This window comes from Bombina bombina, chromosome 5, assembly GCF_027579735.1.
Source record: "Bombina bombina isolate aBomBom1 chromosome 5, aBomBom1.pri, whole genome shotgun sequence".
NCBI lineage: Eukaryota > Metazoa > Chordata > Amphibia > Anura > Bombinatoridae > Bombina > Bombina bombina.
Window position 1 is genome coordinate 704,543,329 of NC_069503.1, and position 72,089 is coordinate 704,615,417.

General features: G+C 38.9%; 1 protein-coding gene across 1 annotated transcript; it reads right to left on the bottom strand.

The window, feature by feature from the left end:
• Positions 1-23,272: 23,272 nt before the first annotated feature.
• On the bottom strand, positions 23,273-43,939 carry EEF1E1 (eukaryotic translation elongation factor 1 epsilon 1). Its single transcript, XM_053714729.1, has 5 exons — positions 43,841-43,939; positions 43,033-43,201; positions 39,371-39,571; positions 32,142-32,237; positions 23,273-24,075 (listed from the first exon to the last, which is right to left on the bottom strand). The coding sequence occupies exons 2-5, from the start codon at positions 43,117-43,119 to the stop codon at positions 23,935-23,937; spliced, it is 525 nt and encodes a 174-aa protein (XP_053570704.1). The 5' UTR covers positions 43,120-43,201; positions 43,841-43,939; the 3' UTR covers positions 23,273-23,934.
• Positions 43,940-72,089: the final 28,150 nt, after the last annotated feature.

A 72,089-nucleotide genomic window follows, 5' to 3' on the forward strand; every position in this document is an offset into this window, starting at 1 on the left:
AGTGAGCACAATGTTATCTATATGACACACATGAACTAGCACTGTCTAACAGTGAACAACTGTAAAAATGCACTGACATAAGATACAGCCTTAAAGGGACACTCAATCAAAATCAAACTTTCATTATTCAGATAGAGCATGCCATTTTAAACAACTTTCCAATTAACTTCCATTAACAAAATGTGCACAGTCTTTTTATATTTAAACTTTGAGTCACCAGCTCCTACTGAGCATGTGCAAGAATAAGTGTGTATGCATTTGTGAATGGCTGATGGCTGTCACATGGTACGTGTGTGCATTTGTGATGGGCTGATAGCGGTCACCTGGTACAGAGGGAGTGGAAAGAGACAACTTTCAAAATTGTCAGAAAAAAACATAATTTATGCTTACCTGATACATTTATTTCTCTTGTAGTGTGTTCAGTCCACGGGTCATCCATTACTTATGGGATATATTCTCCTTCCCAACAGGAAGTTGCAAGAGGATCACCCAAGCAGAGCTGCTATATAGCTCCTCCCCTCACATGTCATATCCAGTCATTCGACCGAAACAAGATGAGAAAGGAGAAACTATAAGGTGCAGTGGTGACTGGAGTTATAATTTTTAAAATTTAGAACCTGCCTCAAAAAAAGACAGGGCGGGCCGTGGACTGAACACACTACAAGAGAAATAAATTTATCAGGTAAGCATAAATTATGTTTTCTCTTGTTAAGTGTGTTCAGTCCACGGGTCATCCATTACTTATGGGATACCAATACCAAAGCTAAGTACACGGATGATGGGAGGGACAAGGCAGGAACATTAAACAGAAGGAACCACTGCCTGTAGAACCTTTCTCCCAAAACCAGCCTCCGAAGAAGCGAAAGTGTCAAATTTGTAAAATTTGGAAAAAGTATGAAGTGAAGACCAAGTTGCAGCCTTGCAAATCTGTTCAACAGAGGCCTCATTCTTAAAGGCCCAGGTTGAAGCCACAGCTCTAGTGGAATGAGCTGTAATTCTTTCAGGAGGCTGCTGTCCAGCAGTCTCATAGGCTAAACGTATTATGCTACAAAGCCAAAAAGAGAGAGAGGTAGCCGAAGCCTTTTGACCTCTCCTCTGTCCAGAGTAAATGACAAACAGAGAAGAAGTTTGTCTAAAATCTTTAGTTGCCTGTAAGTAGAACTTCAGAGCACGGACCACGTCTAGATTATGCAAAAGACGTTCCTTCTTTGAAGAAGGATTAGGACATAATGATGGAACAACAATCTCTTGATTGATATTCCTGTTAGAAACAACCTTAGGCAAGAACCCAGGCTTAGTACGCAGAACTACCTTGTCTGAATGAAAGATCAGATAAGGAGAATCACAATGTAAGGCAGATAACTCAGAGACTCTTCGAGCCGAGGAAATAGCCATCAAAAACAAAACTTTCCAAGATAAAAGCTTAATAGCAATGGAATGAAGGGGTTCAAACGGAACACCCTGAAGAACTTTAAGAACCAAGTTTAAGCTCCACGGAGGAGCAACAGCTTTAAACACAGGCTTAATTCTGACAAAAGGCCTGGACGTCTGGATGCTCTGCCAGACGTTTGTGTAAAAGAATAGACAGAGCTGAAATCTGTCCCTTTAGCGAACTAGCGGATAAACCCTTTTCTAAACCCTCTTGTAGAAAAGCTAATATCCTAGGAATCCTAACCTTACTCCATGAGTAACTCTTGGATTCGCACCAATATAAATATTTACGCCATATCTTATGGTAAATTTTTCTTGTCACAGGTTTCCGAGCCTGTATTAATGTATCAATAACCGAATCCGAAAACCCACGCTTTGATAGAATCAAGCGTTCAATTTCCAGGCAGTCAGCCTCAGAGAAATTAGGTTTGGATGGTTGAAAGGACCCTGAATTAGAAGGTCCTGCCTCAGAGGAAGAGACCATGGTGGACAGGACGACATGTCCACTAGGTCTGCATACCAGGTCCTGCGTGGCCACGCAGGCGCTATTAGAATTACTGATGCCCTCTCCTGTTTGATCCTGGCAATCAGCCGAGGTAGCAACGGAAAAGGTGGAAACACATAAGCTATGCTGAAAACCCAAGGGGCTGCTAATGCATCTACCAGCACCGCTCCCGGGTCCCTGGACCTGGATCCGTAACAAGGAAGCTTCGCGTTCTGGCGAGATGCCATGAGATCCAGATCCGGTTTGCCCCAACGACGAATCAGTTGAGCAAATACCTCCGGGTGAAGTTCCCACTCTCCCGGATGAAAAGTCTGGCGACTTAGGAAATCCGCCTCCCAGTTCTCTACGCCTGGGATGTGAATCGCTGACAGGTGGCAAGAGTGAGACTCTGCCCAGCGAATTATCTTCGAGACTTCCAACATCGCTAGGGAACTCCTGGTTCCCCCCTGATGATTGATGTAAGCCACAGTCGTGATATTGTCCGACTGAAATCTGATGAACCTCAGCTTTGCTAACTGAGGCCAAGCTAGAAGAGCATTGAATATTGCTCTTAATTCTAGAATGTTTATTGGGAGGAGTTTCTCCTCCTGAGTCCACGATCCCTGAGCCTTCAGGGAATTCCAGACTGCTCCCCAGCCTAGAAGGCTGGCATCCGTTGTTACAATCGTCCAATCTGGCCTGCGAAAGGTCATTCATTTGGACAGATGAACCGGTGACAACCACCATAGAAGCGAATTTCTGGTCTCCTGGTCCAGATTTAGCAAAGGGGACAGATCTGAGTAATCCCCGTTCCATTGACTGAGCATGCATAATTGCAGCGGTCTGAGATGCAGGCGCGCAAATGGCACTATGTCCATTGCCGCGACCATTAAGCCGATTACCTCCATGCACTGAGCTACTGATGGGCTTGGAATGGAATGAAGGGCACGGCAAGCATTTAGGATTTTTGATAACCTGGACTCCGTCAGGTAAATCTTCATCTCTACAGAATCTATAAGAGTCCCTAGGAAGGGAACCCTTGTGAGTGGTAACAGAGAACTCTTTTCCATGTTCACTTTCCACCCATGCGACCTCAGAAATGCTAGAACTATCTCTGTATGAGACTTTGCATTCTGAAAACTTGACGCTTGTATCAGAATGTTGTCTAGGTACGGAGCCACCGCTATGCCTCGTGGTCTTAGTACCGCCAGAAGTGAGCCCAGAACCGTCGTAAAAATTCTCGGGGCCGTGGCTAACCCGAAGGGAAGAGCCACAAATTGGTAATGCCTGTCTAGAAAGGCAAACCTCAGGTACCGATAATGATCTTTGTGAATCGGTATATGAAGGTAAGCATCCTTTAAGTCCACCGTGGTCATATATTGACCCTCTTGGATCATGGGTAGGATGGTTCGAATGGTTTCCATCTTGAACGATGTTACCCTTAGGAATTTGTTTAGGATCTTTAAGTCCAAGATTGGTCTGTAGGTTCCCTCTTTTTTGGGAACCACAAATAGATTTGAGTAAAATCCTTGTCCCTGTTCCGATCGCGGAACTGAGTGGATCACCCCCATGAGTAAGAGGTCTTGTACACATTGTAGAAATGCCTCTCTCTTTGCTAGGTTCGTCGAAAACCTCGAAAGATGGAACCTCCCTTGTGGAGGAGAGGATTTGAAATCCAGAAGGTATCCCTGAGATATAATCTTTAACGTCCAGGGATCCTGCACATCTCTTGCCCAAGCCTGGGCAAAGAGAGAAAGTCTGCCCCCCCACTAAATCCGTCTCTGGATAGGGGGCCCTGACTTCATGCTGTCTTAGGGGCGGGAGTAGGCTTTCTGGCCTGCTTGCCCTTGTTCCATGACTGGTTGCCTTTCCAACCTTGTCTGTAATGAGCAGTAGTTCCTTCCTGTTTTGGAGCGGAGGAAGTCGATGCTGCTCCTGCCTTGAAGTTACGAAAGGCACGAAAATTAGACTGTTTGCCCTTTGGTTTGGCCCTGTCCTGAGGAAGGGCGTGGCCCTTACCTCCCGTAATGTCAGCAATAATTTCCTTCAAGCCGGGCCCGGATAAGGTCTGCCCTTTGAAAGGAATGTTAAGTAGTTTAGACTTGGAAGTTACATCCGCTGACCAGGATTTAAGCCAGAGCGCTCTGCGCGCCTGTATGGCGAATCCGGAATTTTTAGCCGTAAGTTTGGTTAGATGTACTACGGCATCTGAAAAAAACGCATTAGCTTGCTTAAGGGTTCTAACTTTGCTCAAGGCCTCATCCAACGGCTCTGTGCGAATCGCCTCTTCCAGAGACTCAAACCAGAATGCCGCTGCAGCCGTGACAGGCGCAATGCATGCAAGAGGCTGCAATATAAAATCCTGTTGAAAAAACATTTTCTTAAGATAACCCTCTAATTTTTTATCCATTGGATCTGAGAAAGCACAGCTATCCTCCACCGGGATAGTGGTACGCTTGGCTAACGTAGAAACTGCTCCCTCCACCTTAGGGACCGTCTGCCATAAGTCTCGTGTGGTGGCATCTATAGGGAACATTTTTCTAAATATCGGGGGAGGGGAAAAAGGCACACCGGGTCTATCCCACTCCTTACTGATAATTTCTGTAAGTCTTTTTGGTATAGGAAAAACGTCAGTACACACCGGCACCTCATAGTATCTATCCAACCTACACAATTTCTCTGGAATTGCCACCGTGTCGCAATCATTCAGAGCCGCTAATACCTCCCCTAGTAACACACGGAGGGTTCTCAAGCTTAAATTTAAAATTTGAAATGTATGAATCCGGTCTCCCCGAATCAGAACCGTCGCCGACAGAATGAGGCTCACCGTCCTCATGTTCTGCAAGTTGTGACGCAGTATCAGACATGGCTCTCGTGTCATCAGCGCGCTCTGTCCTTAACCCAGAGCTATCGCGTTTGCCCCTTAATTCGGGCATATTATATAATACTTCTTTCATAACATTAGCCATATCATGTAAAGTGATTTGTAAGGGCCTAGATGTACTAGGTGTCTCAATCCTACGCATCTCCCGAGCGGGAGACGCAGGTACTGACACGTGAGGAGAGTTAGGCGGCATAACTTCCCCCTCGTTGTCTGGTGATAGCTTCTTTATCGGTACAGATTGACTTTTATTCAAAGCAATATCAATACAATTGGTACACATCGTTCTATTGGGCTCCACATTGGCTTTTGAACATGATGAACAAACAGTTTCCTCTGAATCAGACATGTTTAAACAGACTTAGCAATGAAACTAACAAGCTTGGAAATCACTTTCAATAAGTTTTACAAGCAATATAAAAAACGCTGCAGCGCTTCAAAAATACAGATATAATTAAACAATTCTTAACAAGAAGTGTACTATTAGCAGAGGATTGCACCCATTAGCAAAAGGATGATTAACCCCTCGATACCCAAAACGGATAAAACAGATATCAATTAAGATTTAACGCTTTTAATCACAGTCAGCACACTGTCACAGATCTGCTGTAACAGATTACCTCCCTCACAAATGAAATTTGCAGACCCCTGAGCTCTCTAGAGACGTCCTGGATCAAGGAGGAAGAAGCAGAAAGACTGTGCAATAATTTTAACTGCGCAATAAGGCGCTAAAACAAGGGCCCTCCCACTCCAATCACAACAGTGGGAGCCCTGATATAACAGTTTCCATGCAGAAAAATATGTTAGCCATGTGGAAAAAATCATGCCCAAAGCGATTTATCACCAAAGTACCTCACAAAAAAACGAATAACCTGCCAGTAAACGTTTTATTAAAAACCAACATTTTTCAATGTCATGCAAAGCTATCACTAAGCCTGCTACCAGTCGCTACCACTGCAGAGAAGGCTTAAGTATTATTTCAGTGTTAACAGTATTTTCTCAGTCAAATTCTAGTCCCTAGAATATAACTCGACTGCGCATACATTTATCAGCCTGATACCAGTTGCTACTACTGCATTTAAGGCAGTACTTACATCATACGGTAACAGCAGTATTTTCTTAGTCAATTCCATTCCCAGAAAATAAAGTACCGCACATACCTCATTTGCGGAGGACCCCGCATGCTATTCCCAGTCTGAAGTTACCCCACTCCTCAGAATGTCGAGAACAGCCAGTGGATCTTAGTTACGCCTGCTAAGATCATAGATAAAAACGCAGGCAGTTTCTTCTTCCAAATACTGCCTGAGATAGAAAAAACAGCACACTCCGGTGCCATTTAAAATAAAACTTTTGATTGAAGAATAGTTAATAGTTAAGTAAAAACTCCAGCTCCTCTCGCGACCTCCTTCTTTGTTGAGGGTTGCAAGAGAATGACTGGGTATGACATGTGAGGGGAGGAGCTATATAGCAGCTCTGCTTGGGTGATCCTCTTGCAACTTCCTGTTGGGAAGGAGAATATATCCCATAAGTAATGGATGACCCGTGGACTGAACACACTTAACAAGAGAAAAATCTACTACTCATATGAAGTTCAGACTAAGTGCTATTGCATTGTCTTGTTATCTTGCATTTGTTGATTATGCAAATTTACTGTGTTGACTGGTCCTTTAAAGGGACACTGAACCCAATTTTTTTCTTTCATGATTCAGATAGAGCATGACATTTTAAGCAACTTTCTATCTTACTCCTATTATCAAATTTTCTTCATTCTCTTGGTATCTTTATTTGGAATGCAAGAATGTAAGTTTAGATGCCGGCCCATTTTTGGTGAACAACCTGAGTTGTTCTTGCTGATTGGTGGATAAATTCATCCACCAATAAAAAAGTGCTGTCCAGAGTTTAAACCAAAAAAGAAGCTTAGATACTTTCTTTTTCAAATAAAGACAGCAAGTGAACGAAGAAAAATTGATAATAGGAGTAAATTAGAAAGTTGCTTAAAAACAGAATTTATGCTTACCTGATAAATTACTGTCCGGTCCACGGCGTCATCCTTACTTGTGGGATATTCTCTTCCCCAACAGGAAATGGCAAAGAGTCCCAGCAAAGCTGGTCACATGATCCCTCCTAGGCTCCGCCCACCCCAGTCATTCGACCGACGGACAGGAGGAAATATATATAGGAGAAACCATATGATACCGTGGTGACTGTAGTTAGAAAAAATAATTAATCAGACCTGATTAAAAAACCAGGGCGGGCCGTGGACCGGACACACCGTTGGAGAAAGTAATTTATCAGGTAAGCATAAATTCTGTTTTCTCCAACATTGGTGTGTCCGGTCCACGGCGTCATCCTTACTTGTGGGAACCAATACCAAAGCTTTAGGACACGGATGAAGGGAGGGAGCAAATCAGGTCACCTAAATGGAAGGCACCACGGCTTGCAAAACCTTTCTCCCAAAAATAGCCTCCGAAGAAGCAAAAGTATCAAATTTGTAAAATTTGGCAAAAGTGTGCAGTGAAGACCAAGTCGCTGCCTTACATATCTGGTCAACAGAAGCCTCGTTCTTGAAGGCCCATGTGGAAGCCACAGCCCTAGTGGAGTGAGCTGTGATTCTTTCAGGAGGCTGCCGTCCGGCAGTCTCATAAGCCAATCGGATAATGCTTTTAAGCCAAAAGGAAAGAGAGGTAGAAGTCGCTTTTTGACCTCTCCTTTTACCATAATAAACAACAAACAAGGAAGATGTTTGTCTGAAATCTTTAGTAGCCTCTAAATAGAATTTTAGAGCACGGACTACGTCCAAATTGTGTAACAAACGTTCCTTCTTTGAAACTGGATTCGGACACAAAGAAGGTACAACTATCTCCTGGTTAATATTTTTGTTGGAAACAACTTTCGGAAGAAAACCAGGCTTAGTACGCAAAACCACCTTATCTGCATGGAACACCAGATAGGGCGGAGAACACTGCAGAGCAGATAACTCTGAAACTCTTCTAGCAGAAGAAATTGCAACTAAAAACAAAACTTTCCAAGATAGTAACTTAATATCTATGGAATGTAAAGGTTCAAACGGAACCCCTTGAAGAACTGAAAGAACTAGATTTAGACTCCAGGGAGGAGTCAAAGGTCTGTAAACAGGCTTGATCCTAACTAGAGCCTGAACAAATGCTTGAACATCTGGCACGGCTGCCAGTCTTTTGTGAAGTAAAACAGATAAAGCAGAGATCTGTCCCTTTAGAGAACTTGCAGATAATCCTTTCTCCAAACCTTCTTGTAGAAAGGATAGAATCTTAGGAATTTTTATCTTGTTCCATGAGAATCCTTTAGATTCACACCAACAGATATATTTTTTCCATATTTTATGGTAAATTTTTCTAGTTACAGGCTTTCTAGCCTGAATCAGAGTATCTATTACAGAATCTGAAAACCCACGCTTTGATAAAATCAAGCGTTCAATCTCCAAGCCGTCAGTTGGAGGGAAACCAGATTCGGATGTTCGAATGGACCCTGAACAAGAAGGTCCTGTCTCAAAAGGTAGCTTCCATGGTGGAGCCGATGACATATTCACCAGGTCTGCATACCAAGTCCTGCGTGGCCACGCAGGAGCTATCAAGATCACGAGGCCCTCTCCTGATTGATCCTGGCTACCAGCCTGGGGATGAGAGGAAACGGTGGGAATACATAAGCTAGGTTGAAGGTCCAAGGTGCTACTAGTGCATCTACTAGAGTCGCCTTGGGATCCCTGGATCTGGACCCGTAGCAAGGAACCTTGAAGTTCTGACGAGACACCATCAGATCCATGTCTGGAATGCCCCATAATTGAGTTATTTGGGCAAAGATTTCCGGATGGAGTTCCCACTCCCCCGGATGGAATGTCTGACGACTCAGAAAATCCGGTTCCCAATTTTCCACTCCTGGGATGTGGATCGCAGACAAGTGGCAGGAGTGATCCTCCGCCCATTGAATTATCTTGGTCACTTCTTTCATCGCCAGGGAACTCCTTGTTCCCCCCTGATGATTGATATATGCAACGGTCGTCATGTTGTCTGACTGAAACCTTATGAATTTGGCCTTTGCTAGTTGAGGCCAAGCTCTGAGAGCATTGAATATCGCTCTCAGTTCCAGAATGTTTATCGGGAGAAGAGACTCTTCCCAAGACCATAGACCCTGAGCTTTCAGGGATTCCCAGACCGCGCCCCAGCCCACTAGGCTGGCGTCGGTCGTGACAATGACCCACTCTGGTCTGCGGAAGCTCATTCCCTGTGACAGATTGTCCAGGGTCAGCCACCAACGGAGTGAATCTCTGGTCTTTTGATCTACTTGAATCGTCTGAGACAAGTCTGTATAATCCCCATTTCACTGTCTGAGCATGCACAGTTGTAATAGTCTTAGATGAATTCGTGCAAAAGGAACTATGTCCATTGTTGCAACCATCAATCCTATTACTTCCATGCACTGCGCTATGGAAGGACGAGGAACAGAATGAAGTACTTGACAAGAGCTTAGAAGTTTTAATTTTCTGACCTCTGTCAGAAAAATCCTCATTTCTAAGGAATCTATTATTGTTCCCAAGAAGGGAACTCTTGTTGACGGGGACAGAGAACTTTTTTTCTTTGTTCACCTTCCATCCGTGAGATCTGAGAAAGGCTAGGACGATGTCCGTATGAGCCTTTGCTTTTGACAGGGACGACGCTTGAATCAGGATGTCGTCCAAGTAAGGTACTACTGCAATGCCCCTTGGTCTTAGAACCGCTAGAAGGGACCCTAGTACCTTTGTGAAAATCCTTGGAGCAGTGGCTAATCCGAATGGAAGTGCCACAAACTGGTAATGCTTGTCCAGAAAAGCGAACCTTAGGAACTGATGATGTTCCTTGTGGATAGGAATATGTAGGTACGCATCCTTTAAATCCACGGTAGTCATAAATTGATTTTCCTGGATAGTAGGTAGGATCGTTCGAATAGTTTCCATTTTGAACGATGGTACCCTGAGAAATTTGTTTAGGATCTTTAGATCCAAAATTGGTCTGAATGTTCCCTCTTTTTTGGGAACTATGAACAGATTGGAATAAAATCCCATTCCTTGTTCTCTTATTGAAACTGGATGTATCACTCCCATCTTTAACAGGTCTTCTACACAATGTAAGAATGCCTGTCTCTTTATTTGGTTTGAAGATAATTGAGACCTGTGGAACCTTCCCCTTGGGGGTAGTTCCTTGAATTCCAGGAGATAACCTTGAGAAACTATTTCTAGCGCCCAAGGATCCTGAACATCTCTTGCCCAAGCCTGAGCAAAGAGAGAAAGTCTGCCCCCCACTAGATCCGGTCCCGGATCGGGGGCTATCCCTTCATGCTGTTTTGGTAGCAGTGGTAGGCTTCTTGGCCTGCTTACCCTTGTTCCAGCCTTGCATTGGTTTCCAGGCTGGTTTGGGTTGTGAAGTATTACCCTCTTGCTTAGAGGATGCAGAATTAGAGGCTGGTCCGTTTCTGCGAAAGGGACGAAAAACAGAATTTATGTTTACCTGATAAATTTCTTTCTCCAACGGTGTGTCCGGTCCACGGCGTCATCCTTACTTGTGGGATATTCTCTTCCCCAACAGGAAATGGCAAAGAGCCCAGCAAAGCTGGTCACATGATCCCTCCTAGGCTCCGCCTACCCCAGTCATTCGACCGACGTTAAGGAGGAATAATAGCATAGGAGAAACCATATGGTACCGTGGTGACTGTAGTTAAAGAAAATAAATTATCAGACCTGATTAAAAAAACCAGGGCGGGCCGTGGACCGGACACACCGTTGGAGAAAGAAATTTATCAGGTAAACATAAATTCTGTTTTCTCCAACATAGGTGTGTCCGGTCCACGGCGTCATCCTTACTTGTGGGAACCAATACCAAAGCTTTAGGACACGGATGAAGGGAGGGAGCAAATCAGGTCACCTAAATGGAAGGCACCACGGCTTGCAAAACCTTTCTCCCAAAAATAGCCTCAGAAGAAGCAAAAGTATCAAACTTGTAAAATTTGGTAAAAGTGTGCAGTGAAGACCAAGTCGCTGCCCTACATATCTGATCAACAGAAGCCTCGTTCTTGAAGGCCCAAGTGGAAGCCACAGCCCTAGTGGAATGAGCCGTGATTCTTTCGGGAGGCTGCCGTCCGGCAGTCTCGTAAGCCAATCTGATGATGCTTTTAATCCAAAAAGAGAGAGAGGTAGAAGTTGCTTTTTGACCTCTCCTTTTACCTGAATAAACAACAAACAGGGAAGATGTTTGTCTAAAATCCTTTGTAGCATCTAAATAGAATTTTAGAGCGCGAACAACATCCAAATTGTGCAACAAGCGTTCCTTCTTTGAAACTGGTTTCGGACACAGAGAAGGTACGATAATCTCCTGGTTAATGTTTTTGTTAGAAACAACTTTTGGAAGAAAACCAGGTTTAGTACGTAAAACCACCTTATCTGCATGGAACACCAGATAAGGAGGAGAACACTGCAGAGCAGATAATTCTGAAACTCTTCTAGCAGAAGAAATTGCAACTAAAAACAAAACTTTCCAAGATAATAACTTAATATCAACGGAATGTAAGGGTTCAAACGGAACCCCCTGAAGAACTGAAAGAACTAAATTGAGACTCCAAGGAGGAGTCAAAGGTTTGTAAACAGGCTTGATTCTAACCAGAGCCTGAACAAAGACTTGAACATCTGGCACAGCTGCCAGTTTTTTGTGAAGTAATACCGACAAGGCAGAAATCTGTCCCTTCAGGGAACTTGCCGATAATCCTTTTTCCAATCCTTCTTGAAGGAAGGATAGAATCCTAGGAATCTTAACCTTGTCCCAAGGGAATCCTTTAGATTCACACCAACAGATATATTTTTTCCAAATTTTGTGGTAAATCTTTCTAGTTACAGGCTTTCTGGCCTGAACAAGAGTATCGATAACAGAATCTGAGAAACCTCGCTTCGATAAAATCAAGCGTTCAATCTCCAAGCAGTCAGCTGGAGTGAAACCAGATTCGGATGTTCGAACGGACCCTGAACAAGAAGGTCTCGTCTCAAAGGTAGCTTCCAAGGTGGAGCCGATGACATATTCACCAGATCTGCATACCAAGTCCTGCGTGGCCACGCAGGAGCTATCAAGATCACCGACGCCCTCTCCTGATTGATCCTGGCTACCAGCCTGGGGATGAGAGGAAACGGCGGGAACACATAAGCTAGTTTGAAGGTCCAAGGTGCTACTAGTGCATCCACTAGAGCCGCCTTGGGATCCCTGGATCTGGACCCGTAGCAAGGAACTTTGAAGTTCTGACGAGAGGCCATCAGATCCATGTCTGGAATGCCCCAAAGTTGAGTGACTTGGGCAAAAATTTCCGGATGGAGTTCCCACTCCCCCGGATGCAATGTCTGACGACTCAGAAAATCCGCTTCCCAATTTTCCACTCCCGGGATGTGGATAGCAGACAGGTGGCAGGAGTGAGACTCCGCCCATAGAATGATCTTGGTCACTTCTTCCATCGCTAGGGAACTCCTTGTTCCTCCCTGATGGTTGATGTACGCAACAGTCGTCATGTTGTCTGATTGAAACCGTATGAACTTGGTCCTTGCTAGCTGAGGCCAAGCCTTGAGAGCATTGAATATCGCTCTCAGTTCCAGAATATTTATCGGTAGAAGAGATTCTTCCCGAGACCAAAGACCCTGAGCTTTCAGGGATCCCCAGACCGCGCCCCAGCCCATCAGACTGGCGTCGGTCGTGACAATGACCCACTCTGGTCTGTGGAATGTCATCCCTCGTGACAGGTTGTCCAGGGACAGCCACCAACGGAGTGAGTCTCTGGTCCTCTGATGTACTTGTATCTTTGGAGACAAGTCTGTATAGTCCCCATTCCACTGACTGAGCATGCACAGTTGTAACGGTCTTAGATGAATGCGCGCAAAAGGAACTATGTCCATTGCCGCTACCATCAACCCGATCACTTCCATGCACTGAGCTACGGAAGGAAGAGGAACGGAATGAAGTATTCGACAAGAGTCCAGGAGCTTTGTCTTTCTGGCCTCTGTTAGAAAAATCCTCATTTCTGAGGAGTCTATAATTGTTCCCAAGAAGGGAACCCTTGTTGACGGGGATAGAGAACTCTTTTCCACGTTCACTTTCCAGCCGTGCGATCTGAGAAAGGCCAGGACGATGTCCGTGTGAGCCTTTGCTCGAGGGAGGGACGACGCTTGAATCAGAATGTCGTCCAGGTAAGGTACTACTGCAATGCCCCTTGGTCTTAGCACAGCTAGAAGGGACCCTAGTACCTTTGTGAAAATCCTTGGAGCAGTGGCTAATCCGAAAGGAAGCGCCACGAACTGGTAATGTTTGTCCAAGAATGCAAACCTTAGGAACCGATGATGTTCCTTGTGGATAGGAATATGTAGATACGCATCCTTTAAATCCACCGTGGTCATGAATTGACCTTCCTGGATGGAAGGAAGGATAGTTTGAATGGTTTCCATCTTGAAAGATGGGACCTTGAGAAATTTGTTTAAGATCTTGAGATCTAGGATTGGTCTGAATGTTCCCTCTTTTTTGGGAACTATGAACAGATTGGAGTAGAACCCCATCCCTTGTTCTCTCAATGGAACAGGATGAATCACTCCCATTTTTAACGGGTCTTCTACGCAAAGTAAGAACGCCTGTCTTTTTATGTGGTCTGAAGACAACTGAGACCTGTGGAACCTTCCCCTTGGGGGAAGTCCCTTGAATTCCAGAAGATAACCCTGGGAGACTATTTCTAGCGCCCAAGGATCCAGAACATCTCTTGCCCAAGCCTGAGCGAAGAGAGAGAGTCTGCCCCCCACCAGATCCGGTCCCGGATCGGGGGCCGATATTTCATGCTGTCTTGGTAGCAGTGGCAGGTTTCTTTGCCTGCTTTCCCTTGTTCCAGCCTTGCATTGGTCTCCAAGCTGGCTTGGCCTGAGAAGTATTACCTTCTTGCTTAGAGGACGTAGCACCTTGGGCTGGTCCGTTTTTACGAAAGGGACGAAAATTAGGTCTATTTTTTGCCTTGAAAGGCCGATCCTGAGGAAGGGCATGGCCCTTACCCCCAGTGATATCAGAGATAATCTCTTTCAAGTCAGGACCAAACAGCGTTTTCCCCTTGAAAGGAATGTTTAGTAGCTTGTTCTTGGAAGACGCATCAGCCGACCAAGATTTCAACCAAAGCGCTCTGCGCGCCACAATAGCAAACCCAGAATTCTTAGCCGCTAACTTAGCCAATTGCAAAGAGGCGTCTAGAGTGAAAGAATTAGCCAATTTGAGAGTATTGACTCTGTCCATAATCTCCTCATAAGGAGGCGAGTCACTATCGAGCACCTTAATCAGTTCATCAAACCAGAAATATGCGGCTGTAGTGACAGGGACAATGCATGAAATGGGTTGTAGAAGGTAACCCTGCTGAACAAACATCTTTTTAAGCAAACCTTCTAATTTTTTATCCATAGGATCTTTGAAAACACAACTATCCTCTATGGGAATAGTGGTGCGTTTGTTTAAAGTAGAAACCGCTCCCTCGACCTTGGGGACTGACTGCCATAAGTCCTTTCTGGGGTCGACCATAGGAAACAATTTTTTAAATATGGGGGGAGGGACGAAAGGAATACCGGGCCTTTCCCATTCTTTATTAACAATGTCCGCCACCCGCTTGGGTATAGGAAAAGCTTCTGGGAGCCCCGGCACCTCTAGGAACTTGTCCATTTTACATAGTTTCTCTGGGATGACCAAATTTTCACAATCATCCAGAGTGGATAATACCTCCTTAAGCAAAATGCGGAGATGTTCCAATTTAAATTTAAAAGTAATCATATCAGATTCAGCCTGCTGAGAAATATTCCCTAAATCAGTAATTTCTCCCTCAGACAAAACCTCCCTGGCCCCCTCAGATTGGGTTAGGGGCCCTTCAGAGATATTAATATCAGCGTCGTCATGCTCTTCAGTAACTAAAACAGAGCATCCACGCTTACGCTGACAAGGGTTCATTTTGGCTAAAATGTTTTTGACAGAATTATCCATTACAGCCGTTAATTGTTGCATAGTAAGGAGTATTGGCGCGCTAGATGTACTAGGGGCCTCCTGAGTGGGCAAGACTCGTGTAGACGAAGGAGGGAATGATGCAGTACCATGCTTACTCCCCTCACTTGAGGAATCATCTTGGGCATCATTATCATTATCACATAAATCACATTTATTTAAATGAATAGGAATTCTGGCTTCCCCACATTCAGAACACAGTCTATCTGGTAGTTCAGACATGTTAAACAGGCATAAACTTGATAAGAAAGTACAAAAAACGTTTTTAAATAAAACCGTTACTGTCACTTTAAATTTTAAACTGAACACACTTTATTACTGCAATTGCGAAAAAACATGAAGGAATTGTTCAAAATTCACAAAACTTTCACCACAGTGTCTTAAAGCCTTGAAAATATTGCACACCAAATTTGGAAGCTTTAACCCTTAAAATAACGGAACCGGAGCCGTTTTAAGCTTTAACCCCTTTACAGTCCCTGGTATCTGCTTTGCTGAGACCCAACCAAACCCAAGGGGAATACGATACCAAATGATGCCTTCAGAAGTCTTTTATAAGTATCAGAGCTCCTCTCACATGCGACTGCATGCCATGCCTCTCAAAAACAAGTGCGCAACACCGGCGCGAAAATGAGACTCTGCCTATGCTTTGGGAAAGCCCCTAAAGAATAAGGTGTCTAAAACAGTGCCTGCCGATATTATTATATCAAAATACCCAGAATAAATGATTCCTCAAGGCTAAATAAGAGTTAATATCAATCGATTTAGCCCAAAAAATGTCTACAGTCTAAATAAGCCCTTGTGAAGCCCTTATTTACAATCGTAATAAACATGGCTTACCGGATCCCATAGGGAAAATGACAGCTTCCAGCATTACATCGTCTTGTTAGAATGTGTCATACCTCAAGCAGCAAGGACTGCAAACTGTTCCCCCAACTGAAGTTAATGCTCTCAACAGTCCTGTGTGGAACAGCCATGGATTTTAGTTACGGTTGCTAAAATCATTTTCCTCATACAAACAGAATTCTTCATCTCTTTTCTGTTTCTGAGTAAATAGTACGTACCAGCACTATTTGAAAATAACAAACTCTTGATTGAATAATGAAAAACTACAGTTAAACACTAAAAAACTCTAAGCCATCTCCGTGGAGATGTTGCCTGTACAACGGCAAAGAGAATGACTGGGGTAGGCGGAGCCTAGGAGGGATCATGTGACCAGCTTTGCTGGGCTCTTTGCCATTTCCTGTTGGGGAAGAGAATATCCCACAAGTAAGGATGACGCCGTGGACCGGACACACCTATGTTGGAGAAATTAGGCTTATTTTTAGCCTTAAAAGACCTATCCTGTGGGAGGGCGTGGCCCTTTCCCCCAGTGATGTCTGAAATAATCTCTTTCAAATCAGGTCCAAATAATGTTTTGCCTTTGAAAGGAATGTTAAGCAATTTTGTCTTGGAAGACACATCCGCTGACCAAGACTTTAGCCAAAGCGCTCTGCGCGCCACGATAGCAAACCCTGAATTTTTCGCCGCTAATCTAGCTAATTGCAAAGCGGCATCTAAAACAAAAGAGTTAGCCAATTTAAGTGCTTGAACTCTGTCCATAACCTCCTCATACGAAGATTCTTTACTGAGTGACTTTTCTAGTTCCTCGAACCAGAAACACGCTGCCGTAGTGACAGGAACAATGCATGAAATTGGTTGTAGAAGGTAACCTTGCTGTACAAAAATCTTTTTAAGCAAACCCTCTAATTTCTTATCCATAGGATCTTTGAAAGCACAACTATCTTCGATAGGAATAGTAGTGCGTTTGTTTAGAGTAGAAACCGCCCCCTCGACCTTGGGGACTGTCTGCCATAAGTCCTTTCTGGGGTCGACTATAGGAAATAATTTCTTAAATATAGGGGGGGGGGAACAAAAGGTATGCCGGGCCTTTCCCACTCTTTATTTACTATGTCCGCCACCCGCTTGGGTATAGGAAAAGCGTCGGGGGGCACCGGAACCTCTAGGAACTTGTCCATCTTACATAATTTCTCTGGAATGACCAAATTGTCACAATCATCCAGAGTAGATAACACCTCCTTAAGCAGTGCGCGGAGATGTTCTAATTTAAATTTAAATGTCACAACATCAGGTTCAGCTTGATGAGAAATTTTTCCTGAATCTGAGATTTCTCCATCAGACAAAACCTCCCTCATGGCCCCTTGAGATTGGTGTGAGGGTATGTCAGAACAGTTATCATCAGCGTCCTCTTGCTCTTCAGTGTTTAAAATAGAGCAATCGCGCTTTCTCTGATAAGTAGGCATTTTGGATAAAAGATTTGCTATGGAGTTATCCATTACAGCCGTTAATTGTTGCATGGTAATAAGTATTGGCGCACTAGATGTACTAAGGGCCTCCTGTGTGGGCATAACTGGTGTAGACACAGTAGGGGATGATGTAGTATCATGTTTACTCCCCTCATTTGAGGAATCATCTTGGGCAATATCATTATCTGTGGCATTACTGTCCTTACTTTGTTTGGACACTATGGCACAATTATCACATAAATTTAAATGGGGAGACACATTGGCTTTCATACATATAGAACATAGCTTATCTGATGGTACAGACATGTTAAACAGGCTTAAACTTGTCAACAAAGCACAAAAAACGTTTTAAAATAAAACCGTTACTGTCACTTTAAATTTCAAACTGAAAACACTTTATTACTGAATATGTGAAAAAGTATGAAGGAATTGTTCAAAATTCACCAAAATTTCACCACAGTGTCTTAAAGCATTAAAAGTATTGCACACCAAATTTCAGATCTTTAATCCTTAAATTAACGGAATTCAAATTTAACCCCTATACAGTCCCAGCTATATGCTTTGCTGAGACCCAACCAAGCCCAGAGGGGAATACGATACCAAATGACGCCTTCTAGAAGCTTTTTTAGTGATTCTTAGATCCTCACACATGCATCTGCATGCCTTGCTCTCCAAAAACAACTGCGCAGTAATGGCGCGAAAATGAGGCTCAGTCTATAACTAGAAAGGCCCCCTGACTAAAAAAGGTGTCCAACACAGTGCCTGCCGTTTTTTAAACGTTCCCCAAGATTATAATGCCAATTATTAGCTAGAATCTGCATAATATGCCCCAATAAAGCAATCGTTTTAGCCCATAAAAATGTCTACCAGTTTTTAAGCCCTTTATTCTTTTATATTTGACTAAGAAAATGGCTTACCGGTCCCCATGAGGGGAAATGACAGCCTTCCAGCATTACATGGTCTTGTTAGAAATATGGCTAGTCATACCTTAAGCAGAAAAGTCTGCTGTTTCCCCCAACTGAAGTTACTTCATCTCAACAGTCCTGTGTGGAAACAGCAATCGATTTTAGTTACTGTCTGCTAAAATCATCTTCCTCTTACAAACAGAAATCTTCATCCTTTTCTGTTTCAGAGTAAATAGTACATACCAGCACTATTTTAAAATAACAAACACTTGATAGAAGAATAAAAACTACATTTAAACACCAAAAAACTCTTAACCATCTCAGTGGAGATGTTGCCTGTGCAACGGCAAAGAGAATGACTGGGGTGGGCGGAGCCTAGGAGGGATCATGTGACCAGCTTTGCTGGGACTCTTTGCCATTTCCTGTTGGGGAAGAGAATATCCCACAAGTAAGGATGACGCCGTGGACCGGACACACCAATGTTGGAGAAATTGCAGGCTCTATCTGAACCACGAAAGAAAAAAATTTGGGTTCAGTGTCCCTTTAAACTTCCTTGAAATCAGTTTGGGCCTACCTAGGGTTTAGCTTTCAACAAAGAATACCAAAAGAACAAAGCAAATTTGATGATAAAAGTAAAATGGAAAGTTGTTTAAAATTGTCTGCCCTATCGGAATCATGAAAGTTTAATTTAATGGAATCCACTAGGATTTAAAGAAAATTTAAAAAGCATTCTAAAGTCTACCCTGACAACTTGTCTGGGTTACCTGCTCTCACCATTGTATGCCCATTTAACATTCTATGAAATATTGGTTTCTGTAGTTAAAATGATTACTGCATTTTGCCCTAGATCACATGGATGCCCCCAACATTCCCTTTATATCAGTTACAGTATATATTTAAAATTAGATGCAAATCCTATATGCCTTTTATATAGACTTCAGCGATGAATGACCACAACAACCCTCTATTTATGACAGCCTAATTTCAAAACACACCCGAGATAAAATATTGTACATGCCCCCAATGCCTTCATGAAATATCTACGTCCAGAGACCTTAGATCACATGTAAGCTACCAGCAACTCCTTTATAGAAGTTAAATGCTCAGGCATCAGATCAGACATGGACCATCTAAACCTTTATGCATCTCTATGCCAACCCCCCCAAACTTACATCAGTAGCATTTCTCAGCAATTCCTTTATACATGCTGTATGACCAACACCTAGTATCAGCAATACCTTTTTGGCAGCCATATGGCTAATCTGCCTCAGTTACCTAAAGCTACTAGTTTTATACATTTACCTACACTATAGGCTTTAACACCACCATTCCCAGGATGAAGGAAGTTATGAGAAAGGCTAGGGCCTAACCACTTTAAGACACATCTGGACAGGATAGTTTGGTGGGACCAGCGGTTGTTGGAAGTATCTTGGGTGACACCTGGTGCAGTTTATTCTCATTGCCAACTAGGGTCCGAGCAACAGGTTAAATCTTGTCTGTTGTATGAGCCTTGTATATAAAATAAACTGTGAGTACCAAATAGTCATATACAGCATGCTAGATATACCAGTAGAACACTCACATATACTGAAAACAGAAATATACTTATTCCCAGACAAGGAGTAACAACACAAGCACGCCAATGGTCTAGTAAAGTCACCACTCAGAATGCAGATATAGGGAAATGTACTATTGAATGGCAACAAAGACTGCAACTTCACAGTAGTCCAGTTGATTCATTCAGTTAGCCGGACAACTGTAAAGTTTCAGTCTGCGTTGCCAACACTCAATAGTGCATACCATGTGAGTGTATTTGACAATAGTTTTATTCGGATTGGTGACTGTAAGGGACCATCCTTTGACAAGGAGTTGCTGCAGCCGGACAGTTATTCAGAACTGATTTCCTGATTATCAATATTATACTGGACTTTTTCTGCTGAGAGTGCCCCCTAGTGGGTACATGTATATATATATTTGTACTATTTTAGACATACAGTTGTGCTCATAAGTTTACATACCCTGGGAGAATTTATGATTTCTTGGCCATTTTTCATGTTTAATGTTTGGCTGAAGCCAATTATTATAAACAGAAACTACCCAAATGGCCCTGATAAAAACTTTACATAACCTGGTGATTTTGGCCTGATAACATGCACACAAGTTGACACAAAGGGGTTTGAATGGCTATTAAAAGGTAACCATCCTTACCTGTGATCTGTTTGCTTGTAATTATTGTGTGTATAAAAGGTCAATGAGTTTCTGGACTCCTGATAGACCCTTGCATCTTTCATCCAGTGCTGCACTGAAGTTTCTGGATTCTGAGTCATGAGGAAAGCAAAAGAATGGTCAAAGGATCTGCGGGAAAAGGTAGTTGAAATGTATAAAACAGGAAAGGGATATAAAAAGATATCCAAGGAAATGAGAATGCCAATCAGCAGTGTTCAAACTCTAATCAAGAAGTGGAAAATGAGGGGTTCTGTTGAAACCAAAGCAGTCAGGTAGACCAACTAAAATTTCAGCCACAACTGCCAGGAAAATTGTTTTGGATGCAAAGAAAAATCCACAAATAACTTCAGGTGAAATACAGGACTCTCTGAAAACATGTGGTGTGGCTGTTTCAAGATGCACAATAAGGAGGCACTTGAAAAAAAGATGGGTTCCATTAGAATTAAGTGAAGGTTCTGGAGTGGAATCTCAGTCTCCTGCCCTCAATATCATTAAGCCACTATGTGGAGATCTCAAACATGCAGTTTATGCAAGACAGCCCAAGAATTTACAGGAACTGGAGGCTTTTTGCCAGGAAGAATGGGCAGCTTTACCATCTGAAAAGATAAAGAGCCTTGTCCACAAATGACTTCAAGCGGTCATTGATGTCAAAGGGGGCAATACACAGTATTAAGAACTGGGGTATGTAAACTTTTGATCAAGCTCATTTGGGTAGTTTCTGTTGTCATTATGATTTAAAAAGAGTGAACACAGTTGGTTGATAATAAATGGCTTCGGCCAAACACTAACCATGAGTGAATTTTTTTTTTGTGTTATTCATATTCTCTGAAAAATGGCCAAGAAATCATAAATTCTGCAAGGGTATGTAAACTTATGAGCACAACTGTATAGCCTGTGTGTTTTATTCCTAGTCAATGTGCACTGGTATACTATTTACACAGCAGCATAACACAAAACCCTGGCACAGGGCACCTCAATATACAGAAATATACAAAACACCAACTTATTAATATTACACCAGACACAAACACTTATATTGTAATGTGTCTCCTAACTTCACATCCAGACCCCTGCTTACCAAGATAAACAGCTCTCAAGTTAACATTTGCCTTTTTAAAACTATAAGAGGAACCTCAAAGTACTGACAAGACTTGGATAATCTTTCCAAACCAGAGTGCTTTACAGAATCAGACACATAGCCTGGATTATTTGATGGTAATATTTTTGTCATCCTATCAGAAGGAAAATAGTTTTATGACATATCTGCTCATAGCCGATGGGATTGTTTTGTAAATTTTGCCCCTGTGACTCAAGAAAAACATGATTTTGTTAGCAGCATCATAATTTATTTGTAAAGATGTTAAAATGAATTCATGCCCATCATTAAAGTAAAACATTTTTTTTTTTTTTTGAGTACTTACAAAGAAGAATGTAGCCCAGGTTGTTAAAAAAATAAATAAATCAATAAATCATGGTAGCCTTTAAAAGCAAACTGCATATTTTAGAGCCAGAAAGCACTCCTGACAACATAAGCTGCTGTCCTATTTTTGCCATTAAAAAGAAAATCCCCACAAAACTCCATTGTGGTCTCAGTTAAAATAGGGATTAAAAGGCAAATATCTGCCACCATGCTCCGCAAGGGCTGGGATTGTACACCTGCTGAGACTGCACACATTCTCTAGGGCAGCTTTAATAGCGGATATAGTGAGCAGGGGGTGATATAATGCACCCTGAAACATGAACTTTCTTGAGATTAGTTTCGATTTTCTTATACATAAAGTCACATAATTCCACTGAATCATTGGGTGGGTGATCTATATAATGTGGAACAGGATATAAACAGCCAATTTTCTCAGAAATTAGCAAATGCTTTTCAGGTTATTTTTCCCCACTCAGCCTGAAATAACTAACGATTTAGGGAAACGGTGAACTAGGGATGTGCATTTTTTTGGCAGGCAGTGACAATTGGCTCTTTTTAGTGTTGGATTTATTTGTGTCAAAGTGCAACACACAGAGGTCTGTACAAATTCAAATGAATGACACAAATGAATCCTGCGCCAAGAGCAGAATGCTGTTGGCTGCAGCCACATTCGGCATTTCTCATACAAAATAATATGCACATGCCTACAGGAAACATGTCTCAAAAGAAAGTGCAGCGATAAACAATGGAGAAGTCGTTTCATTTTATAAACAAAAAACAGACCGCACCTTAGCATCAGGCATATAGATATTTTGGGTTTCTATTTCTCCCTTCTCTCCTTTAAAAAAGGAAACAACTTTCACTGCGGTTTTTACCGAAATAGAGAAAGAGGAACCCCAAAAACTAATATACATATAATTCCTGACATACGAGAACAGGTAATTATCATGCTTAGAAACATGAAATCCAAAATTTCTCTTCCATGATTCCAGCATATAATTTTACATCTATTATTAAGTATGCTTAAAGGGATATGAGACCCAATTTGTTTCTGTCAGGATTCAGATACAGCATACAATGTTAAACCACTTTCTAATTAACTTCTGTTATTACAATTGCATAATTCCCTTAGTATACTTCATTGAAGGAGCAGAAAAAACACTAGGAGCTACAAGATGAGTACATCCCTTTAGCCAATGAAGAGAGGCTTATATGTGCAGCCACCAATCAGCAGCTAGCTCCCAGTAATGCACTGCTGTTCCTGAGCCTACCAAGGTATTCTATTTTACAAAGGATACTAAGAGAAAGAAGCAAATTAGATAAAGGAAGTAAACTGGAAAGCTGTTTAACATTGCATGCTATATCTAAATCATGTCCATGTAATTTACTTTACTGTCCCCAATAAACTGTGGTTTGGTTACAATGCTTCCTCTTCTAGTGCGCTAATCAATTCTTCACTAACAGAAATTTTAACTAGGTTAGTTTATTGCTTTTATCTATTAGGACACACTGATTATACCTGCCCAGTTTATTTCAGTAACAAGGAATACAAAGCTTTTTAAACCAGTGCCACTGTGCAGTAAGATTCCTTTATTTGGCAGTTCAGTATGCATAATGAACACGAGCACATGAATTGTGTTGGTTCCTCATCACATCAGTACAAGTCACCAAATCGGTGTATTCCATTGGATTTATTATATATCCCACAAATACCTGTATTTTAATGGGTATATCAGTTTCAGCAATGCTGAGCAGTGAGTGCATATTTTTTCCAACACATCTATACAGACAACCCTATATACAAAAAGGTGAACTTGCCACTGGTAATGAGTCTTGAAAGGCTTGTTTCATTAAATGTGTGTTTAATATTCCCTCATTCATTTGTTAAATGTTAGATATGGTAGCACAGTCTCATTTTACTCCACTGACACAGTGTATTATGCAATAGGAACATGATAAAAAAAAAAGTCCTTATTTTGTGTTTCACAATGTACGTAAAGTATTATAAATAAAACATGTTACCAAATTAAAATAAAACAAATTTCAAATAGACAAAGATCTCATAAACAGTTGCAATAAATACATTAAAAAAATCAAAAAAACTTTTGGCTACTAGAGAGTGGTGTGGCACTTTGCTGAAAAAGCAGGTAACAGCCAGAATTGAGAATTTGTTGAGCTTCCGAATGCTAATACTATTATATTACATTAACACTATAGTATCAATTCAGCATCCTAATGAATGTTAGTGTAGATTCTATTCTTAATGAAGACCAAGCTGGGAAGATGCTGCCGTATCCCTGGGTAGTGCTGGATATGACTGAACCAACGAGACACATTAATGTAGATTTCCTTTTCTTGGACGGAAAGATCAGCCTGTTAAGAATGCACAGAACATTTGATCAATAACAGTATTTATTAGCTTTATTTGTAATGTGCCAACAAATTCTGCTCCCTAGACAGTTAACAATGTAAGTGGTAGTTATAAAGATCCAGAAACCATATGCATCACATTTTGTTATTTACAGTAGACAAATATATACAGGCTCTGTATTTCATATAAAAAGAAAATTTATGCTTACCCAATAAATGTATTTCTTTTTTGACACGATGAGTCCACGGATCATCTTAATTACTAATGGGATATTCACCTCCTGGTCAGCAGGAGGCGGCAAAGAGCACCACAGCAAAGCTGTTAAATAGCTCCTCCCTTCCCTCCCACTCCAGTCATTCGACCAAAGTTAAGGAAACAAAGGAAAAACCAAGGTGCAGAGGTGTCTGAAGTTTATAATAACCAACAACCTGTCTTACAAGAACAGGGAGGGCTGTGGACTCATTGTGTCAAAAAAGAAATACATTTATCAGGTAAGCATAAATTTTCTTTTCTTTTTTATGACACGAGTCCACGGATCATCTTAATTACTAATGGGATTCAATAATCAAGCTAGAGTACACAGATGATATGGGAGGGACCAGATAGGGAACCTAAACGGAAGGCACCACTGCTTGAAAAACCTCTCCCCCAAATGCAGCCTCAGGCCAAGGCAAAAGTGTCAAATTTGTAGAATTTTGAAAAAGTGTGAAGAGAGGACCAAGTTGCAGCCTTGCAAATTTGTTTCACAGAAGCTTCATTTTTGAATGCCCATGAGGAGCAATTACCCTCGTGGAATGAGCCGTAACTCCCTCAGGAAGCTGCTGTCCAGCACTCTCATAAGTAAAAACGTATAATACTCTTCAGCCAAAAAGAAAGAAGTTGCCTTAGCTTTCTGTCCCTTACGTTTTCCTCAGAAAATCACAAACAAGGAAGACGACTGACGAAAGTCCTTAGTTGCCTGCAGGTAAAACCTTAAAGCACGGACTACATCCAAGTTGTGCAGAAGTCGATCCCTCTGAGAAAAAGGATTAGGACACAAGGAAGTAACAACAATCTCTTGATTAATGTTCCGATCAGAAAACAACCATGGGAAGGAATCCTAATTTAGTATGTAAAACTACCTTATCTGAATGGAAAATTAGATAAGAAGACTCATACTGGAATGCCGAGAGCTCTGACACTCTCCGAGCAGAAGACATATCCATATCTAAAGAATGCATGGGCTCAAACGGAACCCCTTGAAGAACTTTTGAGAACTAAATTATGACTCCATGGAGGAGTAACTGGCTTGAATACAGGCCTGATCCTGACCAAGGCCTGAGAAAATGATTGGAAATCTGGAATACCTGCCAGACAATTGTGTAACCAACTAGATAAGGTTGAGATTTGACCATTTAGGGAACTTGTCGATAATCCCTTCTCCAAACCCTCTTGGAGAAAAAACAAAATTCAAGGAATCTTAACTCTACTCTATGAGTAGCCCTTGGATTCGCACCATAGGGATATTTACGCCAAATCCTTCTATTTACAAGCTTACGAGCCTGAATCATGGTCTCTATGACAGAGTCAGAAAACCTCCGCTTGGAAATAATCAAGCATTCAATCTCCAAGCAGTCAGCTTCAGAGAAACTAAATTTGGGTGAAGAAAAGGCCCCTGAATTAGAAGGTCCTTCCTCAACGGAAGTCTCCAAGGTGGCAGAGATGCCATCTCCATCAGATCTGCGTACCAAATCCTACGAGGCCAGGCCGGTGCTATGAGAATCTTCGATGCCCTTTCCTGTTTGCTTCGAGCAATTACCCGAGGAAGAAGAGCAAACGGAGGAAATAGGTATGCTAGACTGAAGGTCCAAGGGACCGCCAGAGCATCTATCAGCTCCGCCCGAGGGTCCCTTGACCCGTATGTCGTGAGCCTAGCATTCTGTCGGGATGCCATGAGATCCAATTCCGGCTGACCCCACTTGAGAATCAGGATGGAGCACACTACCGGATGGAGTGCCCACTCCCCCGGATGAAAGGTCTGCTTACTCAAGAAATCCGCCTCCCAGTTGTCCACCCCTGGGATGTGGATCGCCTAAAGACAGCAAGAGTGGGCTTCCGCCTACTGAATTACTTAGGTTACCTCGGTCATCGTTAAGGAACTCCTTGTTCCTTCCTGATGATAGATGTAAGCCACTGAAGTTATGTTGTCCGACTGGAACCTGATAAACTGAACTGAGGCTAACTGGGGTCAGGCAGAAAAATATTGAAGATCGCTCTCAGCTCCAGAATGTTCATAGAAAGAACAGACTCTGACTAAGTCTAAACTCCCTGAGTCCCTAGGGAGCCCCAGATTGCTCCCCACTCTAGAAGGCTGGCGTCTGTTGTCACAATCACCCAGGATGGTCTGCGGAAGCAGGTTCCCTGGGAGAGATGATCCAGAGACAACCATCATAGAAGAGAATCCCTTGTCTCCTGCTCCAGTAATATTCGAGGAGACAAATACGCATAATCTCTGTTCCATTGCCTGAGCAAGCTAAACTGCAAAGGTCTGAGGTGAAACCGAACAAACGGGATGATGTCCATTGCCGCCACCATCAGCCCGATTACCTCCATGCACTGAGCCACTGATGGCCGAGGAGAGGACAAGTATCGATAAACTTTGACTTAATGACTTCTGTCAGAATTTTTTTTTTATATATAGATAGAGAATCTACTATGGTTCCCAAGAAAGTTACCCTTGTATTAGGGACTAGAGAACTCCTTCCCAAATTTACCTTCCAACCCGTGAGATCGGAGGAAGGACAGAATATGTCCGTGTCGGATCTTGCTTGTTGTAAGGGTGGCGTCTGGACTAGGATATTGTTCAGATAAGGCGCCACTACAATTCCCCGTAAGCAAAGTACCGCCAACAGTGTTTCCAGAACCCTATGAAAAATCTGGGGAGCAGTGGCAAGACCAAACGGAAGAGCTACGAGCTGTAAGAGATTGTCCAGAAATGAAAATCTTAGGAACTTGCGATGATGCATATGAAAAGGAACATGTAGGTACGCGTCCTTGAAATCCACTGTTATAAATTGACCCTCCTGGATCGAAGGAAGAATGGAACAAATAGTTTCCATCTTGAAGGATGCTATTCTGAGAAATTTGTTGAGACCCTCGAGATCTAAAATTGGTCTGATTGGAATAAAAACTCAGACCCTGTTCCTGTAATGGAATGGGAAACAATCACTCCCCGGAAGGAAAGGTCTCTTACACAGTGTAAGAATGCCTCTCTTTTGTCTGGACTGCTAAAAATCTTGAAGCAGGAATCTGCCCCTGGAAGGAAATACTCCAATTCATATCCCTGGGACCCAATGTACACCCCCCAGGGATCATGATCACAAAAACCAAAACTGATTGAAAAAGGAGAACCTGGCCCCTTACTGAACAGGTGTACGCCCCTCATGTCGTCTAATTCAACAGCAAGCTACTTAGGCTATTTTCCCCTATTTTAGGCCAGATAGGGACTCCAAAAAAGTTTAAACCGCTTCTACTTGGGAAAAGAAGTGGAATGTTCTTCCTAGCAATCTCGAAAGGAACGAAATTATCTTATACTTTACGCTATTTACTAACTTAAAAACCCTTCTCCTATCCCTGCGAGAGGGGTGTCTGTCCAAAAGAAACAGAAAACGCATCAAAACAGTATGACACTGTACTGGAAACAGTAGCCATACCAACCGTAGGCTGACAATATAAACCCTCCAGCTTCTAACCATAAGGTCCCTCCATGCAAATAGCATCTCCCTCTAAGTTAAAGAGAAAAAGGGGGAACCCTATAGCCCTATCTGGTACAGGAAAATACTTCCACCAAGAAGGACACATAATAATAGTATAACCTACTGGTGACGGGTCATCCAGAGTAGCTAAAACCTCCTCTAAGTATTTGCAAATGAAGGCATTTAAGCTAAAACATGAGGAAAATAAACTCAGGATCAGATAAAGGTATTACCTCATCAGAGACTGAGAATTCTTTATGTGATACTACCGAAGTAACTTCAGTGTCAGATAAAGGAGTTATCCAGACAGATTTTCCCCCATATGCTACCAAAGTATCTTCCGCCTTCAGGCTTTAGGGAAGAAGCATTCGGAATCAAATACACTACATCAAGCGTATTCCCTGCTTAGCATGGGAAAGGCATACAATGTAACAGATATCGCCATGACCTTATAGGAGCGATGTTTTGCAAAGCAACTCCAGATGGAGTTTGCGACGAAGCGCAGGACACTGCATGTGTTGGCTACAAAAAATTTTGGACACTGAGGGAAAAAATTCTCTATCCCCTTAGAAAAGTTCTCATTACAACATAATGAACAAAGTAAGGATTGGTAGTTCCACATTGTTCCAAAAACATAAGAAGACACTTGGTAGTGTCTGTTGGGATTGACATATGGATGAGTCAAATAAAAAAAAACTTTTAAAGAGTAACTTCTTTATTTAAAATTGGCAGAAATGGCTGAATAGGACACAAGAGGAAGATAAATGCTGAAAACCCCCTCTACACCTCAGCTTAACCCAGCTGAGGTGTCTGTCAGCCCTTCTGCTCAAATTCTTGACAACTGAAGTGCTGTCTTTTTAAGCGCGAACACTGACATAAATTCGATAACCGGAAGCATTAAGAAAGAGGTGCTGCCCTCTGACTAAAATGTTCACAGGAAATCCAGAGAGGGAACAAAAAAACAGCGCTCCAAGCCCAGAAAAAAGTTAAAAGTTCAGCTTTATTCCAACATGATTAAAAACATGCAAAATGTAAAAAGTGGTTAGCACAATTGTGCAAAATACAAGCAATAGAACAGATGCAAAAAAACAGCAAACGTTTCGTGCTTCACGCACTTGATCACTGCCAATTAGCAGTGATCAAGTGCGTGAAGCACGAAACATTTGCTGTTTTTTTGCACTTGTTCTTTTACTTGTATTTTGCACAATTGTGCTGACCACTTTTTACATATTTTGCATGTTTTTAATCATGTTGGAATAAAGCTGAACTTTTAACTTTTTTCTGGGCTTGGAGCGCTGTTTTTTTGTTCCCTCTCTGGATTTCCTGTGAACATGGGTGTGTGTGCAGACACACAGGGAACTATGGCTGCCGTCTGGAATCTACTATAAAAGATAGAGTTATCCCACTGTGGTAATTAACTTTATACCCTCTCTCTATTTTGTGCCTAATTCACACCTTTTAAGAATCATCTAACGACCCCAAGGGCGCTCCGTTGTGCAGGTTTGTTTGTTACTCTGACTAAAATACCCTGTTCCTTCCGATAACCGGAAGCCTAGTAAAGGGATGCGCAACTAAATTGGCGCCACACAAGCTCCGCCCCTCGTGGGAGTTTCAAAAATCATCTCCCGGTCGCCATTATTATTTTGTTAAAGGGACACTCAATCAAAATTAAACTATCATTATTCAGATAGAGCATGTAATTTTAAACAACTTTCCAATTTACTTCCATTAATAAAATGTGCAGTCTTTTTATATTTAAAACTTTTTGAGTCACCAGCTCCTACTGAGCATGTGCAAGAATAAGTGTGTATGCATTTGTGAATGGCTGATGGCTGTCACATGGTATAGGGGGAGTGGAAAAAGACATAACTTTTAAAATTGTCAGGAAAAAAAAATCTACTACTCATTTGAAGTTCAGACTAAGTGCTATTGCATTGTCTTGTTATCTTGCATTTGTTGATTATGCAAATCTACTGTGTTGACTGGTCCTTTAAGTAGAGCAACCGGGAGAAATAACAAACTGGGCAGTTTCTTAGCTTATCTTCCTCCTTCTTAGATAGTTGCTTAGCCCGTATTAGCGAAGCACCGTCACACTGAGCTTGCACCCTGCATTACAGCACATACACAAGCTCCGCCCTCCGTGGGCGTTTTAATAGTCATCTCCCGGTCGCCATTGTTATGGGAGAAATAACTGACTGAGCCATCTCATCTAACATTGAAGCACCCTCACACTGTGCATTACAGTACATCGTCTGTTAAATGTTAAGAGTATTCCCCTCACACTGACTCTGCATTACAGCTCCTATGAAATCTCCCGGTCGGCTACTATTAGAGAGAACCGCCGGGAGAGGAGAGTCACATTCAGCCCCAGTGCCTGCGTCCATACTGCTATAGCAACCCCTAGTACGCAAGGAGAATCTCTGTCACCCCTTGAAGGAGCCTATTATTAACATGAGGTCTGTATATATAAAATAAAGTGCCCCAACTTATTCCGAGTTTTCTACCCCAAGAAATAAAGTTAGCTCTTGCCTCATCTTCTGCCTGGCAGCAAGGGAGTTCCCAGGTTTGAGAGGTCCTCTCCCTCTCATTGACCTGCAATAAAACGAAATTCCTGAATAAATACCCCTCAGGTTTTCAGTGTAAGGGCAGCATCAGAATATGGGAGGCGCAGTGAGAATTATGTCCCACAAGTTCCCATTGCTCTAAAGCCACCAATGCTCTACTGAAGAGACTGATATGGAATATGGCTACACCCTAGGACAAAGCAGCACAACCTTGCACTACTTTAAAATAATAGATTAGATTCTTCAATCAAGAGTTTAACACCTCACTTTACCACTTCCTATCACTAACGTAGGCAAAGAGAATGACTGGGGTGGGAAGGAAGGGAGGAGTTATTTAACAGCTTTGCTGTGGTGCTCTTTGTCGCCTCCTGCTGACCAGTAGGTGAATATCCCATTAGTAATTAAGATGATCCGTGGACTCGTGTCATAAATAAGAAAACCATTTTCTCTTTTGTGAAATATAGGAGGATGAGGATACAAGAAAATATTGAAAAACTATATAATCTGGCATTTGGGGAGATGTACATGGGTCTAAGTTAGGAGGATTCTGCTTTTCAGACATCAACATGAACAGTGGAGTAAAAGCACAACATAATATCTTTCATATATAGGTGTCTTAAAATTAAATATTACAGCATTTATAAATTACTTTAATTTGTTGCTTAGAAACAGTGGTTAACCCCTGCAAAGGTGATTAACGTCTGCAGCAAGAACACTGCTTAGCTAGTCCTCAGCAGGACATGGGCAGTAATTGGCTGCTATGTGCCTCCGATTTGCTCACTGGCCGTGCCCTGCTCAGGATTGGTAATAAACGGTGGCTCCTAAAAGATAGAAATGGGCATGAACACATTTCTATTTTTAATAGAAGCATTTTTGCAACATACTTTCATTAGCAAAAATGCTTATTATGGTTTCAGTAGCATACGCACATATGCTGTGTGTGACTAGAGCATAAGGATTCAAACACCATGATTGCTCACTCAGAGAGCTGGAAGTAGTGTGTATTGTGTTAGTGAAGACTTGTGTCGTACAAGTCACTGCTGACTGAGAAAGTGAGTGCATGGGGCACTCACAGAACATGCGTGTATGTCACTAAACCAGTAATAACTAACTAGAAGCATTTTTGCTAATGGAAGTATATTGCAAAAATGCTTCTATTTAAAACGGAAATTCACCCATGTACATTTCAAATGTTGACTTTTTTTTATCCCTTTCAGAGCATGCACCTTTGCTATAAAAATGTCACCTTAAAGTGAATGTAAACTTTCATGAATCACAGGCGCAATTATATCCATGAATGTCTACATTGTAGTGTTTTTTTTTTTTTTTAATACTTACCTTTTTCTGCAGCCAAGCCGGACCAGCGATCCCCCAAACGCAGCTCCTCTGTACGTATGCCAGCAATGGTGAATCCGGCTTCCTCCAATCATGGCATGCACCCCAGTGCAAACATTTCCTAAGGCCACGCCGTGATTGGAGGAAGCCAGATTCGTCATTGCTGTGCTAAATACAGCATGAGAAGCGGGCGGGGGAATCGCTGGTCTGGTTTGGCTGCAGAAAAAAAGTATTTAAACAAAACGTTGTAATGTAAACTTTCATGAATGTTTTTAATAGTATTTTTAAAAACTAGGCACTGATTCATGAAAGTTTACATTCACTTTAACTAACAAACTAGAGCATTTTACTGTATTAGATTACATATAATCCCACAATTCAATTACATTTTTAGAGGGATGAAGAGAGGGTAAAATAAAACCAAATACAACTCACTATTGTTGGGTGTAGGCCATAATAAATTAACACATCTGCCAATGTGATCTTGTTTCCAGCCAAATACACTTTGTCTTCCAGATACAAGTTAAGATCCTAGTTTAAAAAAAAAAAAAAAAAAAAAAAAAAAAAAAAAAAAAAAGAGCATTATACATTAATAAACTAATTAAACCTATTTACAATGTGAATATGGAACAAACATGGCACAAAAGCAACAATAGCTGCCTATTAGTTTATACTGCAAAATAATTAGATGATTATATATATATATATATATATATATATATATATATATATATATATATATATATATATATATATATATATATATATATATATATATATATATATATATATATATATATATATATATATATATATAATATATAAAATCTATCACACACACATATTTCTGGCCACATAGTGTGTATGTGGACACCTGACCATCTCACCTATATGAGCTTGGTGAACATGCCATTCCTAAACTATGGGAAGTAATATGGAGCTGCCCCAACATTTGCAGTTATAACAGTTGTCCTTTTCTGGAAAGGTTTTCCAAAAGATTTTACAGTGTGTCTGTGGGAATTAGTGCCCGTTCAGCTAAACGATGTTGGACAAGAAGGTCTGACTCGCAACCGACATTACAATTCATCCCAAAGATGTTCAAAGGGGTTGAGGTCAGGGCCCTGTGCAGGCCACTCGAGTTCCATGCTGAAACAGAAAAGGGTCTTCCCCACAAAGTTGGAAGCACCTGTCTACTGCAACCAATACATTTCAAAAGGGTCATCTTAAAGGGACAGTCTAGTCAAAATTAAACTTTCATTATTCAGATAGGACATGTAATTTTAATCAACTTTCCAATTTTTTTTTATCATCAAATTTGCTTTTATTCTTAGTTGAAACTAAACCTAGGCAGACTCATATGCTAATTTCTAAGCCCTTGAATGCTGCCTCTAATCACATGCTTTTTAAATTCCTTTTCAACACAAAGAGATTGAAAGTACACGTGGGCCATATAGATAACACTGTGTTCAGGCACAGGGAGTTATTTAAAGGGACAGTCAAGTCCAAATAGGGCATGTAATTTTAAACAATTTTGTTTTGTTCTCTTGGTATTCTAGTTGAAAGCAAACCTAGGAAGGCACATATGATAATTTCTAAGCCCTTGAAGGCCGCCTCTATTTTATTTACTTTTCACAGCAGGGGAGAACAAGCTCATGCAGGCCATATAGATAGCATTGTAATCACGCTTGTGGCAGACACTGCACTAATTGGCTAAAATGCAAGTCAATAGATAATAACTAAAAGTCATGTGATTAGGGGCGGTCAGAAGACGCTTAGATACAAGTTAGTCACAGAAGTAAAAAGTGTATTAAAGGAACAGTCTACCATAGAATTGTTATTGTTTTAAAAGATAGATAATCCCTTTATTACCCATTTCCCAGTTTTGCATAACCAACACTTATTTTAATTTATTTTTTACCTCTGATTACCTTGTATCTAAGAACCTTCTTCCAGCCCCCTGATCACATGACTGTGACTGTTTATTATCTATTGTCTTGCAGTTAGCATTGTGTTGGGCTAAATCTTAAATAACTCCCTGTGCCTGTACACAGTGTTATCTATATGGCCCACGTGTACTTTGTCTCTTTGTGTTGAAAAGGAATTTAAAAAGCATGTGATAAGAGGCAGCCCTCAAGGGTTTAGAAAGTAGAATATGAGTCTGCCTAGGTTTAGTTTAAACTAAGAATACTAAGAGAAAAAAGCAAATTTGATGATAAAAGTAAATTGGAAAGTTGATTAAAATTACATGTCCTATCTGAATAATGAAAGTTTAATTTTGACTAGACTGTCCCTTTAATATAACAGTGTTGGTTTTGCAAAAGTGGGGAATGGGTAATAAAGGGATTATCTATCTTTTTAAACAATAAAAATTCTGGTGTTGACTGTCCCTTTAAGATTTAGCACATTACAATGTTAAATGCAAGACAATAGATAATAAACAGATCATTATCCCTCCTCCACCTAACTTTGCAGCAGGTAGTGTTATCCTGACAACCAGATTATTCCATCAGACTGCTAGAAAGTGAAGCACAATTCATCCACTACACAGTCCAGTGGTGGGCGTGCTTTACACCATTTCAGCCGACATTTGGCATTGGTTCGTGCTACTCTGCTCATGGAAACCCTTTTCATGAAGCTCCCACCAAACTGCTTTTGTACTGATGTTGATTCCAGATGCAGTTTGGAATTCTGTAGCAAGTGATGCAACAGATAGGCAATTTTTTTCCGCAATACAGCTCATTGTGGCCCCGCTCTGCGAGTTTTTATCGTCTACTACTTTAGATTATAAATCCATCTATCTATATCTATAATATTGATAACGCAGATCACCTTATTTTTTTATCATTTGAGGCTGAATAATTTTACATAAAATTTGTCATACTTCATTAAGCTAAAGAAATAGCAATGATTACACACACAGAATACGTGCAGTGGTTTAACCCTTTTTAAAACCATATTCTAGCTCCTACAATTGGAGTGGTACTTAAATTTTGAACAACATTTTTCAAGCCTTTCCTTAAAGTCTACTCCAGAATATTTATTTTTATTGTTAAAAAATCCCTTTATTACCCATTCTCCAGTTTTGCATAACCAAACAATTATATTAATATACTTTTTACCTCTGGGGTTACCTTGTATTTAAGCCCCTGCAGACTGCCACCTTATTACAGTTCATTTTAGCCAATCAGTGCTGACTCATAAATAACTCCACAGGAGTGAACACAATCTATAGGGAAAACATGAACTAGCGCTTTCTAGCTGTGAAAAAGTCAAAATGCACTGAAATAAGAGGGCCTTCAAGGGCTCAGAAATTAGCAGGAGAACAAAGCTAATTTAATTAAAAAAATAAATTGGAACACTGTTTAAAATTGCATGCCCGGCCTATCTGAATCAAGTTTAATTTTGACTAGACTAAAAACAGTTGTCTTTTCAGTACTAGAATTAATCTAAATCAACCAAGGGATGACATATCACAAAATGATTCTTAGGAAGTTATAAATATATGAACAGAACATTTTGTGAGATGGGATTTACTACAAGTAAGTTTTATAATATAGTGCAGTAGTTGAAAATTGCATTGCAAATTAGCTGCAGACAAAAAAAACAACATAGAAATGTAGTAATAATTGGCATAAAAGTTTAGCCGGGCGGTGAGCCCATAAAATAGGTGATGGGGAGAACAGAGGTTATTTGCAACAGTTAAAGGGACACAAAACCCAAATGTCTTCTTTCATGATTCAGAAAGAGCATGCAATTTAAAAAAAAACAACTTTTCAATTTACTTCTTTCTCTTGTTATCCTTTGCTGAAAGGTTAATCTAGGAAAGCTCAGGAGCAGAAAATAACCAAGCTGTTGTTGCTGATTGGTGGCTATAATATATGTGTGTGTGTGTGTGTGTGTGTGTGTGTGTGTGTGTGTGTGTGTGTGTGTGTGTGTGTGTGTGTGTGTGTGTGTGTATATATATATATATATATATATATATATATATATATATATTTTCCTTCTCAGGTCTTTTTTAAGGTGAAGAAAAACAATCTCTTTAATGGAACGTTTTCAGGGAATTCTTCCCCTTCATCAGCACAAATACAGTGTTAAACATGCAAACTTACATACACATATGTGAGATTACAAAATGTGAACTGGCGCCAAACAATCTATGTGGAACACATTACTTGCGTTCCACTGTGTGTAAACCGTAAGTATTGCCATATATTCTGTTTCCGGTCTCGTTAATTGCAAATAAAAAGTGTAAATTCTAAATTAATAAGTGTGAGTAAACTTATAATGAAGTTCAATCTTGTGCCAAACCGCGTCTCAGGATTAACTCAAATATAGGGTTAAATTTTCTGCAAGTTAAGATCGCAAGCAGCGATCGAGTGTGTCGTGGGGTGAAGACTCTAGTACATTATCTATAGCTATCATCACATATGTCCACCTATCTTGTGACAGCTTGATCTGTGTATCATTCTAACCTTTATCTCACCATGTTATGTCGATACCACACTCAGGATTATCCGTTGTTGTATATGTTGGCATGGTGACCATTTCAGGCCGGAACTACTTGGTGGATTGATATGTGTACTTGGTTACGGCTCACCAGCTAGGTTACGTATCGATATGCTTGTACTCTATCATGTAATAGAGTTCCATATGCCAACCATCATACCAAGATTATTAACTACAGTGTTAGGTGATAGGCACAACAATAATAATATAGTGACACGCTGTTACAAAGCTATTACTTAGCACATATAAAACCTAATGTTTTCTCAATATTTTGCCAGCCTCTGTGGTATTGGCTGAGTTGTTACTGCTTTGTGAATGAGGGTATCCTGTGTATAGGATAAGACTTCTTTCAGGGTATTATCCACAATCTGCTTTTTGTAGCCTCGTCGTATACCTATATACACTCTCTCCTATATCTATGTAGTGGGCAGCCTAACCGAAATACCCCCTAACACATTTCATGGATATAGCAGGGACACTGTACAGGAGTTGATGTACGTGAATGGTACCCTACATTGCCAGCACTAGCAGTGGAATAGCAATACCAACATATCCCTAGCCTGTACATAGTGGAGGGCAGTGATACGTATACACAAGGAAGGCTAATAGAGGACATTGTACCTGTAGTACAAGGACTGGGACTCAAATGATGAAACAATTTGACACCAACAAGATTGCCTATCTAAATATGTGTAGGACTAATGGAGAATTATTATCAATGATGATTAATTTAAGCCAGTCCTTTTATGTAAATCATTAGATATAGTGTGATATATATATATATATATATATATATATATATTTTTCTTTAGGTTTTATATGTGCTAAGTAATAGCTTTGTAACAGCGTGTCACTATATTATTATTGTTGTGCCTATCACCTAACACTGTAGTTAATAATCTTGGTATGATGGTTGGCATATGGAACTCTATTACATGATAGAGTACAAGCATATCGATACGTAACCTAGATGGTGAGCCGTAAGCAAGTACACATATCAATCCACCAAGTAGTTCCGGCCTGAAATGGTCACCATGCCAACCTATACAACAACGGATAATCCCGAGTGTGGTATCGACATAACATGGTGAGATAAAGGTTAGAATGATACACAGATGAGCTGTCACAAGATAGGTGGACATATGTGATGATAGCTATAGATAATGTACTAGTCTCTTCACCCCACGACACACTATCGCTGCTTGCGATCTTAACTTGCAGAAAATGTAACCCTATATTTGAGTTAATCCTGAGATGCGGTTTGGCACAAGATTGAACTTCATTATAAGTTTACTCACACTTATTAATTTAGAATTTACACTTTTTATTTGCAATTAATGAGACTGGAAGCATAATATATGGCAATACTTCCAGTTTACACACAGTGGAACGCAAGTAATGCGTTCCACATAGATTGTTTGGCGCCAGTTCACTGAGTGATCACAGGTATTTGGCATTTTGTAATCTCACATATGTGTATATAAGTTTGAATGTTTAACACTGTATTTGTGCTGATGAAGGGGAAGAATTTCCTGAAAACGTTCCATTAAAGATTTCTTCACCTTAAAAAAGACCTGAGAGTGCATTTGTTCTTCAAGGAATATTTACTTAATTTCTGCACCCAGGCAGATGTCTCAAGGAGGGTGACACTGTACATTGAATGGTATTATATATATATATATATATATATATATATATATAAATAAATAAATAAATAAACTTAAGAAGCAGAGAGAAACAACTGGGAACACTGTAGTGACCCCACAATAGCCAGGGATTTCAGCACTCAAAGTACTTGTATGAAATATCTAAGTCAATCACTTATTTTGGTCATTTTCACTCCAGTGCAAATTACAGAACAGCTGGGTCCCCTAAACGAAACCACATTCGTATTACTTTGCAAAATTATTTTTTATATGCAAAGTCTCTTACATTCTACATACAATATGTATAGTAAGTATAAAAAAGCTGGCCAGCTCACAAATGGTTAACTCAGTACAAAGAACTTCAAGTTTTACGCTAAATTGCAACACCCCTGACAGAGGGTAGCCCTGTACTCCCACAGGAATCTGCTACCATGGGTTAATAGTGGGGATCCATGCAAGAAGCATACTTCGGTTAAATGGCAACACCTCTCTCAGAGGATAACCCAATAAATATTGGAAATCTGTTATCATGAGACAAACCACCTGATGATCTATGCCAAAGAAATTTTTAACACTATATCAATGAAGCAATGTTGTATAAATTGTACATACTTCACACAATTTACGCACTATATTAGATGAACAACTCCCCAACCAGAGGGTTACACCAATCACCTAAAGAGGTATACGCTACCATGCAGACTTTGAAGGATCTATATTCAAATTATAATAAATGCGTAATTACAGCCACATATATGGACACTCATTAGCATAGCAAAGTAACAAAGTAAACCATTCTGGTTAGAACCATTACAAATATGATGCTTATGCAACGTTTTGTTGCATAATTGTGGGGTTTGCTGGCTAATGTGGGGTCACGACAGTGTTCCCAGTTGTTTCTCTCTGCTTCTTAAGTTTATATATGTGTTTTACAGGGTCTGCACCAAATTAAAATTAACCTAATTAAGATAATGTTGGTTCCTCTCCCTATATAACCTGTGCGTGTATATATATATATATATATATATATATATATATATATATATATATATATATATATATATATATATATATATACACACACACACACACACACACATATATATATATATATGTGTGTGTATATAATATATATATATATATATATATATATATATATATATATATATATATATATATATATACATATACACACACACATATACATTGATTGTCATTGGCTCACCCATGTGTTCAGTTACAAAGCAGTAGTGCATTGCTGCTCCCTCAACAAATGATACCAAGAAAATTTAACAAATTTGATATAGAAGTAAACAGGAAAGTTGTTTAAAAATGTATGTTCTACCTAAATCATGACAGAAAATGTTTGGGTTTCTTGTTCCTTTTAATCCCTTATGATGAGAGACTGTTATAGCAGCATTGCAGCTCCCCATCATTTGGTTATCAGGGATAGTTACAAAAGAGTTTGTCTCAGATCATATTAATTCAAAAATAAGTAATCAGAGCACTCACCTTCAATATATTTCTTATGTCTTCTTTTGAGGACAGCCTGTCTATGCGTGTAATTCTGTACTCCAACCATTGCTGTACTATTGCCTTTTCCTCTATAGAAGTTCCAAGGAATTCCTCTTTTTTTGCTTCTCTAACTAAATGAGAAGCAATTGTAGCGAGTCCTGCTAAACTGGGGCCGTTGTTGGTTTGAAGAACAGGAATCTAAATGAAGTAGAAAAAAAAAAACATTTGAATTAAGTAAAAAAAAAAAAAAAGTGTTATAAATGTTTTAAACACAGAAACAGAAATTATTGCAAGTTAAAACAGATTTTACTTAACATAAAAAAAAGAACACAAATTTTGGTTTTGTGCTTGTAGATGTTCCTGCCCAATTGCCGTATGAGCTGTCCTAAGCAGTCAGGGTCCAATTGATCCTGGGAGTATTGGTTATGGAAAAATATGACGTTTGAATTGCTTAAAGGGATACTAAACCCAAAAATTATCTTTTATGATTCAGATAGAACATACAATTTTAAAGTGAAGGTAAAGTTACATGGGTGTCTTTCTATAATAACATTCTTTGCCGCAAATAAATATGAGTTTCATTCATCATTTTTTTCATATTGTACTGTAAATAAAATTATCGCCGTAATAAATACCTTTTTTATTTCCCACAAATTCAACCCGTTACATATTACAAATGTTCTCTCTTGATCATGTTTTAAGAAGCTCCAATTGAAATTCTGGCCGTTAGGCGGCCGTCACCTTACGTCATCTGCCTCCTTCTTGATCTGCGCATGCTCTATTATTTGTTACTTCATATCTTAATCCTCGCGCGCGCTCCTGTTTCGCGCATGCGCAGGATTTCACCGGCTTTTACGGAGGTCTCCGATACTGAAAATCCTCTCTCTTGACTTTGAGTAGATTTGTGAACGCGCTTTCGAGATACGTATAGAGCGGGTAGGACCGCTCTATACGTCACAGAACATGAAAGCAGGAAATAGAGGTTGGGAGGAGTTAGCATCGAAATGGTAGGGAAATATATATATATATTTTATAGTTGCAAAATAAAAAAAATAATAAAATAAACATAGCGATTAATTTATTTTAATATTAAATAATGCATTGCTGTCTTCATATTTACAAAACTTTACCTTCACTTTAAACAACTTTCCAATTTACTTCTATTATCACATTTGCTTCATTATTATTATCGGTTATTTGTAGAGCGCCAACAGATTCCGCAGCGCTTCATTCTCTTGTTATCCATTGCTGAAAGATTAGCACTGCACTACTGGCAACTAGCTGAACACATCTAGTTAGCCAATCACAAGAGACAAATGTGTGCAGGCACCAATTAGCAGCAGCTCCCACTAGTGTATGATATGTGCGTATTCATTTTAAAACAAAGGATACTAAGAGAACGAAGCACATTTGAAAATAGAAGTGAATTTAAAAGTGTCTTACAATTACATGCTCTATATGAATCATGCAAGTTTAATTTTGACTTTCCTATCCCTTTAAAGGGACACAAAACTCAAATGTTTTATTTCATGATTCAGATAGAGCATGCGATTTTAAGCAACTTTCTAATTTACTCTTATTATCAATTTTTATTTGTAAAAGCAGGAATGCAAACTTAGAAGCCGCTTGGCCTATTTAGCCACCACTCAGTTTTTTTCGGTTTCGTTTTTTCTTGGTAAAATTATTGCGTAGCATATTATTTTGTTTCTAGATATTTTTCCCCCAATTCTAGTGTAATACTTTCAATAAAAGTGTGGTTATTTTATTGGCTTGCAGTTTTCAATTCAGATTCATTCATTTAAAGGGCCACTGTAAGTAAATATTTTCTATGCCTGTTACTAACTACCCCAAATACGCTTTTTATCAATAGCATTTCATTAACATATCTCTACCGTATATCAGAAATCTTGTCTGCAAATGTAATTGTTTTCCAAACCCACTCCGTGGGTATCCTTTGCTCTGTACCAATCCGTTTACAATACCTAGGTTTCAAAATGGCGCTTTAAACACAAAGTTATTGGTTTAAGTATTTTGAACACTCAGTGCTGAAAATAGTGGGCAGGATAACGTGACATCATCGGCGAATAAAAGATATAACTTTTAGAACGTTATGAAACTTAGTTTTGGAGAAAATATAGGTCAGTAGGTTTTAATTAATGTTTATTAACTTTAATATGTTAGTTGTTTAGCTTAAAAATTATAACAGAAAGTAATCCTTTAAGGTATAGTAAATATCAAAAATATTATTGTTTAAAAAGATAGATAATCCCTTTCCCCAGTTTTGCATAACCAACACTGTTATAGAAATATACTTTTTACCTCTGTAATTACCTTGTATCTAAGCTTCTGCTGACTGCCTCCTTATCTCAGATCTTTTGACAGACTTGCATTTCAGGCAATTAGTGCTGACTCTTAAATAATATTGAGCTCATGCACGTGAAGTTATCTATATGAAACACATGAACTAACGCCCTCTAGCTGTGAAAAACTGTCAATTGCATTCAACTAAGAGGTGGCCATCAAAGACTTAGAAATTAGCATATGAGCCTACCTAGTATTAGCCTTCAACTAAAAATAAACAAGAGAACAAAGCAAATTTGATGATAAAGTAAATTAGAAAGTTGTTTAAAATGACATGCCCTATCTGAATCATGAAAGTTTAATTTGGACTTTACAATTCCTTTAAATAGTCTAATTATGCAAAAAAACAACAACAAAAAACAACTATATATATATATATATATTTTTTTTTTAAATAGTTGCCTAAGAAAACATGTTTACAGTAGACTTTAATATAGGCGTTTAAAATCATTTGTAAAAAAAAAAAAAAAAAAAAAAAAAAAAAAGGAAGTAATTTACGGTTTTCAGCCAAAGGCATCGTTAATTTTTGGTCCAAAACTGTCATTTCGGTGCATCCCTACTAATTACTTCTGTTATCACAGTTGAGAGTATTGTCACTGGCTTTAAGTAAATGAAAATGTTTAACTCCAAAATAACTGGCCGCGTGGAGTTTGTATAGAACCTGCCACAGCTTTCTCAGTGAGGTCACTAGCTATGTAATGTAAGGCCACACACAGTTACTGAACTAGGAAAGCTAGGATTTACAATACACTTTACTAAGCACACACTTATTTTATTATTTGTTTTTAAATCAAACAAATGGGCCATTTTAAAAATAAAAAATAGTAGTTGAACCTAGTATATCAGTTTTCTCCCCAGGATCGTTTTAATGGGTGCACCACCTGGCTGATTTTACTGACCACTCAGCAATTGCACAGATTGTTATAAAATAAAACGATGCAGTTACTTTGTGCCTTGGATAGTATTACGCCGCATCCACCCAGCTACTTCATAAGGCCACCTGGCTGGCAAACTTTTCTGTGGAGATTACTGTATAAGCAGATGATCTTTTAATATTTTTGCATTTTGAAAGAATTTCCCATTTATGCAAACTATAGAATAAACAGAGTAATGCAACTTGTGTGTTAGAGTGTTTGTTTATAATGGTCATCAGGTTTATAAAGCCATTTGTGACTATTTCAGTGTTTGATTATAGCTGTTCTGTACCAGTCACTAAGTAACTACACTGCAGTGATCCAGATATTAAAGCGATAACTAAATACTGCATGGCCACTATAAAAAAAATCTGTATTATTTACCTGAACATTCCCCTGGGTTCGGGTGCTGTACTTTCCTTCTTTTAAGCCCAAGCATTTCTCCAAGGCACTCAGCTCCCCTACTGCCATTTTGGCTAGAAAGATTTAATAAATATATATTGCCAGCCAACTCCTGATCACGATGTTCTATGCCACACCTCCTTGAACGTGTCTGATGATTGATAGAGATTTGGTAAAGTTAATGGATATGCTTGAAGAAAAACAAGACATTTATTGTGCATTGTAAAATGAAATATCTGATTATACAAGTATATCCTTCATGCAGTGGGTTAGAATAGACAAAGCAATGTATTTGGTGTTTGCAAGTCCCTGTTGCAAGTACTTCCTAGATGGATATCAGGGACTTCGATTTAAATGCCCCTGTTTTAGTAATAAGGAAATACCACATTTGCCCATTAAGCAGCCATCTGCTGGGACCTTAACAGGCATCCCAGATGAAAATGCTTCTACAACTACACATATACAATCTATTATGCGACATCATATAACCATTAAAACATGAATGGTGCACATGTAATACACTGGTAGTAGCACCAAATGAAAAATCAGTTTATTTAAATGTAATAGATTATTTCTTATTTTCTTTCACCAGTTTTAAATAAGGCACAGGCATACATCTGCTTTATATAGACATACAACCCTGAACCAACCATATGTGACTGTGCCACTGTCACATCCAACGATTGCATTAAATAAAACATATTTTAATGTTATAGTAATACTTCATCCGTAAATGTATTCCTATATTATAGAAATAAAATCATTAATACTATTATAAATGAAACTTTACCTAGTACAAGGATGCCGATGGATTGAATTTTCTTAAAATAAATATAGTCAAAAATGGCTGTGAATGAACGACAGTTTATGATCACATGATTTTCCCGATCAATCAGAAACCCTGATGTAATTTTACATGTGACCGATAGAACCAATAGCCACGGAAACTGACGCCGCCATCTTTAAACGGGGCAACAATTAAAACAAACAGCGTCTGTAAAAAGAATAATATAAAAAGGTGGTATATCCGTTTACAAAATAATCTCTAAAGACTAAAAATCACTATCTGAAAATGTATACATAATGTACATACAGTTTAATATACATGATAAATGAATGGTATGGACCTCTAGTGGAATGAAAGAGTATATACAGATATTACATTGAAAATATAACACCAAGAAATTGATTTAGCTATAAATGAATATGCTCATATAAAATAGTACAATTTTCTTATAATATCGATGTATAACAAAAAATACTACATACCTATAGTGGCATAGAATTGTAACACGTGATAAATATGTAGAAACAAAAATATTTTACAATACATATAATAGCAACTTAATAATGAGTAAATACATTTATAATATTTACCAATATTTTCCAATCAAATTAAAGGGGCATGTAACATTTTTTTTTAAAGTTTCTAGTTTACTTCTATTATCAAATGTGCTTTGTTCTTATGTTCTTTGTTGAAGAGATATTTACATAAGAAGTGTGAACATATCTGAAGCACTATATGGCAAGAAAAAATACTGCTATCTAATGCATAGTTGCCAACAGTCCCTAATTTCCAGGGACAGTCCCTAGATTTTGTTGTATGTCCCTAGATTTTTTTTGTCCCTGGAAATGTCCCTGAAAATCTCTTTTGCACAACATTTGTTGTTTGTATATATATATATATATATATATATATATATATATATATATATATATATATATATATATATATATATATATATATATATATATATATATATATATATATATATATATATATACATACACACATATATACATATATACAGATAGAAGATAGATGCTAAATAGATATAGTGTATTATTTAAATATAATTCATTCCTAATGGAATATTGTTATTATTGAATGGGTTCACATATTATTTGTCTTTCTAATTTTGATGCTGTGTTGTAAAAATAACCATATGCCCAGAATGTGTTCCAGAGACTGGGTAGGTGTAAGAGCTTGGTGCTGTAATCTGTATAATAAACTATGGATAAGGCTAAATTATACTATTACTTTCAAATGGGTGTGTTTTGATTGCAGAACTGAGGGGGCGGAGCAGTTGAACAGTAGGTCGTCAATACTCCAGTAATCCGCTTGCTTGCTCTGCTGCAAAGTGTCCCTGGAATTTTTTTTTAAATGTTGGCAACTATGCTAATGCTCTTGCTAATGTAAAACATTCTGGCAAAAATGTTGTCATATAGTACTGCAGACAAGTGCACGCTCCTCAGCTTACCTTCCTGCTTTCCATCAAAGGATACCAAGCAAACTAAGAAAATTTGATAATAGAAGTAAATTAGAAACTTGTTTAAAATTGTATGCTCTATCTGAATCATAGAGGAAAACAAATATGTCATTTTACATCCCTTTTATAATTGAAAAAAATTAAGTAAATTAAATAAAAAACAATAATAAAATTATCCTATTAAAATTTTTAAAAATGCCACCAATTTTTACATTCATTCCATTCTCTCATTTATTTAAATAACTGCAAATTATTATTTGCTGAGAAATAAGGACATATGAGACCTGCTACTTCCAACAAAGCAAAATCAATTGATTCTAGGTAATTCTTTTTGTGATGACCACATGGAAGAAGGACATGAAACACCTTATCTAAATGGTAAGACACCCACTTTTTAAATAAGGTCTTATGATACATTTATTATTATTATTATCGCTTATTTGTAGAGCGCCAACAGATTCCGCAGCGCTATTAACAAAGGCAGAGTACAAAAAACAGTTATAGGGATCAAATGGGTAGAGGGCCCTGCCAAGAGTTGTACTGTTGTAGTCAGCTCTTAAGAAGGTGATCAACAAACAGCTGGACTCTTAAGCTTACATGCTAGGGGGGTTCAGGGGATTGCAGTGGAGGAGATGAACTGGTATAAAGAAAGGTTAGCGTAGGTTGTATGCGTCCCTGAACAGTAGAGTCTTTAGGGAGCACTTGAAGCTTTTCAAACTAGAAGAAAGTCTTGTGGAGCGAGGCAGAGAGTTCCACAAGATGGGAGCCAGTCTGGAGAAGTCCTGTAAACGGAAGTGTGATGAGGTGACAAGAGAGGAGGAGAGGAGGAGGTCGTGAGCAGAGTGAAGGGGACGGGAGGGAGAGTATCTGGAGACAAGGTCTGAGATATAGGGGGAGCAGTGCAGTTGAGGGCTTTGTATGTCAGAATGAGAATTTTGTGTTTGATCCTAGAGGCAAGAGGAACCCAGTGAAGGGATTGGCAGAGAGGTGCAGCAGATGAAGAGCGACGTGTAAGGAAGATGAGTCTGGCAGAGGCATTCATTAAAAATTGTAAAGGAGCTAGGTGGTAGGTGGGGAGACCAGAGAGGACAGAGTTGCAGTAATCGAGGCGGGAGAGGATGAGAGAGTGGATTAAAATCTTAGTTGTGTCTTGTGTAAGGAAGTGTCTAATTTTAGAGATGTTTTTAAGGTGGAAGCGGCAGGCTTTAGCCAAAGACTGAATGTGATGAGTGAAAGAAAGATCTGAGTCAAATGTGACCCCGAGACATCGGGCATGCGGGGTAGGGGTAATGATGGAGTTGTCAACAGTTATAGAGAGATTGGGGGTGGAGAGTTTAGAAGAAGGGGGGAAAATAAGGAGCTCAGTTTTGGAGAGATTTAGCTTGAGGTAGTGAGAGGACATCCAGTTGGAGATGTGAGAAAGACAGTTAGTGACACGGGTTAGCAAGGAAGGAGAAAGGACTGGTGCAGAGAAGTAGATTTGGGTGTCGTCGGCATACAAATGATATTGTAAACCATGGGACTTTATTAGGGAACCTAGTGATTTCTCTTGTGATTTTGTAACAAGGGCTTAATTAGAGGTGGCCACCACAAATTAGGATCAGTGATGGAAGTCCTTTGTCATGTCATAGTTTCTTTTTATGGCAACTGGACAGAGACCAGGCCATTTATTTTAAAATTATTTTTTGCTTCCCTGTTATGCATTTTGTGGGGCAACAAATGGGCTACCACACCCTCTTTGGCCTAGACCCATTTTGGTATATTTCATGCCACCATACGATCATACAAAAATAAATTGTAAACTTTTTCGCAAACTTTGGGTTTCTCCCTCAAATGATTTACACACAACTACTGTAGTCATAAGACAAATGGTTGTAAAATGTTATCTGAGCTCCCCTTTGTTAAGAAACAGCAGACATGCATGGCTTTGCCATTGTTTTTTGGCAATTATATGGCAGCTAACTGCAGCTGTGCACCACTCTTTTTAAATTCCTGGTAGTGAAGGGGTTATTCAGTAAGCTTGTAAGATTATTTTTTGCTGCACTGTAGGGTTTACCCTCCCCCTTGACACCTACCACCCACTGATCCCTCCCAAACAGCACTCTTCCCTCCTCCCCCCTACTGGTCACCACCATCTTAGGTACTGGCAGACAGTCTGCATTGCAAAGGGACTATTTTAGGCCCGGAATGTTGTACTTTTTACTCTTATGGACCATGCAAAGAAAAAATTAAGGTCCTTTCTTTTAATTGAGGCTGGAATCAACATGTTTATTTTACTAGCAGACAGTCTGCCAGTATATAGCTTAGGGCTTTTTTTAATATATATGTATTTATTTAATAATTTCTGTAGTGTATGGGGTCCCTCCTCACCCTTCCACCTCCCTAATCCCCTCTAACAGCTTCTCTCCATCCACTGTCCACCACCATGTTTGTTACTGACTGCCAGTCTTCCAGTAAATATGTTTTTTTTTTTTTTTTTTTTTTTAATTTAATATAACTATTCATTTATATATATTTTTCTGTAGCATATGGGTCCCTCTCACTCTCCTCACCCCCCCCCCCCCCCAAGCAATTACTTTTTTCCTGTAGTATAGGGTCCCCCCTTCAGCCAAAAGTGTTCTGTAGTGTAGGGCCCCCATCCCTCCTTCTCACTTTATAACCTTTCTGTAATGTAGGGAACCTCGGCCCTCCCTCCCCCTCCTTCACTGGGCCGCCCACCCGTCTCCCTCCTTCCCTCTCACCGCTTCTACTTGGCACCAACAGAGGATTGTTACAGACAGTGGCACAGACGGATTAACTCCCTGATAATCGATCTGGCTTCATATGGTAAGAGAGCACGATCAGGGTGAGGTGCTCTGGGCAAAGTACTGTGTGACGTAGTACCTATGTCCAATTGGCTTAAGGGGTTAAGGGGTAATGTAGGGTCTCTGAAAGAGTCCCCCTTAACAAAAACACCCTGGTACCTAAATAAGCACATGCTTACAATCACCAATCATTTTTTAGATCAGGGTTTAAAAAAAAAAAAAAGCTTTTTACAGGGTCACCATTTACCAATTTAAGAAAAACGTTTTAAATAGTAACATTTTAACAACCAAACAATTACCACAGGGCTTGCTTAAATCATCAATATTCAAATACTATGTTTAAATGTTAATTGTAGTAAGTTTCAAATATTTATTCTACTTAACATTAAAATATTCTTTTTATTCTATTATTTTAAAGTGACGTTGGCTGTAACAACTAAACTTAGTTTAATAAACTGTAGAACTAAAATAAAATAAAATAAATAATAGTATGTTAATGAGAGAAATACCTACACACTGATTTAGGTGCAAACAATTTGATATACCATAAAACTAGTCTTTAATATTTAATAAATAGCATAATAATACTAATTATAGCGTTTTAAAAATTAGAGTAGAAATTCAGTACTTTTCAGTGTATTTTATATTCAAGCTAGAATGTAGTTTGTGCCAAACTATTTGAAAACATTTTTAGCATGTGATTGTTAAATTACTTTGCACTATGTTAACCCAATACATTATTTTTTCTTTTCCATTTCAACAGATTTTTAATGTTAAAGGGACACTAAACCCAATTTTTTTCTTTAAGGATTCAGATGACGCATGCAATTTTAAGCAGCTTTCTAATTTACTCCTATTATCAATTTTTCTCTCTTGTTATCTTTATTTAAAAAGCAGGAATGTAAAGCTTAGGAGCTGTCCCATTTTTTATTCAGAACCTGGATTACGCTTGCTTATTGGTAGCTAAATGGAGCCACCAATAAGCAAATGCTATCCGGGGTGCTGAAGCTAAGCTTTACATTCCTGCTTTTTAAATAAAGATAGCAAGAGCACAAATAAAATTATTAATTCAGATAAGTAAATTAGAAAGTTGCTTAAAATTGCTTTCTCTACCTGAATCATGAGTTAAATTTGATTAGAAAACACAGATCACAACCCTTTTGGTTTTTAGTTAGCTAGAATCAGTAATGCAAAATATGCATGCTTTAATACATTTCTAATCAATTTTGTTTTAGAATGTCTCTTTAAGGTGTTTGTAATATTTATTATCTGTTACACATCTGAATGTACAATGACTTTCTGTCTTTCCTTTTCCGACCCCTCCCTCCCTCTCCTTTCTTTCTTTCTTTCTTTCTTTCTTTCTTTCTTTCTTTCTTTCTTTCTTTCTTTCTTTCTTTCTTTCTTTCTTTCTTTCTTTCTTTCTTTCTTTCTTTCTTTCTTTCTTTCTTTCTTTCTTTCATTATTAAGTTCCTTAGCTTATCAGTAGGTGTCACTCTACAACAAAAATTGCCACATACAGAATAGGAAGCTATGCTAACTGAATATACTGTGATTGATTTGCTGTTGCTTTAGTTCGATATACTTTTGTATTGAATTGAGCTTTTGAAGTTGAAAACTTGATTTTATCAAATAAAAATACATATATCTGCTGCTATCAGCTTGAGCGTTAAAACTTAAAATACCTTAGGATATATGTTAAAAGTCAAAAACAATCATCTTGGTACATGAATCACAGAAGCGATAAATGTCCTCTGGAAAAGCCCGACAGCCTGAAGAATGTCACATTTGGATTTCATGGCATGAGCTGTACATGTCAATAAAATCAGACAGTGTCAGATATTGCTCAGCTCTAGCCCTGCCTTTGTCACTGTAACTTTAATACTTAAAATAATTTGGCTCTAGTGGTATAAGGTTTGGCAGAATGTTGCTACTAGGTTTGAAAATCATAAATCTCATCACCTCCAACCGCACATCAGTACATTTATTTGAAGAGATGTGGTTCTCATTGTAACTGTCTACCAATATATTTGAGATAAAACATCTTTGAAACCGGGACATCAACAAAATATATTTGCAGTTTTCTAATCTCAGTGGACAGAGATACATTGATACAAAGGATGGTCATATCTGTTTTGGACTTTATAGAAAAAGGGAGAGGTAGTCTGCTAATAATCCATGACAATCTATTGTTTAAAAAACCCTATGATAGAGAAGATTTAACATATCAGATTATTAATAGAACAAGGATATGTCAGGTGCAGTCTATGATATGCGAACAACAATGCTGCTTTTGACATATGCAGTTCTTGGACTTTTTACTAAGAATCTAGACTGATTTCAGTTTCTTATATACCAGTGTACTGATGCGTCTGGTTAAAGGGACATTGCATTACAAAAATAGTAACTGTTCCATTAAAAATATATGATTTAAAAACAGGTTTAGAAAAAAAAGGTTGTTCCAGTGCTGAATTAACTAACTTTTTTTCTGTTGGAGTTGTTCCTATTAACCAGTGAGTAAAAGATTCCTATGTATCAGTTGTACACAAACATACACGTCCTGTTAGTTCCATGGTAAATTTAATAAACTTTCACAAACATGATTGTTATTGTGTTGTTCACCTGCTGCTTTCATACAGATACTAAAAAAAAACAACTAGAAAAATACATACAGTTGTGCTCATAAGTTTACATACCCTGGCAGAATTTATGATTTCTTGGCCATTTTTCAGAGAATATGAATGATAACACAAAAACTTTTCTTTCACTCATGGTTAGTATTTGGCTGAAGCCATTTTTTATCAATCAACTGTGTTTACTCTTTTTAAATCATAATGACAACATAAACTACCCAAATGACCCTGATCAAAAGTTTACATACCCTGGTGATTTTGGCCTGCACACAAGTTGACACAAAGGGGTTTGAATGGCCATTAAAGGTAACCATCCTCACCTGTGATTGTTTGCTTGTAATTATTGTGTGTGTATAAAAAGTAAATGAGTTTCTGGACTCCTGACAGACCCTTGCATTTTTCATCCAGTGCTGCACTGACGTTTCTGGATTCTGAGTCATGGGGAAAGCAAAAGAATTGTCAAAGGATCTGCGGGAAAAGGTAGTTGAACTGTATAAAACAGGAAAGGGATATAAAAAGATATCCAAGGAATTGAGAATGCCAATCAGCAGTGTTCAAACTCTAATCAAGAAGTGGAAAATGAGGGGTTCTGTTTGATCCCCCTCATCCACCTCTGTGTTTCACAGTAGTAATGGTGTACCTTTCATCATAGGCCTTGTTGACTCCTCTCCAAATTAAGCGTTTATGGTTGTGGCCAAAAAGCTAAATTTTGGTCTCATCACTCCAAATGACTTTGTGCCAGATGGTTTGAGGCTTGTCTCTGTGCTGTTTGGCGTATTGTAAGAGGGATACTTTGTGGCATTTGCGTAGTAATGGCTTTCTTCTGGCGACTCGACCATGCAGCCCATCTTTCTTCAAGTGCCTCCTTTTTGTGCATCTTGAAACACCGCCACACCACATGTTTTCAGAGAGTCCTGTATTTCACCTTGCATCCCAAACAATTTTCCTGGCAGTTGAGGCTGAAATTCTAGGTGGTCTACCTGACCGTGGTTTGGTTTCAACAGAACCCCTCATTTTCCACTTCTTGATTAGAGTTTGAACACTGCTGATTTGCATTCTCAATTCCTTGGATATCTTTTTATATCCCTTTCCTGTTTTATACAGTTGAACTACCTTTTCCTGCAGATCCTTTGACAATTTTTTTGCTTTCCACATGACTCAGAATCCAGAAACGTCAGTGCAGCACTGGATGAAAGATGCAAGGGTCTGTCAGGGGTCCAGAAACTCATTGACCTTTTATACACACACACTAATTACAAGAAAATAGATCAGAGGGGAGGATGGTTACCTTTAATAGTCATTCAAACCCCTTTGTGTCAACTTGTGTACATGTTATCAGGCCAAAATCACCAGGGTATGTAAACTTTTGATCAGGGTCATTTGGGTAGTTTCTGTTGTCATTATGATTTAAAAAGAGTAAACACAGTTGATTGATAATAAATGGCTTCAGCCTAACACTAACCATGAGTGAAAGAAAAGTTTTTGTGTTATCATTCATATTCTCTGAAAAATGGCTAAGAAATCATAAATTCTGCCAGGGTATGTAAACTTATGAGCACAACTGTATGTAATAACTAGTATGATTATTTTGGACATTTACTACTAGACTGGTACCAATGGATTCCCTCAGCAGTTTAGTAATGCAGCTGTTTTATGGTAAAAGGTAAAAACTCAACAGTCAAGAATAAACTCCAGAATATTTAATAAAATTAAACAGTGCAGCAAGCTCTACTACAGGATCCAATTCCAAACACTACTCAAAGTAATTGTAAACTCGTTATGATGATCTGTACCGCAACTAGGTTGTGTATAGCAAGGTACTGGAAAAAATAAATACCAGACTTTTCCATAATCTACGTAAAATTGAATATTTATATCAAGGAGCCGAATTATCATTGTGCGAGCGGACATGATCCGATATTGTGGATTGTGTCCGCTGCACATCGATAAATGCCGTCAGCATACGTTCTCGGCATTTATCATTGCACCAGCAGCTCTTGTGAACTGCTGAAGCAATGCTGCTCCCTGCAGATTCGCGGCTGCTAGCAGGGGGTGTCAATCAACCTGATCGTATTAGATCGGGTTGATTTCCGGCTATGTCTGTCCGCGGCCTCAGAGCAGGCAGACAGGTTATGGAGCAGCGGTCTTTAGACCGCTGCTTCATAACTTGTGTTTCCGGAGAGCCTGAAGGTTTGCCTGAAACACGGGGCATATCTTCAGACCTACTAGTTCAAAAAGACAGCTTTATAGAATTGTGGGAACCTTGGATCATGTACTATGAGGCGAACAGAAGGAACACGAGGAGAGATCCTCTTCAGTAGACCGGGCTCCCATGCAGCAGGGCATACAGATACAACGCGGTCAAATAGACCTGTGACCATAGGGTGAGTCTAGATTTATAGATACATATTTTGTGTTATTAAGCAAGTCTGTGAGAAATGTTTTCTCTGTATCACTGAATATTGTTTTGTGTAACGATTTCTGTTTTGTGATTTACTATCTATGTAAAAACTAATAAACACAAAACAATTAAACAGTGCAGTAGTGCTGAGAGGATGATTTTTTTCTTTTTCTTTTATGTGACCAGCAGCCATTTTATTATAAATTTAAATTCTTTAGATAATATTTATTAAAGGGACATGAAATCCACAAATTTTCTGTCATGTTTCAGATAGAGCACGTGATTTTAAACAACTTTCCTATTCACTTCTATTATAAAACCTTCTTTGTGCTTTAGTATCTTTTGTTGAAAAGCAGAGACAGTCTGGAGGACTTTATGGCAGTAGTTTTGCAAGAATGTTATCCATTTGCAAGAGCACTAGATGGCAGCACTATTTCTTGTCATGTAGTGCTCCAGTTGCCTAACCTAGGTATCTCTTCAACAATAGAATGTAGAATACTATCGGCTAGATTACGAGTTTTGCGGTATGAGTGAAAAAGCAGCGTTAAGGCTCATAACACTGCTTTTTCACTACCGCTGGTATTACGAGTCTTGCAGATTTAGGGGCACCGCACACTTTTTTGGCCGTACCGCAAATTAACTTATGCAATTTGCGTAAAGTCTTTTTTCAATGGTACTTCCATAGCGCCGGTATTACAAGCTTTTTCTGGGAGGCCAAAAAGTGAGCGGTACAGCCTATCCTGCAAGATTCGTAACGCATTCTAAAGTTAGTAGTTATGAGTTTTACGCTACAAAGCTGTAGCATATAACTAATAACTAAAGTGCAAAAAAGTACACTAACACCCATAAACTACCTATTAACCCCTAAACCGAGGCCCTCCCGCATCGCAAACACTAAAATAAAATTATTAACCCCTAATCTGCCGCTCTCGACATCGCCGCCACTATAATAAACATATTAACCCCTGGTTAACACTAGTTAAATATTATTAACCACTAATCTGCCGCCCCTAACATCTCCGCCACCTACCTACATTTATTAACCCCTAATCTGCCGCCCCCAATGTCGCCACCACTATGATTAAGTTATTAACCGCTAAACCTAAGTCTAACCCTAACCCTTACACCCCCTAACTTTAATATAATTAAAATAAATCTAAATAAAACCTACTATCTTTACCTAAATAATTCCTATTTAAAACTAAATACTTACCTATAAAATAAACCCTAAGATAGCTACAATATAACTAATAGTTACATTGTATCTAGCTTAGGGTTTATTTTTATTTTACAGGCAAGTTTGTATTTATTTTAACTAGGTACAATAGTTACTAAATAGTTATTAACTATTTACTAATTACATAGTTAAATTAAATACAAATTTACCTGTAAAATAAAACCTAACCTGTCTTACACTAACACCTGGACTCCTCACTCTCCATGGACCGACAAATCAATGCCATCACCTCAACATCCTTCCACATTCTCCACCTGCTACGAAAAATCTTCAAGTGGATCCCTACCGAAACCAAGAAAACAGTCACCCACGCCCTCGTCAGCAGCCGGTTAGACTACGGCAACGCACTCTATGCCGGCTTCACCATCAAACTCCAAAAGAGACTCCAACGTATCCAGAACGCCTCAGCCAGACTCATCCTTGACATCCCCCTCCAATGCCACATCACCAAACACCTAAGGAACCTTCACTGGCTCCCCATCAACAAGAGAATCACCTTCAAGCTCCTTACCCACGCGTTCAAGGCCCTACACAACATCGGATCTGAATATCTCAACCACCGTGTAAATTTCTACAACCCCCGCCAGACATCTCCGATCGGCCAACCAAGCACTCGCAGTCATCCCCCGCATCAGCAAATCCACAGCGGGTGGAAGATCCTTCTCCCACATGGCGGCAAAGACATGGAACACCCTCCCGCTTCACCTCAGACAATCCACCTCCCTTACAAAGTTCAGAAAGGACCTCAAAACCTGGCGGTTTAGGGGTTAATATGTTTATTTTAGTGGCGGCGATGTCCGGAGTGGCAGATTAGGGGTTAATAAGTATAATGTAGGTGTTGGCGATGTCGGGGCGGCAGATTAGGGGTGTCTAGACTCGGGATTCATGTTAGGGTGTTAGGTGTAAACATAAATTTTGTTTCCCCATAGCAATCATTGGGGCTGCGTTACGGAGCTTTACGCTGCTTTTTTGCAGGTGTTAGACTTTTTTTTTCGACGGCTCTCCCCATTGATGTCTATGGGGAAATCGTGCACGAGCATGAAAAAACCAGCGGCTTTCAGCAGCGCTGGTATTAGAGTGCGATGTGGAGCTCAATTTTGCTCTACGCTCACTTCTTGCCTAATAACGCCGGGTTTCTGAAAACCTGTAATACCAGCGCTGTAGGAAAGAGAGGGGTGACAATAACGTGCAAGTTAGCACCGCACCCCTCTTACCACAAAACTCAAAATCTAGCCGTAAGTTAACAAAGAAAATTTGATAATGGAAGTTAATGGGAAACTTTTTTTTAAATTGTATGCTCTGTCTGAATCACAAACGAAAATGTTTGAGTTTCATATAAACCTAAAAAATAAATGTGCCACAAATATTAGAATATAACAGTAAACATGTTCACTGCATTGATAATTTAATATATCTATAAGTAGTGATATATGATATATATTTGGATAGAGAAAACCATTTTAAACAACTTTCTAGTTTACTTTTATTATTAAATGTGCTTCATTATCTTGGTATCCTTTACTAAAGTAGCAGCAATGCACTACTGGGAGCTAGCTGAACACATTGGGCGTGTTGGGTGTATCTACGACAAGAGGCATATATGTGCAGCTAACTCACATATGCCTCTTGTCATAGGCTCATTAGATGGGTTCAGCTAGCTCCCAGTAGTGCTTTGCTGTTCTGGAACTAACTTTAATGCTATGTTTAATCCCTTTGCAGGGGTTAAAAACAGATAGTTAAATGCAAGATACAGTGCAATCATAAAACTGGAGCATTTTCTGTTTGCACTTTTATTTCCCTTTAAATGGTTTATTTTGAAACTAACTAAAAGTACTTGTTTGTAAACAGCTGGTCTGTAGGATAGATACTCACTGGCTGATAAGGAAATGCTCTCACTGTGATTGGTAGCACTGTGACACACCCCACAACCATAATAAAATACATTTAACCTTTTAGCACCGTTATGATGTTCTATTCCGTCCTAACCGTGCTGGGCTTTAGCGCCGTTTGGATGAAATAGAACGTCCTAAACATTTGGCTGTTCTGAAGCCAACGTCCCTTCCAGGATGCGATCGCTGTCTGGAGGGCGTGCCATGCATCATAGGGACGTCCCCCTGACCCAATCCCATAATTGAAATCTTGCGATTGCGTGCACGATCACGGGATTTCAATTTGTTCCGATGTAGACAAATTAACCCTGTCATCAAAGGAAAGACATAGTAATACATATTGGATTCCCAAAGAAAACTGACTTTAATAGCTCTGATGAAAGAAATACACAGCTACACAAGATGGGAATCATGTAGAAAGTGCAGTAGAGATATGCTGCAAATTGTCAAGATTTCTTAAAAAAAAATAACAATAAATAAAAATGAAACCTCTTTGGTAATTATCAGCATTAAGGCACTGTATTGCTATTTCAGGTACCATTATTGTCCTAGTTTTACAGCCCAATAATATCAATAAATCGCCTACATTCCCCAAATCCACATGAAGTCCAGATGTAATCCGGTAGTGGGAAAAATTATTTATTTATTTATTTAAATCCAGTGACATACTTATTCTTGTTGATTCATCTGGCGCTCACTAGGGAATCTTTGAAATATTGACATCAATACAAGATACATACATATATGCAGGAAATTAAAAGCAACATGAAGTAATTATTTCTGGTCTTTTAAATGATAGCAGACATTCATTTGTTGCATAAAGGCCAGCGTAATTAAACTGAAATAGCATGCCCATTTTTTAACAAAAAAACAAATGGGCTGGCTCCTAAGCTTTCGTTCCTACTTTTTAAAATAAAGATACCAAGAGTACAAAGACAAAATAATAATAGGAGTAAATTAGAAAATTCTTAAAATTGCATGCTCTATCTGAATCATGAAAGAAAATGTTTTGCATTTCATATCCCTTTAAAGGGATTTGGTATATAACAAGGAGTTTGACTGGGAAGGGGTCAAAATGTATATGCATATATGTATGTGTGAATATATATATATATGTGTGTGTGTGTGTTTATGTATATGTATGTATGTGTGGAGTGCTTTATATTTAAAGGGATAAAATTTGTATTCACTTAACGTGTTCCAAATGAGTATTAAATGTATGGGAATGTGTTCCTTCATGTTTATTTTTGGATTTGTGATAGCTAGTTTTCTCATTAAAGTGAATGTCAATTTTCAGCAATGAGTGCTAGGTTTTTAAAAATACTTTTAAAAACAGGGGCACTTTCATTGATGAAAATTTATATTGCACCCGATTTGTAGAAATACTTACCTTTTATTTCTCCAAAGCCGGATCGCCGATCCCAGCCTCAGTTCCTCTGTTCTGAAATCAGAAATGACAAAACCGGCTACATCCAATCATGGCTCCCCCCCAGAGCGTCCACCTCGTGATACCCGGCTGTGATTGGAGGAAGCTGATTTTGTCATTGCTGTGGTTGTACAGCAGGAAGAAGAAGGCGGGGATTGTTGATCCGGCTTTGCAGAAGTAAAAAATAAGTATTTCTACAAATCCGGTTCAATGTAAACTTTAATCAATGAAAGTGCCCCTGTTTTTAAAAGTATTTTTAAAAACCAGGCACTCATTGCCGAAAATTGACATTCATTTTAAAAACATCATCAAGGACATGCACATAATCGTGGCCTGAGCCTGATAGTATTTATGTTAGGTATTGAAATTATAATTATGGGTGGAGGGCTGAATAAACATAAGCAGCTATTTCACATACAAAATCTCTCTCATATCTCTCACTGGGAGATTAATCAGTGATATTGTAATCTATTTATACAGCTTTTCTACAGAGAAAATGTTTGTCACTCATATTTTTCTTGAAAGTGGGGTATAACAGACAAAAAAATATATTTCAAATAACATATAAAGGTAAAGTAGTGGTTTGGAAAAAATGTAATACCCTCCAGCAGGAAAAATTGACTATTTGGAACACATTAAAGTGGAGAAAAGTGTAGAGTATAATGTCCCTTTAAATTACTTTGAAATAGTACAAAACAGAACTAAATAAAGAACTCTAGTACTTGAGAATATTTTTTGTGCTCCATCGGCTTAGCTCTCAACTGTTATTCAACATGAATTTTACTGTGTACACCCACAAGAATCTATTATGTGAGGGAATGATTGTACTAGAGCTATCTGACAGACAAATATTAAGCTGGACAGATAGCTCATTGGGCTAATGCACTGTTACAGAGATCTGTGGCAACCCAAGGGTTGCAGGTTTGTTCCTGGCAAGGTCCACTCAGCCTTTCATCCTTCCCGAGGTTGGTAAAATGAGTACCATTAAGTTGGGTAATAATAATACCTGTTATCAGTGCCGTGAGTCGTTTGAGGTTGTGCGCTATGCAATTATAAATATATATTTTTTAAAATACATAGAGCACATTCTGCTATGTGCAGAACATTGGAATGTGAAATATTTACAGTAAATACACAGTATAAAACTTTATTAAATATGAAAATTGCATAAATATGCTTTATATATCTATATATAAAAAATATATAGTAACAACACCACTTCAAAATATAATGTAATGAATAAATACTTTAATTATATCAGTGAATTCTGACTGATCTTCTGATTGGGAGGGAGCATGAGTATAGTATTGCCACAAATACTGTCATAAATATACACAATATTACTCAGCACACCTAAATAATGAAAAAACAACTTTTTTAGTTTACAAAATAGTAAAAAAAGTAACTGCCTAAAACCCTTCCCATTCCAAACATCCATACATCATGCATACAAACAAAAGAGCGATTACACCCCAGGCGTCCCTAGGGGAATCACAAAATATGCCGCTATCTGGGAAAAAAGTCACTTAAGACCCAAATGTTTCAATGCTTGATTTAGTACTTGTAATCCCAAAAATGAGGGTGTTGAATAATATAACCCAACTCAGAAAGGGTTAATAAGCAAGGTTAATCAGCAAAGTCAATGTCTGCAAGTATCATCTGCTATGTTAGTATGTCAAAACAGATAAGGCACTCTGTAGGATCTCTTCTGAACCCTTATTTAAATATATGCAGGTCAATCCCAGGTAAGTTGTGTCAGTCTATTCACACTGCATGTAACTGCCAATGCCTCTTGTCAGTGTGTTAGCGTGTTAGCTCAGTGCAACAGTTAGTAACAACAGTAAGAGATTAAATATTCCCACTGTGTGTAGCTGTCAACGCTTTTTGTCAGCGTATTAGCATAATAACAAGATGCAACAGTTAGTTATAACAACATGGGTGTTAGTATTAAGCCCGATACTTGCGGTTCCGTTGTAAGGCACTTCCAATCATGTGCATACGTCACGCCCAGCTCAGTCGGCTCAACGGCAGGATAGCTCCGTAGCTCTGTGACTTTCACAGGCTTGTTCACAAAATCCAGAAAGTATTCATTCAGGTTCAATGTATCTCAGTGCAAGTATAGCAGATGAAATCTTGTCATGAATAGACGGCATAGACAAACAACTCCATATATATGTTAACATATGTATGTATGTGTTTCTATGTGTATATATTTCTGTAAATACATATACAGTATACGCATATAAATACGTATGTACATACCTATAAACATATATATATATATATATATATATATATATATATATATATATATATATATATATATATATACAGGGGTCAAGTCGTGCGGGAACGCATAGGAACGGAGTTCCTGCACTATTTTTGCAGGGGGAACTAAAAATCCCCCTAGACTGAGAACAGAAACGCTTCAGTAAACACTGCTGCTGCTGTTGGGAGGAGCTGGAGCACAGTCTGGTTAGAGGGATAGTGAGATCCTCTAGTAATGGGCAGTAACACTTCCTACAATACACTAAATGTAAGCCTGTCAGTAGTCATGCTGTGTGATCACCCTGCGCAGTGTGGAACATATGATACTTACATTTCTGTGTGGCTTGCTTTGGGGTTATTTAGCTCCCCTCAGCAGAAATCGGACTGTTGCACCTTAAGTGGGTGAGACTCTGTGACAGAGGAGGAGTCTCAGGCCCAAAGGTAACCATTCAACCCTTCATTGGTTTTAATTTGCTTTCATTAACCAAAGTGTATAGATTATATACATATAAATACAGCATGTGTGTATGTGTGTTTGTGTATGTATGCAAGTATGTATAAAACAATATTAATTGTGAGGGGGTGGAAGTCTTAGTGAGTTCCCACACTTTTTTTGTAGAACTTGACCCCTGTATATATATATATATATATATACACATATATATACATATTTAGATACATATTGTATATGTCTGCATCTCAATGTTGCCCAGGTGCTAAACCTAAAATGGGCCGGCTCCTAAGCTTTACATTCCTGCTTTTCAAATAAAGATAGCAAGAGAATGAAGAAAAAATGATAATAGGAGTAAATTAGAAAATTGCATGCTCTATCTGAATAATGAAAGAGAAAATATTGTGTTTAGTATACCTTTAACCAGAGATCTGAGGAAGCAATATCAGGAAGAGCGTTAACTTCAATTACTTCAAGTGAATGTAAGTTTTGATGCAAAAGTCCCCGTTTTTTTAAAATTCGATTAAAAACAGGAGCACTTTAATTCATCAAAATTTACATTTCATAATACCTTTTAAACTTGACAGCTACTCCAGCTTCGCCCGGTCATCACAAGCCATTTCTGACATCAGAAATGATGGATGGGTCATCCTCCAATCACGGCTTCCCCCCGGTGGAATCAGTGTCTGATTCAACGCCGTGATTGGAGGAAGCCGGATTCCTCATTTTAGACCCAGGAAGAGGCTTTGCGACGGGCGGAGGAATCTGAAGCGGCTGTCAAGTTTAAAAGGTATTTTTTCACAACACGCGTGAAATGTAAATTTTGATGAATTAAAGTGCCCCTGTTTTTAATCGAATTTTTAAAAACCCAGGCTCTTTAGCATCAACATTTACATTCACTTTAACTTGTAAAACAAGTGAAAAACCCAACGTGCGCAAACACCCACGATAAACCCCTTTTTGCTTGCATGTAACTGTCAGCACACTACTCATAATCTGGCTCTTAATTGTATGCAGATAATTTGCAATGTAGTACTTATTTGCTAATATATGTATTGCAATGCAAACAAAAAACACAAATCCAGCGAGCTCCCATCCAAAAAATGAGGATTTAATGCATGAGGCACACACAAAAGTCAACAAAGTAAATAAGGGGTAAAAATATTAAGAAAATAATGAGCAAAAACGCTATGGCTCAAAGCTCCTGCCAATCTTACGCGTTTCGGCTGTGTAAGAAAAGCCTTAATCATAGACCATACTGCAATATCCGGTAATCTGTCATAAGACACCAACATAGTAATTGGAGAATAACAATTCTTACATATATATACAAAGAAATAAAGAATAGCTAACTACATGCAAATAATCTAAATAACATATATATCCCAATAGAAGCAGTAGACTATAATCCTGTAGGGAGCTAATCATATTCCCCTACATAGAACGCAACAATAACCTGTGTCCTATTTACTTAAAATTTTAAGAAAAAAAGTGTTATATGTACATTTTAAGTCTAATCTTATAAGCTATCATAATAAGAAATTGGTAAATTAGTAGTACTCTGCATGTAGTCCACAGGGTAGTGATAGAGAACTCTATTTAGTAAAGGAGAACCCTTAATAGGTGTAGATTGTTATCATGTAAAATAAATCCTATGTTTCAATATACCTATTGTTTGGACTGTACAAACTCTCATGTATTCCAAACTCGCATTTAATTATATGATACTAAAAATTCGTGTTGGAATGATTAAAGTAACCCTCCAAACACCAAGAATAATCAGAAATTGCATAGTCCAAATATAATTCATTAGAGTTGCCAGTGATTAATAATATCACCAGATGCATTGAATCCTTTTGGACGTCTAGTCTGCAGGGTAAAAATCCAAAAGGCTTCTCTGTGAAAAAGTTTTAGGGTTTTATCCCCTCCCCTTGGGGCATTCGTAATGGTTTCAATCACTTGCCATTTGAATGTTTTAACCATTTTATTATGGACCGTTAAGAAATGGTGTACTAAATCAGAGACATCAATATGCATTGCATAAATAAAATTGTTTTTTATTTACCCTCTACAATAGTGATTCTTAGGATTTCCATGGACTGTACACAAGACTGTAACTCAAGACATTTGGCGCTGGAGATGATAGTAAAAGGGTAACATTTTGTATAACACGTTTTATTTTATTTGTTTTATTTTAATTTTAAAAAGTAATTGCACATTCATTGTAATGCTTGTAAAATGGAAACTTAGGGACAGATTACTATTGGCCCGCTAATGATAGAGTGCACATGATAACCAATATCACTTGGCCGTGCTACTATTAGCACGCAACTTGTCCATGGTAAAGTATGTTAACCTGAGAAGGGTAAGCTTGGTCGACTTCGCTTAAGTGCAACCTATCCTTTCAATAGATACCGTAACCTTGCTAATTTGCACTGGCATTACAAGTTGTCTAAATATGTGTGTGTGTAAATATACACTCACTAGCCACTTTATTAGGTACACCTTTCTAGTACCGGGTTGAAACCCCTTTTGCCTTCAGAACTGCCTTAATTCTTTGCGGCATAGATTCAACAAGGTGTTGGAAACATTCTTCAGACATTTTGGTCCATATTGACATGATAGCATCACGCAGTTGTTGCAGATTTGTCGGATGCACATCCATGATACGAATCTCCTGTTCCACCACATCCCAAAGGTGCTCTATTGGATTGAGATCTGGTGAGTATGGAGTCCATTGGAGTACAGTGAACTCATTGTCATGTTCAAGAAACCAATTTGAGATGATTTGGACATGGTCAGCAACAATACTCAGGTAGGCCATGGCTTTTAAACGATGCTCAATTGGTAATAAGGGTCCTAAAGTGTGCCAATAAAATAACTCCCCCCCATTACACCACTGTCACCAGCCTGAACTGTTGATACAAGGGAGGATGGAGCCATGTTTTCATTTTGTTTACGCCAAAGTCTGACCCTAACATCTGAATGTCGCAGCTGAAATCGAGACTCATCAGACCAGGCAATGTTTTTCTAGTCTTCTATTGTCCAATTTTGATGAGTATGTACAAATTGTAGCCTCAGTTTCCTGTTCTTAGCTGACAGGAGTGGCATCCGGTGTGGTCTTCTGCTGCTGTAGCCCATCTTCTTCATGGTTCGACATGTTGTGCATTCAGAGATGGTATTCTGCATACCTTGGTTGTAACGAGTGGTTATTTGAGTTACTGTTTCCTTCTATCATCTCAAACCAGTCTGCTTATTCTCCTCTGACCTCTGACATCAACAAGGCATTTTCGTCCACTCAACTGCTGCTCACTGGATATTTTCTCTTTTTCGGACCATTCTCTGTAAACCCTAGAGATGGTTGTGTGTGAAAATCCCAGTAGATCAGCAGTTTTTTAAATACTCAGACCAACCCGTCTGGCACCAACAACCATGCCACATTCAAAGTCACTTCCCCTTTCTTCCCTATTCTGATGCTCGCTTTGAACTTCAGCAAGTCGTTTCACCACATCTAGAGGCCTAAATGCATTAAGTTGCTGCCATGTGATAGGCTGATTAGTAATTTGTGTTACCAAGCAATTGAACAGGTGCACCTAATAAAGTGGCCGGTGAGTGTATACCAATGTGTCTGGGATTCTGTTGTCTGTTTTTACTCCAATCTTGTGAAATGCAGAAAAAAGAAATGAAGAACTGAAGGGAGAGGTGTATTACAGGCTTTTCAACTAGGTTTTTGTAAGGATTTTCACTTGCCTTAACGGAAGCAGACGTTACACAGCCAAATCTAAAGAAAACAAGTCAGATAATGTAATATTGATTTAATATTGATAATGACTGGAGTTAAACACATAGTTATATGCAAGCAATGATGAATAATAACATGCTCTGACACCTTAGAGCATTCTATGTCCCTTTAACCAGTGTTAATTCATGATGTGTACAGTTAATAATATGGGGCATACCCGTGTTTCTTGCGAGCCTGCAGGCTCGCCAGAAACAGCAGTTATGAAGCAGCGATCACAAAGACCGCTGCTCCATAACCTGTCCGCCTGCTCTGAGCAGGCGGACAGACATCGCTGGAAATCAACCCGATCGACTACGATCGGGTTGATTGACACCCCCCTGCTGGCGGCCTATTGGCCGCGAGTCTGCAGGGGGTGGCGTTGCACCAGCAGCTCTTGTGAGCTGCTGGTGCAATGCTGAATATGGCGAGCGTATTGCTCGCCGTATTCAGCGAGGTCTGTCGGACGTGATCCGCACTGTTGGATCAGGTCCGACAGACCTTGATAAATAGAGGCCTAAGTCTCTAACCCATTTTATAATTTACATTTTTTTTTACATCCAAACACTTAAAGAGACATAAAGTCCTAAATTAATTGTATAAGAATAATAGTAAGGCTAGTCCCCACCTCCCAATAGTCATGGGTGCTGCCATGTTGAAATTTAGTTATCACTTTCACATGTGCAACAACTCTCCTTCAGATACCTGCAGTGAAACCAAGATTCCAAAATGGCAGCACCCATAATTAGAGGGGGATGCATGAAATGTAATCAGTGTTTAGTGTCCCTTCATTGCAGTCACATATTAACATGAAGTTAATTAATAACTTTCATCATTTAAGATTGACAAAATTATGTACAGACTAAAAGGTCCACTTGAAACCAAAAGCACAAAAATATGTTAATTTTGTTTCCCCTTTTAATGGGTCCAAAAAGTAGAATCTGAAAAGTAAAAAAAAAGTTTGAAAAACAATAAGATGTACAATACAAGGGAATTTATGTTGACTAAAATAAAGTCAACAGATTAACACAAATGTTTTTAAAATTGTTTCCATTGTATTACACTGTAACTTTTCTAGAGATTATTCAGGTAAAAATAAAACAAATTCCCATGTCAAAAATGATACTGGAAAGCAAAAGTTTGCAAATAGTTAAAATTGATTTAAATGAGATAAAAAAAAGAGGTATGGAAATATTCCAGGAGGAGGACGTTTAAAATATATAACAGTCAGAACTATAGCGCATGTTTATTTTGTACTTAAAAATCTGTATTAAAAAGGGAACATAAAAGTCCCTATTTTATGCAATGCATCTTTATTGTGGGTTACTATAAAGTCTGCTGGGGGTGGCATTGCACCAGCGGTTCCCAAGAACTGCTGGTGCACTGATAAATGCCGACAGCATATGCTGTCGGCACTTATCGATGTGCAGCAAACATGATACGCTACGTTGTATCATGTCCGTTCGCACTATGATAAATCTACCCTATATTGTGAAGCTAAATCTTTGGGATACATTTTCTTTGCTAATAAGTAGATTTCTCTGCAGTGCTGCTTATCAATTCGATTGAGGTTTAATGATCAAAGCAGGATGGGTATATTTTTGTGCTGCTTACGGTAGATGTGTTTCTGTTAAAACATAGCCAGGATCCATATCTAGTGAATACATTGCTTTCTTACTATGGTAGGAAACAAAATAACTTTATTTTTTTTCTATCACAATACCAATGACCTTACAAGAACATTTTAACAGTCACTAAAATGGATTTTTATTAACTGTAACTTTCTGTAATTACCAGTAATTTCTGTTTGCTTCACATATTCTTTTAGCATGAAATATGCATAAGAAGTTAATTTGCGCTACAAAGAGCGGGAAGCTGCAGGTGAGCTATATATCAGTGACATTTGGAGAAATTTGCTTGTAAAATTACTTCAGAACACAATATGTGGTACTGTAATTGGTTTTTACTCTTCTGGGGTATAGAACATTCTTGGTATAAGCTCATAAAACAAACCCAGACGTCAGAATGATTGGAAATTCTGATTTTTTATCTGTTTGTGGTAGAGGAAAGTAATGAAGACACAGAGGGAAAAAAGCCAATTTCATTTAAGCCTGTGCTCACCATAGATAAAAATAATAGGTTAAAATATCAAGTTCTTCACTGTATAGTGGGCCTGCTTTATACAATATGAAAAGAAATCATGTGCATTAAAAATATGAATTGTTTTTAAAATAAAAAGTTTGCAACAATGAGGGCATTTTTTTGGGGCTTCATTAGCTAAACTAAAACTATATACAGGTGCATATTTAATGAAACACGGCATCAATAAAACACCTTGATTATTTTGGCAGTTGTAAATTAGTTTGTTAGCATCATTATTGCTTGGGTATACTCGGGCATAATGATTTTTCTTAGCTTATTAGATCCATAGAGCTATGACAAGTCTGAGCTAATAAGATTTTCCTTCCATCCCTAAACTGTAAAACAAATTAGCTACTGTTTACTTTATTAAAGGGATACTAAACCCATTATTTTCATGATTCAGATTGAGAGGCCCATTTATCAAGCTCCGTATGGAACTTGTGGGCCCGTGTTTCTGGCGAGTCTTCAGACTCTCCAGAAACAGCAGTTATGAAGCAGAGGTCTAAAGACCGCTGCTCCATAACCCTGTCCGCCAGGGTGCAATGCTGAATACGGAGAGTGTATTGCTCACCGCATTCAGCGAGGTCTTGCGGACCTGATCCGCACTGTCGGATCAGGTCCGCAAGACCTTTGATAAATAGGCCTCATAGCATGTAATTTTAAGCAACTTTCTAATTTACTCCCATTATCAATGTTTCTTTGTTCTCTTGCTATCGTTATTTGAAAAAACAGAATTTTTATTGTTATTTTTATTTGAAAAACAGGAATCTAAGCTGAGGAACTGGGCCCATTTTAGGTTCAGCACCCTGGATAGTGCTTGCTGATTGGTGGCTACATTTAGCCACCAATCAGCAAACGCTACACAGGTCTGAACCAAAAATGGTCTGGCTAGATTTGGCTAGATTCCTGCTTTTCAAATAAAAATAACAAAAGAACAAAGAAACATTCAGTTAGATTACAAGTTATGCGCGATAGAGGGTATATAACGAACGAAACAAAAGTTTGACCCTCCATAGCGCTGCTATTACAAGTTTTCAAACGGCCGGCTTGTGCGTGCAATATGGTTGCGTTGAGCTCCATACCGCACAAAATACAAGCGCTGCTTTGACGTGCTTGTGCACACTTTCCCCATAGACATCAATGGGGAGAGCGTGTTAGAAAAAAACACCTGCGATCGCGGAATGAAAAGCTCCGTAACGCAGCCCCATTGATGTCTATGGGGAAAAAAAGTTACGTTTAAACCTAACACCCTAACATAAAAACCATGTCTAAACACCCCTTATCTGCCCCCCCGACATCGCCGACACCTACATAATGTTATTAACCCCTAAACTGCCGCTCACGACATCACCGCCACTATGAAAATTCATTAACCCCTTTTCCCCTGCTCCCCGACACCGCCGCCACTATAATAAACCTATGAACCTCTAAACCGCAAGCCCCCCACAGCGAAATATACTAAATAAAACTATTAACCCCTAAACCGCAAGCCCCCCACAGCAAAATATACTAAATTAAACTAATAACCCCTAAACTGAAAGCCCCCCACATTGCAATAAACTAATTTAAGCTAGTAACTGCTAAACGCCCCCTAACTTTATATTAAAATTACAATTTCCCTGTCTTAAATTAAATTAAAACTTACCTGTCAAATTAAAAAAACTAAGTTTAAACTAACAATTAAACTAACTACCAATTAAAGAAAACTAAAATACACATTAAAAAATCCTAGTATCTAATTACAAAAAATAAAAAATACTAAATTACCAAAAATAACAAACGAAATTATCAAAAATAAAAAAGAATTACACCTTTGTAATGCAAGGGACGCCATTTTGAAAAGGCTCCCTTGCATTGAAGTTTCAGTATACAGCGGCGACCGTATGAAGAGGATGCTCTGCGCCGAATGTCTTCAGGATGGACCCGCTCTGCGCCGCCGGGATGAAAATAGAAGATGCCATCTGGATAAGGATAGAAGACGCCTCCTGGATGGATGAAGACCTCGCCGCCTGGATGAAGACCTCTCGCCGCCTGGATGTCCGGACTTCAGGAACTGTAAGTGGATCTTCGGGGGTTAGTGTTAGAATTTTTAAACTTTTTTGGGTGTTTTTTTTTTTTTAGTTTAGGGTTTGGGCTATCTTAAAAGAGCTGAATGCCCTTTTCAGGACAAGCAAAAAAGCTGAATGCCCTTTTAAGGACAATGCCCATAGAAATGCCCTTTTCAGGGCAATGGGTAGTTAGGTTTTTGTTACAGTTAGGCTTATTATTTTGGGGGGTTGGTTGGGTGGTGGGTTTTACTGTTCGGGGGGTCTTTGTGTTTTTTTTTTTTTTTACAGGTAAAAGAGCTTTATTTTTATAGGGCTATTAGATTAGGTGTAATTCTTTTTTATTTTTGATAATTTCGTTTGTTAATTTTCGTAATTTAGTGTTTGTTATTTTTTTGTAATTTAGTATTTTTTATTTTTTTGTAATTAGATACTTTGTAATTTTTATAGTAGTGTTAGGATTTTTTTAATGTGTATTTCAGTTTTATTTAATTGGTAGTTAGTTTAATTTTAGTTTAATAGTTATATTAGTTTAATTGTTAGTTTAAACTTTGTTTTTTTAATTTGACAGGTAAGTTTTAATTTAATTTAAGATAGGGAAATTGTAATTTTAAAATAAAGATGGGGGCATTAGGTTTAGAGGTTACTAGTTTAAATTAGTTTATTGCGATGTGGTGGCTTTCAGTTTAGGGGTTAATAGTTTAATTTAGTATATTTTGCTGTGGGGGCTTTCGGTTTTGGGGTTAATAGGTTTATTATAGTGGCGGCAGTGTTGGGGAGCGGCAGAATAGGGGTTAATAACTTTAGTATAGCGGGGGCGACGTGGATGGATGACAGATTAGGGGTTAATAATATTTAAATAGTGTTTGCTATGCGGGAGAGCCTCGGTTTAGGGGTTAATAGGTAGTTTATGGGTGTTAGTGTACTTTGTAACAGTTTAGTTATGAGTTTTATGTAACAGTTTTATAGCGTAAAACTCATAACTACTGCTCTCAGATGACGGCAAGGATCTTGTTGTTATAGGGTGTAACGCAAGCTTTTTAGCCTCAACGCAAAACTTGTAATTGCAGCGCTATGGCACTCCCATGAAAAAACGTTATTTTTACAAGTGCGGTACTGACGTTGCGCTACAGGCTAAAAGGCTTGCTGTACAGCTATACCGACAAGACTTGTAATGGCTGCATTGCTGTTTTAACGCTGAAATAACCATTTTTTCAGCGTTAAAAGACGAACACACAATTCGTAATCTACCTGATTGATAATAGGAGTAAATTAGAAAGTTGCTTAAAACAGCATGCACTATCTAAATCATAAAAGAAAAAAAATGGGGTTAGTATCCCTTAATTTTGAGGACAATTCAAAACAGTGGAAGGCAGCCAAGTTCAAATGAGAATTCTTATGATATATATATATATTTGTGATTAACCTTCCTCTAAAATGACACCAGTGCTTCAAGTATATTGTCATATTGTTTTAGCCGTCATCTTACAGTGATTGTGACTAAGGGGCCTATTTATTAAAGGTCTTGCGGACCTTATCCGACAGTGCGGATCAGGTCCGCAAGACCTCGCTGAATGCGGAGAGCACCAGCAGCTCACAGCAGGGAGGTGTCAATCAACCCGATCGTACTCGATCGGGTTGATTTCCGGCGATTCCTGTCCTCCTCATCAGAGCAGGCGGACAGGGTTATGGAGCAGCGGTCTTCATAACTGCTGTTTCTGGCGAGTGTGAAAACTTGCCAGAAACACGGGCCCACAAGCTCCGTTTGGAGCTTGATAAATGGGCCCCAAAGTGTCATTTTTTAAAAGAGTTGGTTTCCTATTTCAGTAAGGGATGCAGGCCATTATATGTATTACTTGGACTATATATAGACAATCTAATCTCCATTGCTTTGCCTATGGGTCAGGTGAATGCTATTGCCCTTGTTATGATTTAATCCCCATCCATATATTACCCTCTCCTTGCATGTAATGGCACCATTTTAAAAGGGTCAATTCTTGGTCCTCTGCATTGGAGATATTGAGAAAATACCCTTCACATCCTTTGACAGCATCAGTAATACGATGCATATGCTGTAAAATAAATATAAATATAAAATGCTGCCTTTTATTCAGTATAAATGTAATCTTAGACGGGGCCCATTGGTGGATGGGGTTAGGTGTGGACAAGGACATTAGACCATAAAAATGTTAAAGGATAATAAAAATAATTTTGTGATTCAGACAGAGCGCACCATTTTAAACAAAAATTTCCAATTTACCTTCTATTATTAAATTTGCTTCATTCATTCATATTTCCTGTTGAAGCGATACCTAGGTATAGGCATCTGTAGCGTTACAATGCAGGACATAGCGCTGCCATCTAGTGCTCTTGCAAATGGATAACATTCTTGCAAAACATCTGCCATAAAGTGCTCCAGAAATGGGCCGGCTCCTCAGCCTACATCTCTGCTTTTCAACAAAAGAAAATGAAGAAAATTGATAATAGAGGTAAATTAGAAAGTTGTTTAAACCCGCATGCTCTATCTGAATCATGATAGAAACATTTTGGGTTTCATGTCCCTTTTTAATAGATGCTCATTTTAGTTGAATAAACTCTACCCACACATTTTTGTTTTTTGCTTGTGATTGGTGGGAATCATATGTTTGACTTTCAACCTCTTTTATCAGATGAGTGTTATGCGGTCTGTTTTATAATTGCATGCAGCACCTTTGGAGGGGGGCTATGCACAGTATCTACAGTCATGGTGAATTTCAGCAGATGGTACCCATTTTACCTATAAGCATTCCCCTGAGTTTAAAGGCACAGTAAAGCCAAAGTTAAACTGTAATGATTCAAATAAAGCATGTCATTTTAAACAATTTTCCAATTTATTACAGTTATCAAACTTGCTTTGTTCTCTTGAGACCCTTTTGCTGAAAAGTAGGCTCAGTATCAGCAGTGCATTACTGGGAGCTTGATGAACACATCTGGTGAGCCAAAGACAAGAGGCACATATGTGCAGACATCAATCACTGGCAGCACATTTCTAATCCTGAACATAGCTAGGTGTGCTCTTCAACAAAAGTTGCCAAGAGAATAAAGCAAATTTGTACATTGGAAAGTTGTTTGAAATTTCATGCCCTATCTGAAAAACTATTTTTCATTAGTGATGTCGCGAACATAAAAATTTGGGCTCGCGAACGTGAACTTCCGCAAATGTTCGCGAACGGGCGAACCGGGCGAACCACCATAGACTTCAATAGGCAGGCGAATTTAAAACCCACAGGGACTCTTTCTGGCCACAATAGTGATGGAAAAGTTGTTTCAAGGGGACTAACACCTGGACTGTGGCATGCCGGAGGGGGATCCATGGCAAAACTCCCATGGAAAATTACATAGTTGATGCAGAGTCTGACTTTAATCCATAAAGGGCATACATCACCTAACATTATAAAATATGAGGAAAAAAAGGAAAAAAACACACTTTTTCTAACTTTGACCCCCCCAATCTGTTACACATCTACAACCACCAAAAAACAACCATGCTAAATAGTTTCTAAATTTTGTCCTGAGTTTAGAAATACCCAATGTTAACAAGTTCTTTGCTTTTTTTGCAAGTTATAGGGAAATAAATACAAGAAGCACTTTGCTATTTCAAAACCACTTTTTTTCAAAATGAGCGCTAGTTACATTGGAACCCTGATATCTGTCAGGAA

Excerpts from the sequence above, each read along its gene's own strand:
- EEF1E1 (XM_053714729.1), bottom strand. The coding sequence starts at position 43,119 with ATGGCAGTAGGGGAGCTGAGTGCCTTGGAGAAATGCTTGGGCTTAAAA. Across the intron at positions 39,572-43,032 it reads GAACCCAGGGGAATGTTCAG|ATTCCTGTTCTTCAAACCAA; the intron begins GTAAATAATACA and ends TACTTCATTTAG. Across the intron at positions 32,238-39,370 it reads ACATAAGAAATATATTGAAG|GATCTTAACTTGTATCTGGA; the intron begins GTGAGTGCTCTG and ends TTTTTAAACTAG.